Source organism: Lactuca sativa, chromosome 4 (assembly GCF_002870075.4).
Source record: "Lactuca sativa cultivar Salinas chromosome 4, Lsat_Salinas_v11, whole genome shotgun sequence".
In the NCBI taxonomy this organism is placed as follows: domain Eukaryota; kingdom Viridiplantae; phylum Streptophyta; class Magnoliopsida; order Asterales; family Asteraceae; genus Lactuca; species Lactuca sativa.
Window position 1 is genome coordinate 401,065,377 of NC_056626.2, and position 72,089 is coordinate 401,137,465.

Sequence of the window (72,089 nt, forward strand, 5' to 3'; positions counted from 1 at the left end):
TTCTGGTAATAAAGCCTTAAACTTGATCATTCTCTTCTTAGTTCGATTTATGACCTCTTTTTGTGGGTTTTTGGTCCAAGATTTGCTAACTTGTTGCTAAGGATCGACCCAATAGTTGCTCTTCCAGATCTAGTTCCTTGAGAGGCTGTGACGACATAAAGGTGCAAACTTTATGCCCTTAGAGTCCACATGCAAGTGCTAAAGAAATATTATGGCCTTTTGAGCTCAAAAAGGACATGCATGGAAGCAAGCTGGAGACTTCCGGTCGTTATCTAATAGCTAGACCTAGATCTAGGTTTGCATGCATGGATTTGAGATTCTAAGGCTTTTGGACAAGATCCATGTCCTAAAGGAATTAGGGTTTTGTCTAAACCATTTAAGAAGAGTTATGAATGGGTAAAATTGGAAAGTTTACCCTTTGAAAGGCCATTCCAGTGATCAAACGGATTAAGGACCTTGGATCTAGAAGATAGAGACTTAATCTATTAAGATGGCCAAACAGACAGAGGGACTCGTCGAGTCCTAAAGGGAACTCGATGAGTCAAGTCGTGTGGTCCCGATTTCAGTTTAAAGTAGAACTCGACGAGTATATAGAGAGACTCGACGAGTTGATTCGCTAAGTCACGACTGAGCAGCTCGATAGGACTCAACGAGTCGGGGGAATGACTGGCGAGTTGAGTCATGATTCCTGTATTTTTGAGTTATATAGCTCGATGAGTTGAAGGGTTGACTTAACGAGTTTGTCAACCCAGAAGGTTGACTTTAACCTGAGTGTTGACTTTGACCAGGGGTAAAATGGTCATTTTACCCTTTGATGGATTATCAGTTTTCTAACTAAGTATTATGAGTTAGCCGGGGAGTCGTGGGAGCAGCCAGCAGAGATTCGTCACGCACGAGATCAGCATCCAATTTAAGAGGTGAGCCTTCCTTCAAAAGGAACGGGTCGAACGCACTAATGCCGGCCCATTTATGTATGTTAGTATGTGTCGGACTTTGGTCCGATGCTAGTGTGACATCCCCAAATTCACGGCCAAAAAAGACCGATTTGATTTATGCTTTGAAAATAATTTTAGAGTAATCCTTTGGTTAAAACAGTTGCGGAATTTGTCCCCCAAAACAATACACGATAAAATAAGGTTTATCAAAGCATTTCTTAAAGAAATGTATTTTCACTAATTATCAAAACTCAGGATGTCATGTTCCGATACAGACACAAAACCATAAACAATAAAACATAGACCTTACACAGTTACATACAACTACTGGTCTATAAGCAAAAATATATTCATAAGTTCACCAGCTTAGCTCTCGTGCCACTACCTGTACTACAAAGAAACTAAGTGGGTCAGGCTTGGGAGCCTGGTGATCATATAGGGTCTTCAACCCACAATAAATAATTATATTTAATTTTTCACCAACCAACAATAACCCGATTACCCATTCCCGTTATCCTCACTTTACGTCCCTATGACAACAACTATTACAAGGGACCTAATCTAGGAATTTTCATCGGGACGGACACTACTACAAAGGGGTTTCCTCAGCAATGAATGTCCTATGGCAACCATGAGGGGGATAGAATACAACAAATGAACACCCAAGTTCACTTCACCTACAGGTTATGAGCCTGCCAGCATTCCACTGAACTGTCTAGAAAAGTTCGTGGTCGTCATCCATATTCTATTGGACGACTAGATCTCAATCACATCGAGGCCTCTCATCAGTTTTATTTCATCACACATCACTATTTACCCATGTTCTACCCAACATATTTGTATATTAAATATACTTGTTTATATACAGCTTAAAACTTGTATAACATATTCATTCAATACTCACACCACATAACAAATAGTATATAATCACATAGCACGTATTTCATAGAGTATAACTCATATATGTGTATTATCAGAAAGCAACTACACACTTACTCATATCATATATCTAATACATTCACCAATACTTGTATTAAAATCATGTATATGAAAGGGGCTATACACTCACTTGATAAGATGTTTATCGGACAGCACTGCGGCTCTAAGTGTAGTAACTCTTCGATGAATCCGGGATATCTTCACACACTAGGCTTCTCGTGGGCAGAGCTTCGGCTCGAAACTCTTTTCTTCTCGGGATCTTCGGTGCTTCGGTATGTACTTCGGGTCTTGGGATGATACTGGGGCTTTGTGGGTATAAATTGCACGTAAATCGAGGTAATATGGAGTGAGAGGAAAGAAATTGGCAACCCTAAACGGCTGGCCTCACTTTCTATTTATAGGAGGCTGAAAAACTATGCTCACGTCGTGAGCCACTTATGCTCACGTCGTGAGCTCGAATACGTCACTGCGTTCGTCATGGCCACTTGCCCTGGAAGGTGTCCATCACCTGCTCACGTCGTGAACATTGTGCTCACGTCGTGAGGTCTGACACAGGGTTGAAGTCCGTGCCCCGAACTTCAAAAATTCATATCTTTTGCATCCGAGCTCCATTTTCGATGTTCTTTATATCCACGCATAGGTGAGATTATGCTATACAACTTTCATTTAGACTCCGTCGGCTAATTTTGACTTTATTTGTATTATAATATTTTTAGTAGGCCGGGACAAGAAAACTTCGTTAGAAATTTATAACTTCTTCATCTGACGTCCGTTTTCGTCTATCTTTTTACTGTTGGACTACTATCGACGAGATCTTCAATTCTCGTTTAGATTGTGTCGACTAGAAATCACTCGATCTCATATTCAAACTTTGGGTTGCATATTCCTAAGTCGAAACTTCGAAAAATCATAACTTCCTCATACGAAGTCAGATTTAGGCGTTCTTCTTATGCACGCTCCCGGTTTAACGTATTATATGACTTTCGTTTACATTACTAAGGCTAAATATCGCTCTATCGTAAATTCAAGATTTACGTAACACAGTGTCGTACCGGTTCTGTCGCGAAACTTCGGTAAGTCATAACTTCTGCGTTATAACTCGGATTTCGGCATTCTTTATATATCCGGAACCCTTGTCACGACCTCTACAACTTCCTTCATAGATATTGGGCTTATCTAATATTTTATTATTATGCTTATTTTTATTCTTAATTCATTTAAGCCACACAATTAAGCAATAAACACATAATACTTTAATAATACATTTCTATTACTTCATAATATCTGTCAACATATCAAAATCTCATATCAAATATTAGAGTGAATCTCCCATGCTAGAGAACTGTGGTGTGTGCCAACATCGAATCGAAGTCTGGAACGCATACTCTACATCGGGCTACCCCGGCTGTAACGTCCATGTTTCTAGGCTAGGCATTAATATTGATGTAATAGTCTAGGTTAACCTTTGTAACTTGTATTAAAATAATAGAACTGTAACGCCTTTAGGATGATCCCGTCCCTGGAATCACACATCAACAAACAAATGCGGATAAAGACTTATCATGTCATTCTCCATCTCCTAGATGAGATTTGGCCCATTCGTATGTTTCCAATGGACAAGCACTAATTCGACCATCTTGCGTCGCAACTTCTTAGTCTTACAGTCAACGATTGTCTCTCTTCTTCAATTAACCTTTTATTTTCATCAATTCTTAATTCCAAAAGTGGAATCATGTCGGGAACTTCTCCCGTGAACTTCTGATATTTGCATAATTAGTCATATGTTTAGCATACATTTTTATTCATTTTTAGCTAATATGTGTATAATATGGACAAAAGGTACTTAATAATGTTTGAATTGTGTTTTCAGTCCAAAAGACATGCTTGGAAGTAAAAAGGAACAAGGAGAAGCAATTAGAGACCAAAGAATGAAGAATGAAGGACAAACACACACCTACTCGGCGAGTCCGCGAGGCTACTCGGCGAGTATGCAAGAATGTTCCCGAAGATAAGTCAAGACTCCTGGTCAAACGCGGATTCCATGCCTCTACTCGGCGAGTTGGGCGATCTACTCACCGAGTAGCCCCTGTTTTGTGATAATTATAAATATCGAACCTTTATCCGAATGGGGGAGATTTTCTGACTTTTGGGAGCTGCACCTGCGATTGAAGAACCCTTTGGAGAGCCAAGGAACCCTAATCTTCGATCCTTTGAAGAATCAAGACAATTTAGGTTATACATTCCACTTAATCATAGAATTTAAGCATGTTTAGCCTAGTTGAACTTGTTTTTGAGTTTGTTCTTACTACAACTATGAACTAAATTCGTTTTGTTTCTGTTTGGGGAAGACCAAGTAACTCCTATGGTTTAATTATTACTTTGTGATTGATTGTTTATTGGTGATCTTATTAAATTAAGTTTGTTAAAGAGCCTTATGCATTAACCACAACTATTTTCTGTTAATTGGAAGACAATTAAGCTGCATGAACATCTCCTAGTTGTTAACCTCATATGTTTATGTGAACACTTTATCATATGCCTACGAATAATGAATATGAAACTAGGATTAATAAGAGAATGGGTAAATTAATGTGTGAGCTTGTTTGAGAAACCAACAAACAAGAGGTTAATTGAAACACCAATTTGATTAACCAATTACAAATCTTATTTAATCCAAATAATTGAACTAGGGAATTAATTAGTTTAAACACTTGATCACTACTTGAATTGATTAATTGTCTAAGGGTTAATAGTAATGAACATGAACCTAACCACTATAGTTGGTAACCAATAGCAATTGATTTATCATATTATCATATAAATAACCATAGGAGTGAATTGGTTGGACCTAAACAGAAACCCTTTATCAAATTTGGTGAGTTTGTTACTAGTTTTAGTTGCTTAGTTAATTTAGTGTTTAAGTGGTATGTTTAAGTTTCTAGTCTTGTAAAACTAGAGAAAAACGCTTTTACTTTTATTGCTTGCTTAGTTAAAATTAGTTATTAGTTTAATTTCCGTTCCCTGAGTTCGACACCCTACTTATCCAACTATATCACACCCCAAAACCGGAACGGCGGAAACGTTCTGGGGTGGATGACGTCATGTCAAGTATCACAACACATGCATTATAGTAATCAAAGTACAACAAAACATTGCATTAATAATAATAGTTTTACATGGTTACATTAATACATCAAAATAATACAAGTAATAGAATAAATACAGCGCGGTACTAAGCTATCTTCATCAACAGCTCCGGGGATGTACCTGTCTAATGCTAACCTGAGAATACAAGTTATTTGAAAAGCGAGTATCAGCATTTTTAAAAATGCTGGTGAGTTCATAAGTATTTAGTGTCATTTAGTCAAATAACTTTATAAAGTAGTAGTTTAAGTCTTTACAGTGCATTTGAGTTCTTTCCTGAAAATCCTATATTTTCTTTAAATAAAGCAGCCTTCTACCAAGACTGGTCAGTGTTATGTGGTAAAAAGTAGTTTTCCCTAAATTGCTATCATTATCAAAATACTGAATTTGATTATTAAAGAAAGCAACGACATCAGGGAATAACATACGCCTCAGCAGTGAGGACTGCTGACTAAGGCAAGGGATCATAGACTCCAGGAGAGTACCGAACGAACGACACGCCTGGTTTAGTCTTATCAAGTGGAGACACAAACCCCAGGAGGTACCAAATGAAAAGTACAACTGGTAAGGTCCAAAACAGTGAATACAAACCGCAGACAGTATCAAATGAAAGATACGTCCAGCAAGGTCAAAAACAATGAACACAGTGAATACAGTGGATACAGACCCCAGACAGCATCAAATGAGAGATACGTCTTGTAAGGTCAAAACAGAGGAGACAGACCCCAGACAGTATCAAATGAAAAATACGTCTTGTAAGGTCAAATAGTGTGACTCTGAAAATGAATTACCAGCATACAGTGTAAATTGCTGGCGAAATACCGTTACCTTAAGGCCAAAGAATTATAAGGTAACCCGGGATACTCGTAACCAAACTGACTAGAGTTCCATACGCCCTACAAGCGTCTATAAGATGTGACATTTGTCACCCGTTGGCTTGGTAGGCTGGGACTGTAGCTAGCAGTCTGGGTGCGGGGTTGTCAATCCCATATAGATCTATACACACAATGTCCGCCCTCCCTACAGGAGATTTTGGTTACCGACTAGACGACGGAGAAGGCCGTGTCCTGAAGATGCATCCCAAATAGTGGGTAGAGACTTCTAAATAGTGGGTAGTGTGTAAGTGTTGAACTAGAGGTAGAGACTTCCCAATAGTGGGTTTCTAATGTAAGTGTAGGCTAGAGGTAGAGACTCTTGACTGAACTGACTAGAGAATTCCTATATGTCCATGCTCATATACATAGTATATAGCTAATGAGTCAAACGACCTTCGGACGGCCATCCGATCCCACCAGACCACATCTCAACGAAGAAAAGGAAATAGGGCAGACGAGCCTTCCTAAGTCTTTCAATCATTACTTATATGTACCTATATAAGCACAGATATATATCTAACTACGACTGAGTGTGTATCAAGTAGAAGTGATCTTTGTGAAGTAGGAGTGTCTAACAAGTGAAGTAGGAGTGGTCGCAAGTGAAGTAAGAGTGTCGAACCAGTATAGGCGTATCACGAAGTAGAGACGACAATAAGTGAAGTAAGAGCGTATCGAGTATAAGTGAAGTAGAGGCGATATCGAGTATAAGTGAAGTAGAATTGTATCTCTAAGTAAGAGAATGAATAAGTGTAAGCGTCCATCAGGTATAAGAGACTTCAAGTATAAGTGAAAGCGTTACAGAGTAGGAGTATAAAATAAGTATCAGCGAAGCAGAAGTATTTAACAAGTAAAAGTATACGTCGTAAAAGGGAAACTTTGATGAAAAACCTTTATATCCGGAGAATATCACAATTTGTATTGTTTTGTAAAATATGTTTGAAAACCTTAGAAAATCTTTCATAAACCAGTTTAGAATGAATTTAGATAAAACAGTATAAGTAAGAGTTTGAAACAATTGAAAACCATTATAGTGTCCTACTCGGTAAAAACAGTGTACACTGGTAAAATCTTGTGCATGCGGGTTATCAATCACATATGATTGATATGATAACTGGCATGTTTAACTTGTATTCCCCCCTATAAAACATGTTAAAACATTTAAAAGGTTCATTCAGGGGTATGAACTCACCTGGTGTAAGTAGGTCCGACGAAGGTGCCGTTTGGGCGTTCGGTGTCACGCAAGGACTCGAACACACACAATGACCTATTTAACATATGATAACATATGTTCACACACAATTAGTATATTTAACACTAATTAAACAAATATACGCGCTCACGGGAGCGAAAAACACTTTGGTTAAGTGTTTGGGGTATCCCGGGTAACATTTAAGGGCTAGTATGACTTAGGAAGGAAGTTTACTCTCCAAGAGTAAACTCACCATAGGGTGTTTATGGCCCTGGGACTACTCCCCATGAGTTTACGGCTGTAAACTCATGGTGGGGGTGTTCTAGGGTGCTAAAGTGTCTCATATCAATTGTGGAATTTTGCTAGACTCAAATATCAAGTGTGTGAATGGGTTTAAAGCACCTATATGGACCAACTTGGAGTTTACAGCCCTAACCAAGGGAGTTTACAGTAGTAAACTCCTAGGGACATATTCCTTGGGTGTTTTAAGTGCTTAAATGATAGAGAATAAATCCTATGTATTTTTCCAAGTTGAATGAAGGAGTTTGGGCACCAAATAACCCCTTTGTGTGAGTTTACGGCCCAGGCACCCTTCCATGAGGGTTTTACGGCCGTAAAATCCTTATGGAGTTGTTTTAATTGCATTTAAGGTCCCTAGCTTGTTGTTGGTCAATTCTAGAATTTAATCTAAGGCCATTGGTGTGTTTAAGGTCATTTTTAACACACAAAAATGAGTTTACTCCCCATGAAGAGGAGTTTACGGACCAAGCATGTTCTTGGGCAGTAAACTTTTGTTTACTCTTCCAAATGCTAGTTCAAGGTTTTCTAAGCCCGATTCCATAAGCCTACAAGTCATATCTAAGCCTTAGGGACAATTTGGAGGGGTTTTGGGGCTTAAAACCCCCATTAATTGGTGTTCACGGCCCAAGAGTGTTCTTGGGCCGTAAACTCATGATTTTGTCCCTATTTTATGTTTTAAACTCGAATTTGCAGGCTAGATAAGCTATATAACAAGTTAGGATAGTTTACCTACTCGTTTAGGGCTCGAAACGGACGATTTTTGGCTCGAGAAAAAGTTGTAGAGAGAGAGTTTAGAGAGAGAGTAAAAAGGGTGAAATGAAGTTTACTCTCCCCTATATAGGGGTTAGAGTTGAAGCTCGGTGGAATTCTACCCAAAACTGCCGTTAAACGGGGCTTTTGGTCGCACCCGATTTAGTGGTCGTAATAATAAAAACTAACTTTTTTTCCAATTAAATGGAAATGTATGTTATGTGTTTTTATTTCCTTTCATCACGACTTAACGGCCTATTAAACATAAACAATTGTAATTTTTATTTAATTGACGACCTCCAATTAACGGAACTTTTATAAACCGGAATATTCCGTTAACGGTAACGGGGAAATGTAACGGGACAACTTGGGTTGTCACATCATCCCCCCGTTAGAGGGAATTTCGTCCCGAAATTCAGGTCTAGGCTAGGAAGTAGGTATGAATGGCCAAATAGAGGTAAGAGAGTACTTCCTATACGGTTGTCCTCGCATTCCCAAGTGATCTCTGGTCTGTGTTTGTCATTCCAACAGACCCTCACGTACGGGATGCGAATTCTGTCTCGTGTAGCTAGTGGGTTCCGACTGGTGTATCTACAAGGTTAGGGTTCTCAATGGATTCTATCAAGATGAGTGAGGCAATAAGAGTGTTGTCGGGCAAGTGCATATCACGTCTAAGAAGTGGATCGATTGGGTATGGAACTTGTGGAATATCCGAAGGTAGTAGCGGCCTGAATAGGGTTGGACCAAGTCTCCATGAGAATTCTCATATGGTCCTAAGCTCTCGGAATGGTATAGCTTTTCAGTACTCAGAACATAGTGTACTTCTATGGCAAGATCATCACTGGCGTGATCGCCATTCCGAAGTTCCCAATGTTCTCACTCGTACTGTGTGTGTAGTCCTTCAGGTTGGTTCTTAGGAATCTCGAGTGGTCTTTGGTTTCGTGTTTTCTGTCAACTGGCTGATAGAGACTTTCTAGATCGTCGAGTGGGTTGCGTGACTATGGTTATCGGTTTGCTGTAGAGTGTCTATCTCAATCTTGTGCAAAATGGATCTGCACTTAAGAATCTTGAGATACGGAAACCCTGAGGGTCGGAGAGATAGGGTTTCACTAGACGAGTGTTGGACTATCTCGGGAGGTGGTTCTACTATCTCTGCATGAGATAGTATTCGTGGAACACCTAATAGTCCAAGGAATCTCTAAGACTATGGTTTATTCTAGTGTGGAAAGCGCATGCTCTTGCATAATCCCTCGACTAACACCAAGGCTAGTGTCAAGTCTTAAAATCTCTTTGGGATCCGGGACATGGGGCTTAGCGCAACTACTTTTGCACTTTGATCGAGTATTCTTGGCTGCAAAGGTTATCCTGTGGTTCTCGGTATCCTAGTGTTCACTTCGTAGAATGTAATTCATCGTCTACAGGGCGACGACGATTTCCTCCTTGCGAGAGGGTGGAGGATGATAAGCACCACTTGCCTATAACTGGGTGGACGAGGTGCCTAAGTAGTGCGAACATCTACCGCAACTACTCTTCCAAAGGTTCTGAGTTTTCTCGGTCTAGGTCAAATCTAGTGGGTATAGGATCTCATCACTCGGAACTTTACTAGTTCAACCCGCAGTGATTATCTTGATTCCGGCTCCTATGTTATGGAATAGGATGAAAGCGTTTAGCGAAGAGGTTCGTGGTAGAGCTCATGCTTGGCTTAACCACCAATACTTGGTGTATGCCAGCAGTATACAATTGAGGTCGGCAGGATGTTCAGCTGCGCGACTCCACCCCAAACCCACAACCCAACGAGGAACAGGGAATTAGGAGGAAACACACACCTTAAATCTTTTTGATCTCATTTATATGCCACCTTTATGCATATACCTAGTTATAGTGGTCAGTCTCATGAGTTCTAATCTCTATGCTCACGAACCTGACGTGCGAGGTGCGAAGGGTCTTTCTGAGGAATCTACGAAGTATGCTTCGGATGGTTGTCGTCCACTAGAGTTTCTACAGTGTTGTTCACTTCGGTGTAAATCTGACTACGAGGGGTCGGTCGATGGCGCACGGTACCCTCTCTTGGGTACTTCGGAAGGTTTGAGATAAGAGGGACGATTGACGGATCGCATTAGGTTTGATTATTTGTGTTAGGTTTAGGTTCGGGAGAACCTTTATTTGCCGACATGGCTACGGAGAAAGTTCTTTTTTTACATAGCACTAAGGATGTACACACGGTTGCACGAAGTCAAACCGTGATCAATAGAGTCGTCGGAGTTGGCACACTCCGACATGATATAAAGTGAAGATCGATAGAGTCATGTGCCGAACAGGCACACAAGTTCTAGGCGTCTCGGGTTTCGTCCTATGTATCACTACCGCGAATACCTGGACCGATAGAGTCGACGCGGAACTATTGAGAGTTCTAAGCGTTTCCGAATAGAGTACCTTTTCATGAGTGGATTCTCACGAGGCGTTTCTATAATCGCCTCACATATATTAGTCATGTATATTTAAGGTGGGGAGGACTGTCGACTGAGCGACCCCGCCCTAAATCCACAACCAAACGAGGAACAGGAAATGAGGCGGCATTCGCTCACTCTAGGTCTGTCCATCTTAAATATACATGGTCGTAACGTATATGTTTAGCCATTATAGTTTTACCTAATGAATTTGAATTTTATAACAGTGCTGCGACTTTCGCCTTAATGGGAAGAATTTACATTTGAATTAGTCTTTTATTTTTCTTATTTTAGTTATCTGAGATCGAGAGACGTACCAAAATCTAACGAGTTCCTTGCCGCTTCTCTCTAAGCAGTAGTGTCAGGCTCCTTCTGTGTCTTTGTCTTTCCCTTCGGTTGGGCAGTCCTTCTTGAAATGTCCCATTTTACCACATAGGTGGCAAACTGTACGGGTCGCCACATTGGTGGTTGATGTAATGAACTCAACTGAGGTTCTGCAGACGCGTGCAGTATGCCCCAACATGTGGCACCTGGCACAATAGAGCTCCCAGCAGGCACCATGATGATGGTAGCTGCACTTGCTACAGTAGGGAAGGTCTCCTAGGTATGGTCTTCTTGAGGTCGGTAGGGAAGAACTGACAGGGGTATAGATTGCCTCAGCTCGTTGCCCATCGGAAGGTCCTTGAGCCGAGGTACTTCCCTCCTCTATCTTGAGTTTTCTCTTTAATGGGTTCAGTGGAGGTTCTTGGGTGGCTGAGTATGGGAGTGTTGGTTGCTGCTGTCCATCGCCAGGATTGGAAATCCCGACAGGGCCCTTGCTAACATTGGCGGTGTTAGCATTCAGGTGAGCCATGACAGCTGCTACGGCTGCTGAGACTGCAGCTTAGAACGTAGCTTCATCGAATAAGAGTGTAGGTTTCTTGCTTGTGGATTGGTTACGCTTCTTCGGTGGCATGGTTTTCCTAGACGGAAAGGAATACAAGGTAATGAGAGACGATGGTTAACCCTGGACATTTCTGTCCTGAACGTATTAGGCATAAATTTTCCCGTGCCTCGGGTATTGGTCGTCTGAGTGTCGACCTACATCCCTATGATGTAGTCCTGGTAATCAAGGTAGGTGTATGAGTATCGGAAAAAGGCCATAAGATGCGAGTAGTTCCTACTAATTTACCTTTATACTGGGAAAGGTTTCACTCTCCGGCCTGGAGAGATTTGAGAACGGTTCGGAACGAAACCGCGGAAAGAGAGGCTCACAAGGGCAGATAGCTAAAATTCTCTCAATAGAGATGCGGGGATCCGCCCTAATCGTGTATCGGGCAACGGGAAACGACGATTTACCTAACACATAGCGTGAGTAGTGTAACCACTAACTCACTAAATTGTATTATTTTATGGGTGTATTAGTGTGACGAACACGAGGAAAAGACAATTCCCGGGTTCCATGTACTGGCTCCCTCGATCTGCCTCGTATCTTTGACTGGAATCGATGTTGGTTCCCTTCGGGTAGTTTCCTAGGGTTCTCTTCTCGTATGGACATATTGAATTTCTACTCCGCCTTCCTTCTGATACCGACTCTGGGTGTCATCACTTCATGATGGATGACTGGGAATCTCCGAAGTTTAGGAGAATCTCTCACCACTGTCCCTAAAAGAATATGGGCACTTGGTGCATTCAATAGTCTCGACCCAGTTCATTTATTTCCGAACAGGAAATCTTCTCAATGAACCTCCTTGGGGTCGGAATCAACTCTTCTGTCAAGCATTGAAGTGGGTAGGGTTGTCTACAGGGTTCGTGCGAGAATGGAAATGTCTAAAGAATCCTAAGAGATTATTAACATTTCACCTGATGATCCATATCGAGTCCTGCTACGATTACACAGGGTATACAAATCATACATAGCTTAGATCGATAGGCCTTCGAATATGTGATACTACTCTAGAACCACATCCCAACGAGGAAAAGGAAATAGAGTGAAACCACACATTCTTAGCCTATGGGGTCCTTATTATATATAACCTTGGGAGTACACCCTCTGTAGTTGTAGGTATATCAATAAGGATCTTTTTAGTTATTCACGCAAGGTTGTTCATGGATTCTAAAATACCCCTATGGTATTTTAATTCTTGTTTGATTCTTATCTTCTGATTATGATTCTGGGATTAGTGTGGATCTTTTAGTGTTCTAAAATACTCCTATAGTATTTTAACTTTATGTTTGGCTCTAGCATTCCAAGTTGGTAAGTTTCAGACCTGCTGCACACCACTATCACTCCCGAGCACACGTTCATCGCATCTCGGATAAACGTAGTTGATCAGGTTACATTTATCCCAGCTTACGATTACATAACTGCCCAGGTTTGACGGTAATGCTCAACATCCGAAGACTTTTATTCTTGTTCTTCTTGTGATACTTTTGTTCGAGTGTTTAGATTATGGATATTATTATACTTTGGTAAAATATGGTTATATTTTAAAGTATAATTCTTGGTCAGAGTGTTTTATCCCTTTGTGACTATAGGTTGTATATCTTTTATGAATTGATATACTTAGCTCACTATAAACAATGCTCTGATACCAATCTATCACACCCCAAAACCGGAACGGTGGAAACGTTCTCGGGTGGATGACGTCATGTCAAGTATCACAACACATGCATTATAGTAATCAAAGTACAACAAAACATTGCATTAATAGTAATAGTTTTACATGGTTACATTAATACATCAAAATAATACAAGTAATAGAATAAATACAGCGCGGTACTAAGCTATCTTCATCAACAGCTCCGGGGATGTACCTGTCTAATGCTAACCTGAGAATACAAGTTATTTGAAAAGCGAGTATCATCATTTTTAAAAATGCTGGTGAGTTCATAAGTATTTAGTGTCATTTTGTCAAATAACTTTATAAAGTAGTAGTTTAAGTGTTTACAGTGCATTAGAGTTCTTTCCAGAAAATCCTATATTTTCTTTAAATAAAGCAGCCTTCTACCAAGACTGGTCAGTGTTATGTGGTAAAAAGTAGTTTTCCCTAAATTGCTATCATTATCAAAATACTGAATTTGATTATTAAAGAAAGCAACGACATCAGGGAATAACATACGCCTCAGCAGTGAGGACTGCTAACTAAGGCAAGGGATCATAGACTCCAGGAGAGTACCGAACGAACAACACGCCTGGTTTAGTCTAATCAAGTGGAGACACAAACCCCAGGAGGTACCAAATGAAAAGTACAACTGGTAAGGTCCAAAACAGTGAATACAAACCGCAGACAGTATCAAATGAAAGATACGTCCAGCAAGGTCAAAAACAGTGAACACAGTGAATACAGTGGATACAGACCCCATACAGCATCAAATGAGAGATACGTCTTGTAAGGTCAAAACAGAGGAGACAGACCCCAGACAGTATCAAATGAAAAATACGTCTTGTAAGGTCAAATAGTGTGACTCTAAAAATGAATTACCAGCATACAGTGTAAATTGCTGGCGAAATACCGTTACCTTAAGGACAAAGAATTATAAGGTAACCCGAGATACTCGTAACCATACTGACTAGAGTTCCATACGCCCTACAAGCGTCTATAAGATGTGACATTTGTCACCCGTTGGCTTGGTAGGCCGGGACTGTAGCTAGCAGTCTGGGTGCGGGGTTGTCAATCCCATATAGATCTATACACACAATGTCCGCCCTCCCTACAGGAGATTCTGGTTACCGACTAGACGACGGAGAAGGCCGTGTCCTGAAGATGCATCCCAAATAGTGGGTAGAGACTTCCAAATAGTGGGTAGTGTGTAAGTGCTGAACTAGAGGTAGAGACTTCCCAATAGTGGGTTTCTAATGTAAGTGTAGGCTAGAGGTAGAGACTCTTGACTGAACTGACTAGAGAATTCCTATATGTCCATGCTCATATACATAGTATATAACTAATGAGTCAAACGACCTTCGGACAGCCATCCGATCCCACCAGACCACATCTCAACGAAGAAAAGGAAATAGGGCAGACGAGCCTTCCTAAGTCTTTCAATCATTACTTATATGTACCTATATAAGCATAGATATATATATCTAACTACGACTGAGTGTGTATCAAGTAGAAGTGATCTTTGTGAAGTAGGAGTGTCTAACAAGTGAAGTAGGAGTGGTCGCAAGTGAAGTAAGAGTGTCGAACCAGTATAGGCGTATCACGAAGTAGAGACGACAATAAGTGAAGTAAGAGCATATTGAATATAAGTGAAGTAGAGGCGATATCGAGTATAAGTGAAGTAGAATTGTATCTCTAAGTAAGAGCATGAATAAGTGTAAGCGTCCATCAGGTATAAGCGACTTCAAGTATAAGTGAAAGCGTTACAGAGTAGGAGTATAAAATAAGTATCAGCGAAGCTGCAGTATTTAACAAGTAAAAGTATACGTCGTAAAAGGGAAACTTTGATGAAAAACCTTTATATCCGGAGAATATCACAATTTGTATTGTTTTGTAAAATATGTTTGAAAACCTTAGAAAATCTTTCATAAACCAGTTTAGAATGAATTTAGATAAAACAGTATAAGTAAGAGTTTGAAACAATTGAAAACCATTATAGTGTCCTACTCGGTAAAAACAGTGTACACTGGTAAAATCTTGTGCATGCGGGTTATCAATCACATATGATTGATATGATAACTGGCATGTTTAACTTGTATTCCCCCCTATAAAACATGTTAAAACATTTAAAAGGTTCATTCAGGGGTATGAACTCACCTGGTGTAAGTAGGTCCGACGAAGGTGTCCTTTGGGCGTTCGGTGTCACGCAAGGACTCGAACACACACAATGACCTATTTAACATATGATAACATATGTTCACATACAATTAGTATATTTAACACTAATTAAACAAATATACATGCTCACAGGAGCGGTAAACACCTTGTTTAAGTGTTTGGGGTGTCCCGGGTAACATTTAAGGGCTAGTATGACTTAGGAAGGGAGTTTACTCTCCAAGAGTAAACTCACCATAGGGTGTTTACGGCCCTGGGACTACTCCCCATGAGTTTACGGCCGTAAACTCCTGGTGGGGGTGTTCTAGGGTGCTAAAGTGCCTCATATCAATTGTGGAATTTTTGCTAGACTCAAATATCAAGTGTGTGAATGGGTTTAAAGCACCTATATGGACCAACTTGGAGTTTACGGCCCTAACCAAGGGAGTTTACGGCCGTAAACTCTTAGGGACATATTCCTTGGGTGTTTTAAGTGCTTAAATGATAGAGAATAAATCATGTGTATTTTTCCAAGTTGAATGAAGGAGTTTGGGCACCAAATAACCCCTTTGTGGGAGTTTACGGCCCAGGCACCCTTCCATGAGGGGTTTACGGCCGTAAAATCCTTATGGAGTTGTTTTAATTGCCTTTAAGGTCCCTAGCTTGTTGTTGGTCAATTCTAGAATTTAATCTAAGGCCATTGGTGTGTTTAAGGGCATTTTTAACACACAAAAATGAGTTTACTCCCCATGAAGAGGAGTTTACGGCCCATGCATGTTCTTGGGTAGTAAACTCTTGTTTACTCTTCCAAATGCTAGTTCAAGGTGTTCTAAGCCCGATTCCATAAGCCTACAAGTCATATCTAACCCTTAGGGACAATTTGGAGGGGTTTTGGGGCTTAAAAACCCCATTAATTGGTGTTCACGGCCCAAGAGTGTTCTAGGGCCGTAAACTCATGATTTTGTCCCTATTTTGTGTTTTAAACTCGAATTTGCAGGCTAGATAAGCTATATAACAAGTTAGGATAGTTTACCTACTCGTTTGGGGCTCGAAACGGACGATTTTTGGCTCGAGAAAAAGTTGTAGAGAGAGAGTTTAGAGAGAGAGTAAAAAGGGTGAAATGAAGTTTACTCTCCCCTATATAGGGGTTAGAGTTGAAGCTCAGTGGAATTCTACCCAATACTGCCGTTAAATGGGGCTTTTGGTCGCACCCGATTTAGTGGTCGTAATAATAAAAACTAACTTTTTTCCAATTAAATGGAAATGTATGTTATGTGTTTTTATTTTCTTTCATCATGACTTAACGGCCTATTAAACATAAACAATTGTAATGTTTATTTAATTGACGACCTCCAATTAACGGAACTTCTATAAACTGGAATATTCCGTTAACGGTAACGGGGAAATGTAATGGGACAACTTGGGTTGTCACAAACTATACCACTAAAAGACAGGTTCACTGCCTTTGTGTGCTAAATTTATCAATTAGAAGTAGGAATAAAACCAGTGCATTTTACACACATCAAGTTTTTGGCGCCGTTTCCGGGGAACGGTTCCAAAATTAAATCTAATTCCTAATTTTATCGATCCTTTGTGTGAGTTTTCTTGCACAAAGTTATATTTTTCAGTAATACAGTAATTAGGTTAGGTGTTATAAATTATTAGTTTAGTTTTAGTAGTCTTTTAATTAGCTTTAACTTTTTTAGTTGTAAACAGTCCACTCGTCGAGTGCAATCACACCTACTCAGCGAGTTGATCGCTGTTTACCAAAGTATTTTTAATTTTCGTTCTGTTTTATTTTTGTTCTTTTTACGCGTTTTTCCCTGTTTTTTTGCAGTTGTTTCATGACCCGAGGATCTGATACACCTCTGGTCCCTCCTCTCGAAGACCCAGAATCCGCACTAAGGAGGAGCAAAGGAAAAGCCGTTGGAGAATCCGCTTCTTCAAAGAATTCGCCACTAAAGAACCTCAAGTCCGTTTTCAGCAAGAAGAAGAGTAGCAAATCAGGAGCATCCAGCGCCTCTTTGACAATCGAAGACCCGATTAAAAAAGACACCGAGTATGAGACCGAGGAAGAAGAAGAACCTACGTACGAGCACGAATCCGATTTTGAGGACGAGTTAGCTATCATGGCTAATATCGATGAAGTCCCCATAGGGGAATGGAAGAAGAGGATGCGCAATGACACTGGCCTGGGACTTGTGCAGCCTGTAATTCCCGCAACTGCTACTTTTGAGCTAAAGGGTCATATCCTAGCTCTACTTAAAGAGATCCCTTTTACTAGCAAAGATCACGAATACGCCTACAAGCACTTGGATGAAGTTAATGATGTAGCTGACTATTTCAATGTTCCCAACGTGCCTCGGGAAACTCAGCTGCTTTGCATGCTTCCGGTTACTTTGAAGGGTGCTGCAAAGGATTGGCTCAAGTCACTACCCCCCGGATCCATCACTACATGGGCCCAGCTGAAAGAAGAGTTCATTGATCAATTCTGCCCACCATCCAAGATATCCAAGCTCAAGAAAGCCATAGCCAAATTTGAACAACAAGCTGTAGAGTCACTATATGAAGCTTGGGAGAGGTACAAGAGCTTGCTAAGGAATTGCCCACATCACGACCTCAATAGCCAGCAAGAAGTCTCCATCTTTTATTATGGAGTAAATGTTACAACTAGGCAATTACTTGACTCACAAGGTCCACTTACGAAGAAGGCGCCTCCAGTGATAAAGCAACTAATTGAAGAATTCTCTAAGCATTCTAGAGAATATCATAATCCAAGAAATGATGTGACACGGGGATCCGCCTATTCAGCTTCAGAAGACTTATCAGCAGTGATGGCCATGTTGAAAAACATGGATAGGAGGATGGACAAAATGGACCAAATAATACATGCTATACGAGTGGGGTGTGAAAACTGCAATGGGCCTCATCTTACTAGAGACTGTGATTTGGATGAAAATGGCAACAAGAAGGTGCAAGTATCTTACTCAAGTGGGGATCGGTATGATGAATATTGGTGAAAACCAAAGAAAGAGTGGCTCCCTTATGAAGAGTACAAGAAGGCCAATGAGGAGAAGTTCAGGCAGAAAGGAAGAGGTTTTTACCAAAAAGAGGAGTCGACACAAGAAAGAAAACCAAGTTTGGAAGAGATGCTTACCAAATTTGTAGCTGCTTCCGAAAAGAGACATAGTGATCATGATGCTGCAATTCAAGAAACAAGAACCATGCTTAGGAACCAGCAATCATCTATCCACAATATAGAAATGTAGCTCGGGCAACTTTCTCAACAAATAAACCAAAGATCATCGGGCGAACTTCCTAGCAAAACCGAAAACAACCCACGAGGCGCGCAAATAAACATAGTCACAACAAGAAGTGGGAAGATAATCAATCCTCTGGCCCCTATTCAGAATGAAGCACCAACTGAAATGCAGAAGGAAGTTGAAGAAACTCAAGACAAAAGTCAAAACCTTCAATCTATAGAGCCTACTCGCCGAGTCCAGAATATGGACTCGACGAGTCCACTGCCAAATCTGAAAAATCAGATTCCTGAAAAGCCCTTTCAGCCTCCAATGCCATATCCAGCCTGAGCTAAGAGAGAAAAACAGGAAGAAGAGTACTAGAAGTTTCTTGACCATATTAAGGCTCTTCAAATCAACATACCCTTCATTGAAGCTGTCACAGAAATGCCAAAATACGCGAAATTCCTTAAGGAACTTCTTACAAATAGAAGGAAGATGGAGGAAGTCAAAAAGGTGGTACTTAATGAGAATTGTTCAGCTGCCATGCTCAACAAACTATCAAAGAAGAAGGGTGACCCGGGGATCTTGACTTTGCCTTGCCAATTTGGTAACTTGGCTATCATTCATGCTTTGGACGATTCAGGAGCTAGTGTGAACCTCATGCCATATTCATTCTTCAAAAAGTTGGATCTCCCGGAACCAAGGCCGATTCGTATGGCGATTCACTTAGCAAACAAGACAGTCACTTTTCCAAGAGGCATATGTGAAAATCTATTGGTCAAGGTGGAAAAGTTTGTATTTCCCGCAGATTTCATAATTCTAGACATGGAGGCGGATCCTCAAGTCCCGATCATCCTTGGAAGACCTTTCCTCAACACTGCAAGTGCTATAGTGGACATGAGAGACTCGAAGCTTACTTTACGGGTAGGGGATGATTCTGTCACTTTTGGGGTTGATCAACCTATGAAGTATGCAAGGAATAGTGATGACATGGCTTTCTTAATTGACATGCTGGATGAATTAATGGAGGAATGCAAAAGTGAAGATCCCAACAAGTCCACAATTTTTGATGAAGAATTTGATACTGAAAAAGACTTAATGGAGATCGAGAGGCTGCTGGAAGAAGCTGAGTTTGAAGAATTGAGGAAACAAGCTGACAGATCAACTCGCCGAGTAGGGTCGATCTACTCGCCGAGTCCACGTGAAGAGAAAAATGAATTCGTGAATTCAGCTGCCAACTCGTCGAGTCCCTTACCTGCACTCGGCGAGTACAACCAACAGAACCCAAAAACTGAGCTCAAAAAGTTACCAGAACATTTGGAGTATGCTTTCCTTGAAGATGGTCATCAAAACACAGTAATAATAGCCTCTGACCTCTCTGAATCTGAAAAAGAAGAGCTAGTACAAGTTTTGAAGAAACAAAAGCAGGCCATAGCATGGAGCATCACCGACATCAAGGGGATAAGCCCCTCTTATTGTTCTCACAAGATTAACCTGGAAGAAGGAGCAAAGCCGGTTGTGCAGCACCAAAGAAGATTAAACCCAAATATGCAAGAGGTAGTCAAGAAAGAAGTCGTCAAGCTTTTAGATGCAGGAATTATTTATTCCATTTCCGATAGTCCGTGGGTGAGTCTGGTCCAAGTCGTGCCCAAGAAAGGAGGGATGATGGTCATAACCAACGAGCAGAATGAGCTTATTCCGACACAAACGGTAACCGGTTGGAGAGTGTCACACCCCGAAAACCAAAGGCAGAAACATTTCCAGGGTTGACTCCACGTTGAGTATCAAATCCGATGCACATAGTAATCAAAGTAAACAACCATTACATTACATATATTTGAAAGTTTACATTTGTTTCAAAAGTAAATTGTACAAGTGTGATACATAATATATATATATATATATATATATATATATATATATATATATAAACCAAATGAGACGAGTCTTCTACACACTCCGTCTTCACCAAAAGAGATCTCCGGGTACCTGTCTAATACGGACCTGAGAATACAAGCAGTTTGAAAATCAGCATAAAGCTGGTGAGTTCATAAGATGTTTGTTTTCTGAAAAATGTACTAGTTTCCTTTACTTTTCCGAAAAGGGTTGTTATCCAAGAAAATCCCATATTTTCTTATGTAAGGTTAGTTTAGTTATCACTTGTTACCAATTCGATTATGTGTTGTATTTTACCCCAGGAAAATCCCATATTTTTCCTAAATGTAAGACCGGTTGAATATCACAGAGTATAGTTTAATACATAAAACTATATATTAAGAATCATGGGATTACTATCTCGAACTAGATATAAATTAGTTTGTTATACGTGAAATATAGATGGAAAGTAGTTTGAAAACCATGGGACTCACATCCCGTACTAGATACAAGATAGTTTGATATACATGAAAATATAGACTGAAAACTATGGGACTACCATCCCGGACTAGATACAGATTCATAACCATGGGATTATCATCCCGTATTAGATATAGTTTCAAATCATGGGACTATCGTCCCGTACTAGATATAAGATCAATAGACAGAAAACCATGGGACTAACTTCCCGTACTAGATATAGAAACTATAAACAGAAAGTAGATATGAAATTAAATCAAATCCAAAACCAAACCCAAGCCGTGAATAAACTTATATTAATACGTATTGTGAGTCGGGTAACCATGCTGATACGACAACGAGACCTCCTTGACGCTTGTCAGACGTCGGACGATATCCAGAATTTGTCACCCCAAGCGTGCCCGCCTAACTGTAGCTAGCAGTTAAGGTGTGGGATTGTCAGTCCCGAATAGATCTATTCACAAATTCCTCGCTCTCCCTCCAGGAGACTCTGGTTACACTTCCGGGAAGGATTTACTGATAACCCAAAGGGTAATGACAAAACTCACAAGCTAGTACTAAATTATTCACAGGGTTCTCATACGATATCAAACATACAAAAGATTATGAAACATAATACAGTGAATATAGATATATACAATGAAACTATCTGGCAATACATTCAAATAAAACGGAGATAAACTAAATCAGACATAGTTTATCTAAAACTTTATATACATACCAATACGTGATGAAACAAGAACTAAAGAACCCCAAATTATTCCCATAATAATTTGATTAGTTTGGTTATTTCCTCAACTGAAATTCATATAGTTGTAGTTGATAAATCATCCCTTATGCTCAGCATAATACATAAGGGGTAATAATATTTATAAGTTTGCCAGATATTTATTAAAATACATTAATTTTAAGTTTTGAAAACATTAGTAGTTTACTTGTATTCCCCCCCCCCCCCTAAAAACATTGAAAAACCATTGAAAAAGGGTAAGGGTATGAACTCACCGGACGAGGAACGTGTCTGCTTGGATCCTAAACGTCGTTTCTGGGTTTGCAAACGCACGAGGTTCCTATGAATTATGAAAAGATACATATTTGTATCTAATTAGGACTTAGATTATTTATTTGGTAGAGACAAACACTTCTAGTTGCGGAAACACTCCCTTACTAGTGTTTGGAAGGACCCGGGTGGCGTTTGAAGTCACATAAGGCTTGGAAATGGAGTTTACTCTTCAAGAGTAAACTCATGGAAGAGTTTTCATCCTTAAACACCCCATCCACATGATTTCACGGCCGTGAACTCATGGAAGGTGTTTTTGGGTGCTAAATGGCTTCATAACTCATGGATAATTTAGCTAGGATTGCATCTAGGGCATTGGGATGAATTTAAACTCACTTAAGGACCATTTATTGGAGTTTATGGCCGTAAACTTGTAGTTTACGGCCGTAAACTCCCCCACACATAGAATCCTTAATGTATTGGTCCTTAAACAATCACATGTGATTCCAATGATTTTTCCTAAGCCTTGTATGGATTTTTAGGGGACTTTTAGCATGGATTTTGGAGTTTACAGCCCATGAACCCCCTCATGGCCGTGAACTCCTTAGATGGGGGATTTAATATGTTTTAAGGTCCAAATCTTGTTTTTGGTTACTTCTAGAATTTATCCCAAGGCTTATGGTGTGTGTAAATGGCATTTTAACACACTAAAAGAAGTTTACTCCCCATGATAATGAGTTTACGGCCCAAGCATGTTCTTGGGAAGTAAACTCATGTATACTCCTCTAAATTAATGTTCAAGGTGTTCCAAGGCCAAATCCAATATTCTACAATTCATATCTAAGCTTCAATGGAGTTTTGGAAGGGTTTAAGGGCATAAAAACCCCATTTATATGAGTTTACGGACCAAGCATGTTCTTGGGCAGTAAACTCATGTTTAATCTTCAAAATCCATGATTAAGGCATTCTAAGTCCATTCCATTAAACTATTAAGCCATATCTAAGCTCCAAAGGTCGATTGGAAGGGTTTTTGGGCTCTAAAACCCAATTTATGTGAGTTCACGGCCTAGGACTGTTCTAGGGCCGTAAACTCTTGAATATGGTCCTATTCCATGATTTGAACTCGAATTTGAAGGCCTAAGATGTTATACTAGGAGTTAGGGTAGTTACCTTGGTGATTTGGAGCTTAAATTTGATGATTTTGGACCCTTAAATTTGGTTTGAGGAGAGAGGTTAGAGAGAGAGTAGAGAGAGGAAGCAAAAGCTTCAAATGAAAGCTTGAACACGTTTAAATAGGTCCCAAAACTTGGACACGGTGGAATTCTACCCGATACCGGCATTAAACGGGGCTTTTGGTCGCACCCAATTAAGTTTCCGTAACCCGGCGAGGATGTTTCTAAAATTTTTGAAATAAACATTTTGGGCTAATTTCATGAGTTCCTAAGGGGTTTGGACACTCATTAGTTTATAATAAACATATAATTTTAAATAATTTAACCCAAAACGAAATCGGAACGAATTGATAAACGACGAATTTTTACGGGTAGAACGAGTCTTCGGCGATGGACAATTTCGGGTTGTTACAGAGAGTGTGCATCGATTATCGCAAGTTAAACGATGCCACTCGTAAAGACCATTTTCCCATACCTTTTATTGATCAAATGCTACAAAGATTATCGGGCCATAGTTATTATTGCTTTCTGGACGGATTTCCGGGGTATTTCCAAATACCCATAGACCCAATGGACCAAGATAAGACCACATTTACTTGCTTAAGTGAGACTTTTGCTTATCGACGCACGCCCTTTGGGTTATGCAATGCACCCGCGACATTTCAAAGGTGCATGACAGCCATATTCCACGATATGGTGGAAAAAATCATGGAGGTCTTTATGGACGATTATTCTATCTTTGGATCTTCTTTCCATGATTGTCTCACAAATCTTGACCTAATGCTTGCTAGGTGTGAAAAGACCGACTTAGTCCTTAATTGCGAAAAATGTCACTTTATGGTCAAGGAGGGTATAGTTTTAGGCCACAAAGTTTCCAAATTGGGAATTGAGGTGGATAGGGCAAAGATTGACACCATTGCCAAATTACCCCCACCAACTAATGTGAAGGGCATAAGAAGCTTTCTAGGACACGCGGGTTTTTACCGGCGTTTTATAAAAGATTTTTCTAAAATAACTAGACCTCTAACACAATTGCTTTTAAAGGATGCACCATTTAATTTTACTAAAGAATGTTTAGAGGCATTTGAATTCTTAAAAAAAATTGACTAATGCCCTGATCATTGTTGCCCCAAATTGGGATTTACCGTTTGAAATAATGTGTGGTGCTAGTGATTTCGCATTAGGAGTTGTCCTTGGTCAAAGGGTTGATAAGCACTTTCGACCCATATATTATGCTAGGAAAACTCTAAATCCGGCCCAAGAGAATTACACCACCACTGAAAAAGAATTATTAGTTGTGGTGTATGCCTTTGATAAATTCCGCCCTTATTTGGTTTATCCAAAACAACTGCTTTTACTGACCACTCTGCTATCAAGTATTTGTTTGCCAAACAGGGTGCCATGCCAAGATTGATACGATGGGTTTTACTTCTTCAAGAGTTTGATATCAAGATACGCGACTAAGAAAGGAATGGAGAATGTAGCAGCCGACCATTTATCGAGGCTAGAAAACCCGCAACTACAAGAAGACAAAGTTGGAGATGACTTCCCGGACGAGTACATTATGGTGACCGCGGGAGAAGAGCCATGGTTCGCAGATATAGCTAATTACTTAGCTACCAAATACATCCCAAAATATTTTTGCAGTCAACAAAAGAAGAAACTCTTTTCCGAAATAAAGTATTACTTTTGGGATGAGCCATACCTCTTCCGGAGCTGTGCGGATGGGATCATACGAAGATGCGTGTTCGGGAAGGAAAGTCGCCAGATTTTGGAGCATTGTCATAGCGGGCCCACGGGTGGACATCATGGAGCACATTACACTGCTAAAAAGATCTTTGACATTGGGTTTTATAGGCCTACAATTTTTAAATATGCAGCCCAATATGTCAAAGAATGTGATGCATGCCAAAGAGCGGGAAACATTTCATCCCGAAATGAAATGCCACAACATAGTATTCAAGTGTGCAAAGTATTTGATGTGTGGGGTATCGATTTCATGGGACCATTTCCCATGTCCAAAGGCAACAAGTACATTTTAGTGGCGGTAGATTATGTATCCAAGTGGGCGGAGGCACAAGCTTTGCCAACTAATGATGGTCGGGTGGTGGTGTGGTTTTTAAAGAAACTATTTTCAAGATTTGGAGTCCCAAAAGCTCTTATTAGTGACCGAGACACTCATTTTGCCAATGATCAACTAGAGAAGGTGCTAAGGAAATATGGGGTAACCCATAAATTCTCTACATCCTACCATCCACAAACTAGTGGACAAACCGAAGTGACAAATAGAGCTTTAAAGAGAATCTTGGAGAGATCGGTGGGGAGCAATCGGAAAGAATGGTCGGATAAGCTAGATGATGCACTATGGGCCTTCCGAACAGCTTTCAAAACACCTATTGGTACTAAACCATATAGGCTAGTTTATGGAAAGCAATGCCATTTACCAGTGGAGATCGAGCATAAAGCTTTTTGGGATTTAAAATTGTGCAATTTCAACATGGCGAAGCTCAAGAACAACCGGCTAATGCAAATGAATGCTCTTGAAGAACTTAGGAATGATGCCTACACTAGCTCTCTAATTTATAAAGAGAAAACAAAGAGTTGGCATGATAAGAGGATCAAGGATAATAAAGAGTTTCCTGAAGGGAAAAAGGTGTTGCTTTTTAATTCAAGACTCAAACTTTTCTCGGGCAAACTCAAGTCAAGATGGGATGGTCCTTTTCTAGTGAAGAAGGTGTTTCCACATGGTGCTATAGAGTTATTATCAAAAGATGGTACCCCTTTCAAGGTCAATGGACATAGAGTCAAAAGGTATGAAGAAGGAGTCCCAAGAAATGAAGGCGTGGAAGAAGGGCTGTTGCTGGAAGGAAATGCAGCAACGTAGAAGGGGAGGAGTCCAGCTAATGACTCCTTAAAAAGAAGCGCTTCCGGGAGGCAACCCGAGTTTAAGAGTTTGCATTTCTTTTTCCTTTATTTTCTTTCTAATTTCTTAGGATTTGTTTTATTCTCATTCTTCTTCCGAAAATATGTTCTAAATGATTGCTTGAGGGCAAGCAATGCTTAGAGTGTGGGGTGGTGGTTTAAAAATAAGGAAAAAATCAATCTTTGTTCAAATTGCATGCTTTACTCGCCGAGTACATCGGATCTACTCGGCGAGTACATATCTGAATCCTTAGAATATTGTGAATATGTGGATCTACTCGGCGAGTAGCTCTTTACTACTCGGCGAGTAGACAACTTACACAGACAGTTTATAATCTGTAAATAAGGGTTTTCACTCATTTTTACCCACACACTCGCCATGCACAGCCACTCTCAAGCCATTTCTTCCATTTTCACTGAATCTTCAACTTTCAAGAGTAAAGGTATGATTTCTACACTCAATACTTGTCAAAGGTTAAAGCTTTATTACTTCTTAGCCTTTATTTTGTCTAGATTCGGATTTGGGGGTTTCCCCAATTTCTAGGTTTTGATTTTACTATGAATTAGGAGGTATTTGGCTAAATTTCTTTTGGATTAGTAATTATTAGACTTAGTACAGCAAACCCCTATGCAAAATTGGGTGTTTTGGGTGGTCTATATATACTCGGCACAAATCTGGACCCGATGTTCATCCTACTCGCCGAGTAGTTCATGAACTCGGAGAGTAGGAGGCTATACAGATCTGCTTTGTTCGATTTTAATTGTTAGGTGTTGTTTGTTTGTGTTTTCTTAATGTCATTTTGCAGGCACCATGTCCAGAAGAGGTCAAACTTCAAGAAGGGGAAGCCACGGAGACATCCCTTGGCTCTCTTTTCGCCAAATCACCTCTAAATCATCTCAAGCCCGCGCCAAAAACAAGCTAGAAGCCTTGAAGCAGAAAGAGATATACATACCTAATGTAGTAGACTGGGATTGGTTGGGGAAGGTTGGCCTAGAGGAGGAATTGACACCATATTTGGTGAAGGAATGTAACATGGGGGATTCTACCATCATATATGATGGTTGGCTTCAATTGTTTAAAATCCAGGAACCGGTCTTCGCTGAACTATGTTAGGAGTTCTTTGCTACCATCTCATTCCGGGGTGGTAGTGAGTACTACAATCCCAATACGATTTCTTTTTGTCTTGGTGGGGAGCTGAGACAATGCAGCATGGCTGAGTTTGCGTGGAAGCTTGGCATCTATGACCAAAGCGCTATGTTAAATGAAGACTTTGAAGCTTTCTTGGAAATCTGCCACAAAGATCTCCCCGAGACAATGGTTACATCTACCTGGTCGAACACTATTGCCAACCGGGTATACATTCCATCTACCGCGCAGGAGGGCCACATCCGTTCACCGATCCACCGCCTCATTCATCGCTTCGTCGCCAGCACGATTAACAAGCAGAAGGATGATGACAAGGTCCCAACCCTTGACATCTTCTATCTTTGGAGCATTATCACCCCTGATGTTTTCTGTAACCTCCCTTACTGCATAGCCAAATATCTTGCAAAGGGGCGGTTAAAGAGAAGGTGACCTCCAAAATCCATGGAGGAATGTCCGTGACAAGGCTTGCAAAATCATTTGGGGTCTTGGATTTGCAAGAGGCGAGGGCATTGACGGTCATTTCTCCCCCTCCATTCAACACCATGCTATATAGGAGGGCAAGGATTGTGGAGAAGTTTGGAGATTCCTTTTCAATTCCACATGCGGATGAACCGGTTATCCCCGAGGAACCGGGAAGGCGAGTGAGGCAAAGGAGCGAGCGGGTACGGGAAGACCCACCGGTTATTCCGGTGGAAGAAGAGAATGATGGATGGAATCAAGTTGAGTACCGGCGTTATTTGGATGATATTGGAAGAGGGGTCAACTATAACAATCAATCATTTGAATATCTCTTCCAACAAATGAACATCGCACCGAGACCCGGACCCGGTTACCCCTACATTATGGATTGGGAGGAAAGGATGAGAAGAGGCCATGAAGAAGGAGGAAGTGGAGCTGGAGCAACTAACATGGAGGAAGAAGAATGAAGAAGTTCTTGTTTTGTGTTTTTATTTATTTTGTGTGGTGTTTGATTTGGACAAATGTTAAACTTGGATGATTTTTCTCTTTTAGGACTTTTATTGCTTTCACTTTTGGTTGCATATTTTTTAGGATTGGAAGGCTAGGATGCATATAGAAGTTTTAAGGGTCAAGGTTCAAGTGAGGAAGTGAGGAATGTTCAAATAAGAGTGCGAAATTTTGTCCTTAAGGTTGATTCCGTTAGAGTTTGGAGTGATAGAGAGTGTTGCTATTGAATTAATTAGAGGAAGAGTCACTGAATTGTCCCAATTCAGACCCTTGATCGAGAAGAAAACGAGCTGGACAATTTTTTTCTCAACACAGCACCTACTCGTCGAGTGCACAATTTCTACTCGGCGAGTACATGGGTAAATATGCGACATAACTGCAATCTGGAATAAACTCGCCGAGTACACGATATAACTCGCCGAGTAGATCAATATTTTTGAATTTCAGAGCTGTTTTGGGCACTTTCACTGCAGTACTTGTCCATTTTCGTGAAGAGTCATTACTGGAGGTTTCTAGGAGCTTTATCCTACACTTTTCAGTTATTGGCATGTCTACCACACAAGATTTTGACACCCAAGACATGGATGAGTTGTTTCCATGTCTAAAGTCAATTGAAGATGGAGCTGAAAAGAAGAGATATCAACCTAGCAACTGCTACCCCAGGGGAGTTTGTTCCAATTCTCTCTATATTTCATATTTTTATTTTTCATGCATAATATGCAATGAGGGCATTGCATAAAATAAGTGTGGGGTAGGGGGTTGGTTAACTTCTAGTAAATCTAGAATCTTAATATCTTAATTTAGGTCTAATTTAAAATTTTTGCATACCAAAAATGTGACTTAGGAATTAATTTAGAATATTTTGTTAAAAAGTAATTAGGATTCCATGTTAGAATTGTGTTGATGATTGCATGAAAACCCAAATGTTTAGTTAAGCCTATATACGTTCTAGTGCATTTGTGGCTTCCTTATTCTAGTGAAATCATGGGACAAAAACACGACCTCTCTCAGCCCGAAGGATGCAATATGTTTAGCATCGTGTACCAGAAATGTATCCAGGAAAATTATTATCATTAGCCAATAAAGGTTGAAGTTGAGTGCCCCTGCTTAAGCATGTAGGGTTTTGAGTGAAAAAAGTGAGGTACATGTAAAAAAAAGAGAATTGCAAGAAAAGTTGTAAGAATTTTGGAGCAATTAAAGTGAAGATCAAAAGATCAAAATTCCAAGAAATTCAAAAAGTTGAAGATACCAAAAATCAAACAACAAGGTGGTGAATTCAAAGAAATCAAAGATCAAATGCCAAAGAAGTGAAGAATTCCAAAGAGCTCCAATGTGGTATCATAAATTGTAATTCTAGATTATGTATGCTTGGGTTGCTCAACCAAAAATACCTTGAGGATAGGAGGTTTTCTGCGGATGGATTCAGAGGGATGCATAAAATGAGCATTGTTCGGGATGAGTGGGCGAATGTTTATGAGGATTGTGAGTATTTAGAGTATGGGGGTATTTAGGGAAATTTTAGACACAAATCCATGCGTTGCGGTCTTGGCATAATGGCTGGGTTAGATTGGAGTTGTTATATGTGGTTCTAATATGTTAAAATTCAGTTTTGCTTGGGGGGGCAAGCAAAAGTCAAGTGTGGGGTATTTTGATATTTGCATAATTAGTCATATGTTTAGCATACATTTTTATTCATTTTTAGCTAATTATGTGTATAATATGGACAAAAGGTACTTAATAATGTTTGAATTGTGTTTTCAGTCCAAAAGACATGCTTGGAAGTAAAAAGGAACAAGGAGAAGCAATTAGAGACCAAAGAATGAAGAATGAAGGACAAACACACACCTACTCGGCGAGTCCACGAGGCTACTCGGCAAGTACGCAAGAATGTTCCCGAAAATAAGTCAAGACTCCTAGTCAAACGCGGATTCCATGCCTCTACTCGGCGAGTTGGGCAATCTACTCGCCGAGTAGCCCCTGTTTTGTGATAATTATAAATATCGAACCTTTATCCGAATGGGGGAGATTTTCTTACTTTTGGCAGCTGCACCTGCAATTGAAGAACCCTTTGGAGAGCCAAGGAACCCTAATCTTCGATCCTTTGAAGAATCAAGACAATTTAGGTTATACATTCCACTTAATCATAGAATTTAAGCATGTTTAGCCTAGTTGAACTTGTTTTTGAGTTTGTTTTTACTGCAACTATGAACTAAATTCGTTTTGTTTTTGTTTGGGGAAGACCAAGTAACTCCTATGGTTTAATTATTACTTTTTGATTGATTGTTTATTGGTGATCTTATTAAATTAATTTTGTTAAAGAACCTTATGCATTAACCACAACTATTTTCTGTTAATTGGAAGACAATTAAGCTGCATGAACATCTCTTAGTTGTTAACCTCATATGTTTATGTGAACACTTTATCATTTGCCTAGGAATAATGAATATGAAACTAGGATTAATAAGAGAATGGGTAAATTAATGTGTGAGCTTGTTTGAGAAACCAACAAACAAGAGGTTAATTGAAACACCAATTTGATTAACCAATTACAAATCTTATTTAATCCAAATAATTGAACTAGGGAATTAATTAGTTTAAACACTTGATCACTGCTTGAATTGATTAATTGTCTAAGGGTTGGTAGTAATGAACATGAACCTAACCACTATAGTTGGTAACCAATAGCAATTGATTTATTATATTATCATATAAATAACCATAGGAGTGAATTGGTTGGACCTAAACAGAAACCCTTTATCAAATTTGGTGAGTTTGTTACTTGTTTTAGTTGTTTAGTTAATTTAGTGTTTAAGTGGTATGTTTAAGTTTCTAGTCTTGTAAAACTAGAGAAAAACCCTTTTACTTTTATTGCTTGCTTAGTTAAAATTAGTTATTAGTTTAATTTCTGTTCCCTGAGTTCGACACCCTACTTATCCAACTATACCACTAAAAGACAGGTTCACTGCCTTTGTGTGCTAAATTTATCAATTAGAAGTAGGAATAAAACCAGTGCATTTTACACACATCAACTTCCTCAAATAACACATATGAAAAGTGTTATGAATTCCATTTAGTTCTTCGGGTAATTCTAGCTTGTAACCTTGGTTCCCAATCCTCCGAAGAACTTTAAGTGGTCCAATAAACCTTGGACTCAACTTTTCCCTTTTACCAAATCTTATAAGTCCCTTCCACGGCAAGACTTTAAGCAAAACCGAATCTCCAACTTCAAAAGTCATCGGTCGTCTTTTCTTGTCAGCATAGCTCTTTTGACGATCCTGAGCTGCTAAAATTCTCTCCCTAATCACTTTCAACTTTTCAGCAGTCTGATGGACTATCTCCAGTCCCATAAACTGTTTTTCCCCAGCCTCAAGCCAACAAGACGGCGTACGACATGTTTATCCGTACATAGCTTGATAAGGTGGCATCTTTGTGCTCGAGTGGAAAATATTATTGTAGGAAAATTCTACCAAAGGTAAATGTTCATCCCGGTTGCCTTGGAATTCCAAGGTACGTGCTCTCAGCATATCTTCAAGCGTTTGTATCGTACTTTCGCTCTGACCATCAGTCTGTGGATAGTAGGTTGTACTCAAACACAACTTGGTGCCCAATTCCTCTTGTAGACTTTTCCAAAATCTCGAGGTGAAACGGTTATCACGATCCGACAAAATCATTAATGGAACACCGTGAAGCCTCACAATTTCTTTCACGTAAGAATTCGCAAGCTTATCCATAGACCATTTCTCATTGGCTGCTATGAAATACGCACTCTTAGTAAAGCGCTCAACGACCACCCAAATCATGTCGTGACCGTTCTTTGTTCTGGGCAGTTTAGTGACAAAATCCATAGCAATGTCTTCCCATTTACCCATAAGCACAGTTAAAGGTTCTAAACTCCCGTATGGTTTCTCATGTTGTGCCTTGACCCACGCACATGTCACACACTCCGCCACGTACTTTGCAATATCAAGCTTCATCGTCGGCCACCAGTAATAGGGTTTCAGGTCCCTATACATTTTAGTGCTACCAGGATGAATTGAGTACACGGTTTTGTGAGATTCTTCTATTAGAAGATCTATTATTCCTCCTGACTTAGGTACCCAAATATGATCTTGGAATACCTTCAGTCCATGACCGTTTGTACCAAACACCAACATTTTTCCCAAACGTTCCTCCTTCCGGTCATTCTTTTCAGAAGCTTCCTCTTGAGCTTTCCTTATATTCTCCATAATTGTCGAGACAACTTCTTTTCTCAACGCTCTTGGCCTTTTTCCTTCAATATTGACTTTCCGATTGAGAGCATCAGCGACAACATTTGCTTTACCGGGATGGTAAAGTATCCCACAGTCGTAGTCCTTAAGTAGTTCTAGCCAGCGTCGCTGCCTCATATTCAATTCTTTCTGACTAAAGAGATATTAGAGACTCTTATGATCAGTGAAAAGTTTGCACTTCAAGCCATAGAGGTAATGCCTCCATATTTTCAGAGCAAAAACTACCGCTGCCAGCTCCAAATCGTGAGTGAGGTAGTTCTTTTCATGCTCTTTCAACTGTTGAGACGCATATGCTATCACCTTTTCTCTTTGGGTCAAAACACAACCCAACCCAACCCCAGACGCATTGTTATAGACAGAGAAGTCTTCAACTCCATCGGGTAAAGAAAGAATCGGTGTTTCACATAGCTTCTTCTTTAGTAACTCGAATGCTTCTTTGTGCTTATCACCCCAAGCATAAGTCGCTCCTTTGTGGGTCGAAGCTGTTAGTGGAGTAGCGATCTAAGAAAAACCTTGGATAAACCTTCGGTAATATCCGGCTAATCCCAAAAAGCTTCGGGTCTCCGTGGGACTTTCCGGCACCCCCTCCCCCACCTCCTTCCCGTGGGTTGCTTCCCTCACCCAAAGGATGGTGTTCCATTGTGAGGGAAGCTTTCATCTCCCCTTTCCCGCTATAATACCATCCGGCCTTAAGAGAAGAGATGTTTACATTCCAAGAGCTATATCACTTACACTATTTTTTGGAAAAAAAAAATGAGTTGCATACAATAGGTTGGTAGGAATGAGAATGTATTAAATAATAAATTCTTCATCTGTATTTACAACTAGTTGTGAGACCCATACATTACATGAGTTTATTAAAAAAAATAAACAAACATAAATATCTAAGAATTTATAAAATTTAAATTTATAAGAAAAAAAGGTAAAATATTAATTATTAAAATTGAATTGCTTATTTATCTTTTAAATTTAAACTAATAATTTAAATAAATAAACAACTAAAATAATTGAATTCAATTTAGAAATTTAAGAATTATAAGAAAAGTTGTATTAATGAATTTGATATACATTTATTACACTTAAGTATTATATGAAATTTAATAAAATGGAAAAATCATAAAGTGACATATGGATATAATTTAATCTAAATTTACCATAAAATGACATATGTCATAGTGCATAAGAGGATGAAAAATGACAAAATTATTTTTATTTATTAGGAAAGATTTATTTTTTCGGCTTTCTACAAAAAAAGATTTACCCTTTTCCTTAATTTTATTTTAAAGTTATAACTAATTGGTATGCTATATTAACTAAAGTTGAAATATTTTCCAAAAGGAAAAGACTAGTTTATAAAATAAAAAAAGATTAGAGTTAGTTTATTATGTGTGAAATTTTATGTTTTCTTACATTTTATTTTAAATTGTCTTTTTTTTAAATTAATGTAACATCTTTTTTATTGAATGTAAATTAGTTTTTAAAAAAAATCTATATTTTTTTTTTGTTTTGTTTTCACTTAATTGAAAAAATGATATAGAATGGTGTTGTAGTATAGGTATACAATATATTTAGTAGTTGATTGTGGTTATAAGGTGAACATCCATCATATTAATAATTAATCATATTAATAATTAGTGGTGTTATACTGTACACGACCTTATAATATTCTCTTGTCACAACCAAAAAGTCTAGGTCTTATTATATGATATTAATAGATCTTAAAATAACATTTTTTAAATTTTTTTATTGTGGATGTTGGAAACATCGCAACGAATTTTGTTTAAAAAACTAGGATGGTGTTCATGATTATAAGATAGTTTGATCCATTCATAATTTTCATAATTTCTAGGAAACTTTTATGTAAAAATCATAGGTATAGAAACAAATTATTGTCCTTTTATTCGTACAAATGTCAAAATTTCCTTGATTTCCTTTTTCAATTATTTATTCACCTTTTTCTTCTTAGGAATCCATGGGCAGTTTCTTAGAAGTGATCAATCATGATTATAAAAACTTTTACTCGTTTTTTATTTCTCTACCTTCCATACGAAGGAAATCCATTGGCAATTTCTTGGAAAATGCTACTTTTTATAAATAAAAGACAAAACTTCAAAAATGATCCCTGTGGTTTTCGAAAATATCAAATTTAGTCTCTAAGTTCAAAAAACCTCACAGATCGTCTCTGTGGTTTAATCATTCCGCTTAACTCCGTCATCTTTCTACCGTTAAATGAGAGGTATTTTCGTCATTTTAACACCCAGGGACCGTTTACGAGGTTTTCTCTATTTAAAAATAATAATAATAATAATAAAATATAAATATTTAATGTAAAAAGCTCTCTCTCTCTCTCTCTCTCTCTCTCTCTCTCTCTCTCTCTCTCTCTCTCTCTCTCTCTCTCTCTCTCTCTCTCTCTCTCTCTCTCTCTCTCTCTCTCTCTCTCTCTTTTAATCAAACAACTACTGTTTGAATCTTGACCATTTGTATATTATTCCCTAGATGTACCATAAGCTTGGACCTCTGTACGTTGTTCTCCACTGTCTTTTTCAACACTAGAAAGAGGCAAGAATATTTGAAACACGAACATAAAGAAGATGAACACAGCCACAACACAAATCCATTGCAAGTAATCCAGCTTCTTTAAAACCATAAATCTTGCAGATTTCGATCTGGGTCTCTGCGCAAATGAATTGTTTCTCTCGTTTCTAGATGAAGATTTGAGAACCCATTTTCATTACCACCAATCGAATTCCAACAGATCACATACCTAATCCAAATCAACAGACAAAAGGGAGCTACTTTTTTTTGCTTTTGGCTAAGATGGGATTTAATCATCACGGAGAACCCAATAACGAAAAAGCTTTACATATTGTAATCAAGATTTCTGGAAAAAGGGTAAAGACAAAAAGGGATGCTTTTTTGCTTTGTTCTTGAGGTGTTTTGGCTGAAAGTTGCGACCTGCTGTGGTGGTCGGAGGTTACTTCGGCAGCCTTCAGCCTCATTTTTGGTTGGGTTCTGGTCGAAATCAACAGAGAAAACGAATGGGAGTGGTGTTTGGTGGTGATTTTCAATCGAGAGGAAGGGGTATAAGGTGGTGGTCGGAAAACTCACATCTGCAGCAAATATGATGTCAGCGGATGGCAGAGTTGCAAGTGGCGGTGATGGGTGGCGTGTTGTGGCAGCTCCGCTGCCTCTCCATTGCGTTCTATCGGCATGAACTCAAAGAGAGTGGGGCAAGGAAGATGGCAGGTGGTGATGAAGGTTTCTCAGTGGTGTTGGAGGTTGGGGTTGTCCTCGGGAGGGAAGAAGTTAGTGGGAGGGAGAGTGGTGGTGGTGTTGTTGTTTATGCTCGAGTTGGTACCACCGAGATGAAGAAGAGAAGGTTTGGCCTTTGGCTAGTCAACAAGTAAAAGGGTGAAGGCACAGGAGGGTGTTGGGTTTTTTTGTTCCATTATATATATATATATATATATATATATATATATATATATATATATATATATATATATATATATATATATATATAGAGAGAGAGAGAGAGAGAGAGAGAGAGGTGGGACCCTTGCATATTAAATTTATTTATTTATTTAAAAAAAAGTAATAGAAAACCTCATAAATGGTCACTGGGTAATGAAATGACAAAAATGCCCTTGACTTGGTAACGGAGTGAGCCGGAAGGACCACATGTTAAAAGCTTTGAAACCACGGGGACGATCATCTATGAGGTATTCTGAACTTAGCGACTAACCTTAATATTTTCGAAAACCACAGGGACCATTTTTGAAGTTTTGTCTAAATAAAAATATAACAAATTAAACATAAATAAAATAAACACAGCTTTATTTCGATATAAAAATTTAAGAGTCTATGTTACACATTATAATCAAATAACCCTCCAAAGATGTTCTGTCTCACCGTATATCATTCCTAACGAAAATAATCATTTATAAAGTAATAACTAATGGGCAAAATGTCGAAAACGCCCTTTTACAAAGTCTCTTAAATATATTATAACAAATGAGAATTCTATAAAAGACTGAACATAACAAAAACTACATAGTTTTTTGAGAAACTTGATTTTTTGATCGAGTTTGGATATCTTTTGTGTATATATTTGTGAGTGCAAAAAGCAAGAGAACAAAAACAACTTGAGCACTCACAATTCCAAAATGGCTAATACTATTGCCAATTTCCATCCAACTTCCCGTATTTTTCACCTGGTATGTTAAACATTAATTGAAAAAAGGTTAAATATAAGAAATAGCTATATATACTTTCACTAATTTATTTATTATAGCATCCTATGTTAAATTCTTCCTACTTTGAAAAATCCATCGAATTATAGCAATGTCATATTAATTCAAACCAATTTTCACTGCTATAATTCGGTTGTTTTTACAAACTAAAAAGTCCTAATTAGATTAAAAATCAAAAGTACAATGCTATAATTAAATAAATTTTTCAAAGCATTATAATAAGGATTTTTAAGTATTCATACCAAGAAGAAGAAGTGAATTGTCATAACATCCGAGCATAAAATAACAAGAAAGTAACATCCCAAACGTGGAACTCTCACTAATTTAGTTATTGCACTAAATGCACATCTGCATTCAATTTTAACAAAAAAAAAATCAAAATCCATTAAAAAATAAATTAAAACATATTCAAAATCAGTTGATAAACTTACATGACAAGCATGAATGGGATGAACAATTTGAAAATAAGCAAGGCAGCCATGAGAAACGGCTGTGATTGTGACACAAATTAATATTGTTAAAAAAAATTACAATATTATATATTGAAAAAGTTATGTATATCTTTTACTTACACTGAATATTGTGATAAACCGATAAACAGACGAAATCTCGAAACTGGCAATACTTGCAAAATTACCGGTTCCGAAAAATGCTATATTGAAGAACACCATCTAGAAAGTTTTTTAAAAAGAAAATGAAAACATTAGAGATGTTTAAAACTTAAATCATTAAATGAAATTGAAAAAGAAAATCCCTAAATATTTTTACTTACAAAAACTATTGGAATTCTCATATCAGATAATTTTAGGCATCTATCACCTTCCTCAAGAAGTATGTTTTCATTTTCAGCTTCAAAGGAAGTCAAAGATTTGTTTGACTTTTTGACATAGAGAAGCGTGTTTTCGAAAAGTATCCATCCAAAAAGTGCAAGACCAAGAGCCCCATAGAATACAGCTTCATATCTGTGTTACATGGTTTTAATTTTTAAATGTCATAATTTTATGCATTTACAAGATTTTTTTTTAAATATTAATTTAAATAAATACCCGATGGATAATAATAGAAAAGGAGGTGCAAAACCAAGGAATATGGAAGTAAGCCGAGAGAGTAGATCAGTTGCAGAGAATAGTGGGAGCACCATGGATAAACCTACACAAACACAATAAATGAGTAAATTACACTTTTGGTCCCTAAGTATAGCTGACTTTTGCAGTTTTGGTCACAAAAGAATTTCTCTTGCAAATTTGGTCCTTAATTTTGGAGTTTCCTAAAGACTCTGGTCTCAGCGTCGTCTATGTATTGTATACCACAGGGACCAAATATATAATTTTCTCTTATCTTTTAATCATGGTTTATAGCATTTTATATGTGTGTTTGATTTTTTTTTCTTAAATTAATAATAATTTTATATCAATATATTAACAAATGATTCAATTTACAATATACACTAACAATATTATAAATTTAAAAAGCAATATGCACGTGTAAAATGTTATAAACCTTAATTTACAAACATATGAGAATTACAAATCTGGCCCCTGTGGTATACTGTTCTATCAGTTTGGGTCATTTTTTTAGGCTGTTAAACTTAGACAACATAGTGAGTAAAATCATTAGGAAACTTCAAAATGAGGACAAAATTCGCATGAGGAAACTTTTTGGGACCAAAAATGCAAAAATGAGCTATATTCAGGGACCAAAAGTGTAATTTACTCCATTAATAAACAAGGTAAGCAAAATGTTACCAGCAATTGACCAATTCATGAGTTGATGTAATGGAAGAAGTTCACGGTTTTCTGTTCTATGAGATGTTGAGATGTACACCAACACAGATGCTAAACCAACTAAAAGGGCCTAGTAAAAAATAATTGTAAATGTTTATTTTGAAATACAAATTAAAAAAAAAAAAAAAAAAAAAAAAGTAAAACAAATAAATAATTACATACCTGTAAGTGAAATAGGAAGGGGAACTTAGGTTTTGAGACATGGTTTATGAGATAAAGCCAATACTTGTTGTCTTTTGTATGCATGTCTAAATACCTACTAACTCCTCCTATTACAATAATTATAACTCCACTCATAGATCTGAAAAAATAAAAAAAATAAAAATCAGATGATGTCATCAAATGATGATCTTTAACTAATGATGATAACTTACACTAGAAATGTATTGTCAGGAATCTCTGCAGGCATCAAGGTAAAAATTGATAAAAACCAACATGCTACACACAAAAAAACTGGAATCCCAGATTTGGATGGGATTGATTTAAAAAGATAGAGTGGAGAAATGACCCCAAAAATTAAAAAACACCAGGTGTAGATAACTCTGTTAGTGAAGCTTTTCACCTACAAAAGTATCAGTATCAATATCAGTATCAGACTATCAGTGTCAATATCAATATCAGTATAGATGGACTTACTAGTAATTCAAGAATGATGATGGAGACAAGAGAGGTAGCAGAGAGTTCAAAGACATGGTAAGATTCTTTTTCTTGTAAGTATCTACAAAAAGCTTTAAGGAATCGATATTCACTAAATATATTTGTCCAAAGAAACACTGTCATTGCAAAATACGCGTGATAGAGTGGAGGCGAGTGTTCCAAATATAGCACAACAAAAACCGATGCCATTACAAGACTTCCACATAGGTACACCTGCCACAAAAAAAAAAAAAATAGAAATTCCACAAATGCCCTTTTGTGGGTTTTATATCAAATATACCTTTGATGGAAGGTCTCTTGTAAAAACTGCTTCCTCTTTTTTCAAGATTTTTCCAGGCAAAGATGTATAAGCTTGCAACACGTGGAGAATAAGACAAACCATCCAGCCAATGTAGCCCAGGGTTATAACGGTCATTAGCATGAACCAATCATAAGTTTGGAAGTAGTGGAGTCCCTTTAGAGCCAAGCTTCTAAGATTTTGGGATAGTTGCATTGCATGTGGATAGTCTTTATTAGATATGAGAGACTCAATTTGTTCCAAAATTGAAGCATGATGAGATAGAGGCTCAAATGGTTTGAATCTAAATGAGCTTTCTTGCTTTAGTTCTGTGTTTTATTAAGGAATAGTAGTAAAAGATGCAGAAAAAAAAACATAAATATTTAATAATAACAATTGTTTGTCTTTTTCAGTCATAAAGGATACGTGATTTACGAAGAAATTGGCTGAGAATTTGCTTTGTATTAGCTAACACAGCCTCAACTTCATCACCCTGAAAAATATAAAGCAAAAAATGGAATAATGTTACTTATTAGATATGATAATAAAAGATAGACTGCAAAATCAACATATTTGATCTTTCTACCTTGTTTAAATCCATGTAATCAAGGGGTAGACTTCCAACTGAGTTAACAGGACATGGCAAGCCAATGAGAGTTGACTACAAAAGTCAAACATTTACAACCATGTCAGAAGTCAAAGTCAAAACAAATCATCAAGATTCAAGAAACACTTTTGAGGAAATAACCATCAATGGTGCAATATCAGCTTGATTCACATCCACTCTTTCTATGTTATTGAGACCCCAATCAGTGGGTGTAGGTGTATCATGCATATCATGTTCATCAACAAATCTTTCACCGTGATTTTGATGATTATGTGATGATGAGGGCCTTGGATGCTTGACACCTGCCCCCCATACAACAAGTGGTGTATCTGTATTTGACCAATGCCCATCTCCATGACTTCCTATTGTTCAAGAGAAAAAGCATTTCATTTTCAGAATAAAAACTTCATACTAATCTTTGAATCTATTAGAACAAGTTTCCTAACCTTTATCACTCATGCCATGATCTGCTGTAAATATATATGCTGTTTGATTGTCTTTGAAATAGTTTTCAAGAAGATTATAAACACCTTCAGCAATACGATCAACAACTTTGACATTGTTGAGATATATAGAAGAGTAAGGGCGATGTGCATGACCATTTGAATCACAACCAAGAAGGTGCAAAAATATAACAACTTGATCTTGTTGAAATAGCTTTTTGAGTTTTGGGTCCTCCTTGGACTTATTCACAATGCTCTTGAACTGATCAAATGACCATTCGTCCAAGAAAGATGCATCTGTAATAACAATCAATGAAGTTTTAATAAGAAACAAAAACGAATCTTCAGTTAATTTAAATAAGTAATGTACTTGCATACCAGTAGCAAAATCTTCAAACTCATGAGGATAGGTGTTCCATGAACTATGAGGCAAAGCTCCACAGAATATTGGAACAATATCTGGGCTACCATAGGAAAATGTATGCCTACTCTTGTTGAAAACTGAATCGAATTCCACAGGGTTTGCCTTCCATCCTGCATACATGACAATATGACATTATGACAAATTATCAAGTCAAATGTTTCTAACATTGAAATTTATGCTTTCATGAAACTTCAAATCATCCAAACAGATAATTTACCTTTTGTGACAGCACTAGGATCCTCATAAAAACCTGCTATGATTGCAACATGTCCAGGTCTGGATTCTGTTGGAGGACGAGCATGAGAAACACCCCAACGCCCTTGTCCTTTGATTACACTTCTCAAAAATGGCGCTCTGTAATTCCCATCAGAATCTGGCTCAAAGAACTTGTCGGCTCGTAATCCATCAGCTGAAATCACAATTAGAGTGTCCGTGATTACTTTGTTATATAGATCTCAAACAAGAAACCTCATTCATCAGTGACATATAATCGAACGGTTGGTGTGCAACGATAGTATCAGTGTATGGTTACCTACAAGGAGCACAAGACGCTTTGCTGGGGGAGTAAAGCGAGGGGAAACGGGGTCCATGCCATGTACAATAGGGGATTTGAAGTAAATGTCGAAAATGCTGAGCATGTAGACAGCATGAAGTGCTATTCCTAGAGCAACAAGCCATATCTCTCTTCTTTTCAACCATCGTCTTCCTCTGATCCGAGCTGCTGATTGTTTTCTGGGTTTCACCCCCAATATTCCCTGTTCTTCCATATTTCTTGCTGATTGCTTCACCAGCTTCACACTGTTAGTATCGTTTGCTTATGCCCTAACAAACTTTTGAATATTACGGATCGGGCCTTTGTATTGCTGGTTTGACCCGTTATTTGACTTTTACGAAGGCTTAGTATTATTTTGAAATAATTTTGAATCTGAAAATCTGAAACTGTTTTATAAAGATTAAACAAAATTTCACAATTGGTCCCATGTGGTTTACAGAACATCGTCCTTTGAGGACTTCCAAGTAAAAAGTCACGCGACTGGTCCCTGTGATTTGTATATATGAAATGTCCTCTTGCCGTTAAATCTAACTTTTCTACCGTTACATTTTAAGAAAAAAGATTATTTTGCCCTTGTACCAATATTGCAATACACTACAAACCTCAAGGACCATTCGTGTAATTTTTTAAATATGAAATTTTGTATATATATATAAATTATATTCAAATATTTTTTTTAATCTTTTTAACATTTTATTTATTTATTTATTTTTATAATTTTAGTTATGTATGGTTTTTTTAATGTTTTTATTTATTTTGATTCAAGTAAATAAACTTAAATTCGATAAACCGTATCGAAACTTTTTTTTTCTTAATTATGAAATCAAACGCTAATGTTTTCTTATTTTTTTAATTTTATGTTGTTTTGGTTTTTTTTTACTTTGATGCTCCATACTTAATATTGTTAGCAACTTTATGTTTGCATTTATCATTATCATTATTTCGCTTTTTTTGTTTTTTTATATATATTTAGTTATTTATTATTCTTCTATTATTTTTATTTATTTTGATTCAAGTAATGAAAAAATAGAAAAAACAAAAAAAACAAAAAACCTCAAACTCCAAAGTTGTAAAATACTCTAATATATTGATACATTTTACATATTTCATATTTTTTGGTTTTTTTTTTGCATTTTTCTTATTAATTTTTGTTATTTATGGTTTTTTGTAACTTTTTTTTATTTTGATTTGTGTAAATAAAAAAGTTATGTTTATTTTCTTTATTTATATTTGTAAATATAACTATTTTATTTACGCGAATGAAAATAAAAAAAAGTACAAAAACCATAAATAACCAAAATTATTAAAAAAAAAAAAAAAAAAACTCAAACACCAAAATTGTAATATACTCTACTATATTCATACATTTTGCACTTTTTGGAAAAGGTCAAAAAAATGTTATCAAGTTGATGTAAAATAAAACGAAACAAAAAAAAATAAAAATAGGAAATAATTAAAAAATAATACAAATATTTTTTTAAAAATAATACAAAAAAATTAAAAAAAAATACGAAAAAACCAAAAAAAGATGAAATTTTAAAATGTATTAATATATTAGAGTATATTAGAATTTGGTGCTTGAGTTTTTGTTTTATGTGTTTTTATTTTTCATTACTTGAATCAAAATAACTAAAAACAATAGAAGAATAATAAATAATTAAAATTATAACAAAAATAGAAAACAAAAGGTCAAATAAGGATAATGATAAAAGCAAACATAAAGTTGCTAACGATATTAACTATTGAGTGATAAAAAAAACATTAACAGCAACGACATAAAATTAAAATAAAATAAAATAATATTAACGCTTCAATTCACAAATAAGAAAAATTAAAGGAAAAAATACTTTCGACATTGTTTATTGAATTTAAGTTTATTTACTTGATTCAAAATAAATAAAAATATAACAAAAAGCCATAAATTACTAAAACTATAAAATAAAAATAGAAATCAAAATGTCAAAAAGATAAAAATAAATAAATAAATAAATATGTTATCAAATTGTTGAAATTATATATTTACATATATATAAATTTTTATTTATAATTTATATATTTACAAAATGCGAAATTTATAATATATATATATATATATATATATATATATATATATATATATATATATATATATATAATTTCATATTTAGAAAATTACACGAATGGTCCTTGAGGTTTGTAGTGTATTGCAATATTAGTATAAGGGAAAAATAGTCTTTTTCCTTAAAATCTAACGGCAGAAAAGTTAGATTTAATGGCAGGAGGACCTTTCATGTAATTTTAAAAATCACAGGGACCAGTCGCGTGACTTTTTTCTAAGAAGTCCTTAAAGTGCGATATTATGTAAACCACAGGGACCAATTGTGAAATTTTGTCTAAAGATTATTAATATATATATATATATATATATATATATATATATATATATATATATATATATATATATATATATATATATGTTATAGATCCGGTAAAAAGAAGGTAAGAAATTTTTTTTCTACATACTTTTCTGACAAACAAAAGAAATGAATCACTAGATGAATCAAAAATAACATGATTCACCAAAAAAAATCGCAAAAAAACACACGATGATTCATTTATACAATGATTTCGTTGTTATTCACTAAAATTGTTATAAAAATGAATTTTTGCTTAATTTACTTAAAAATGAATTATGAAGATGTTTTTTTGGAAATTTTTTCTTATGAATCATCTTACCTTTGAATCATCTAATGATTCATTTTGTATGTTCACTAAAAAAATATATAGAAAAAAAACTTCTTACCTTCTTACCAAAATTTTCCTTCTTATTTGATCTTGACTCTCTCTCTCTCTCTCTCTCTCTCTCTCTCTCTCTCTCTCTATATATATATATATATATATATATATATATATATATATATATATATATATATATATATATATAGAGAGAGAGAGAGAGAGAGAGAGTAAACTTGGCATTTTTTGGCAGAAATGGTCCATGTACTTTGCTCCTCATTCTTTACCTATTTTGATATTTTTGGTCCTTACAATCAATATTTTTACTCTTTTTAGGAACCTTTTAATATTTAAAGTTTGGCCACAAGACTTTAACGGTTTGACAACTTTGATCACTTTTCTAAAAATTTGCTAATTCATACCCCTTTAATTCTTTAACCGTTTTGAAACTTCTGATCCTTACAGTCAAAACTTTTACATTTTTCATAAAAACATGAAAAAAACACTCCTGAGCAAACTCATGGTTTTTCATCCTTGCACTTTCTACGTCTGTCATATTTATCGATTCGGAAACAATATTGAAAGCTTCTAACTCCAGTGTAGCGGGGGTAACCTTTCTAGTTATTACTTATTAAAATGATGTTTGTTAGTAAAAGACAACTTTGTTTATTTTTTTGAAACCTAAAACGTCCTTAGTCTTTTTAACTATATTTATAACCTTCTGCAACAGAAATATCAATGTTTTAAAAACCAGTTTTTTAGTTGAATCGGTATGGTTACCGGTTCCTGGTTCAACCGGTTCGACCGCCGAGTGAACTAGTTTCTATATTTTTCATGTTTTTTTTTTCTATTTTCCTACACATACATACATATATAAATAACGAATTTGATGTTTACAAGTTCAAACATTGAAAATACATATAAAAATAAAATGTAAATAAATCCAAATACGTTAAAATAACACATAACCATAAGTTTTACTATTTTACATCAATCCATATACGCCAAAAAGAAAATAAAATATAATACTGAAACGAAATATAGTTTTAGATGAATACAACCACATCAAAAACTTTATAACATTTACCATATGTTTTTATTTAGACAAAATTAAATAGATTTGAAAAAAAAAAGATCACCGAAGTTTATTATGTAAATGGTTCTTTTCATGTGTTTTTATTCGGTTTAACCGGTTTATTTTGAACGGTTCAAACGGGTTTTTCTAAAATCCGTTCGGTTCAATCCGGTTCAGAAAACAATGTAAAACTGGTAATAGTTGAACCGTTCCCTCCCTCGGTTTCCGGTCCAACCGGTTCGACCGGCCAGTTCAAACCGGTTTTTAAAACATTGAGAAAAATAGATTGCAAACTGAAATAAGAAGTTTATATATTTTAAAAATAATTACAAAAGGTCAAATGTTATACGAGTTTTGCCCAATACAACCAGAAATGGTCGATTTTTAAAAAAGAAACAAATAGTGTTTTGCAATTTTTTATTGTTTTCTATATTTTTAAATAAAATGTTCATTACAATTAACCTTTTCATCTAAAAAGTATTTTATTTTACCCACCTAAATGTAATTATATTTAAGATTTAGAGTTTTATTATTTTTCACTAGTTAAATTATCCTTTTACATAGTATATAAATATATATTAACTTTATGATTTATAATTATATATTTATTTAATTAAATATTATTATAATTATAATTACGATTGTTACAAATTTAATATTTATGATAACCTATGATAAATTAAGTGAGGGATCTTTTATAACATTTTGCATAAGTTATGATAAATTGGTTAATTTTTGAAAAAAGATTAAAATTGTTACATTATATTGTTGAAATGGTAAAATTTTGTTTGCATTTGCTTGTAGTTAACCCTATATGGATGCATATTAGATTCAAACTAAGGTTTTTGCAGGTATTTAAGGGGAGTTTGGTTCCTTTTTTTAATAAGAATTAGAATCTAAATAAACATGAATTTGAAGGAATTTAGGTCTATTATGTGATTTGTCACCATGGAATGGAATTTGATTTCCATTTGGTTTGCAAATCGAGAACAAAGGGGATTTCTAACACATCAAATGGCAAACAAGAAGAAGACGACATGTCAACAGTTTGGTTTTCTTTAAGGAAATCATTCCACTTTAAAATGGATTCTTCAACGATCTACGACCCAAAATCCAAGAACCATTTATCCACCATCTTGACCCGAAAACCAGGCAAATAGGGTAGTTCAACATCATTTGCAAATCTCAAAGATGTCATCAATGGCGGAAGTAGGTGATACTTAGAACATCCATTCAAATGTAGTATGTTCAATGTGTGTTATCCAGTGAGTGAAGTTTCTAGCACATGGTCTTGGCCTACGATTTGACTATCGATCTAGTGATGCATAATCAAGATGTCTTATGGAGGACGTTTGGAACGAATTCGATGGTGAGATTTGCAGGTGAAGATGAATATGGAGATCCGCGGTGTTTAGGGTTTGTTGATGGCGGTGAGAATCCGAGGAGTTATGTGGTGATCGGAGGGCATGGGTTTGGAGGAGAAACGAGGGGTCATGTCAAAAGAGATGGGGCTTTTCAAGTTAAAGTTTATGCAGAAAAGGGGTAATCAGGTTACCCCTTTAATTTGTTCAAAGTGACCAAATAAACCCAACAAAAACAATTTTATTCCCTCATAAATCACGAAAAGGCATTTCAAATGTGTTTTGAAAGAGCGGGTAGAAACAGTAAGAAGATTAAGAGTGTGAACAACAACGAGCAGTGATTTAACCCAAAATATAGGCGGGAGAGAAGCCTAAAACACGTAAAGCATTATAGTTGATTGTGTGAATAGCACGTTTAGTTTACCATTTCATTGTGACATGTAGGGGAATGAACACGAATTTTAATACCATTAAAGTCGAAAAAATAAAGTAGAAATTAATTATTAAATTTGTGTCAATTGTCATATTGGAAAATTTGTATGTTAGACTAAAATTGATTTAAAACGTACGCACGAATAAAGTTAAACAGAAGTACATCAGATTTTACACGTAAATAAAACACCTACAAAAATGAAAAAATCATCAAAAACTAAAATTTAATATTTTTAACCACTAATGCTCACGTCCGGAGAAGTCCAGAAAATTAAAATGGATTAACTGGAATAAACAAGAAGTTTTTATAGTAGACGAGAAAAAAGACAACATGCAATGCTTGTCATGTTAACAATATGGGTGGAATCGAACTGAGTCAAGTCGAGTACTACCAAACTCAAAACTTGAATAGATTGAAAAACTCGGGCTCGAAACTCAAATCAAGCATTCTTTCAAAGCTTAAGCTTGGGCTCTAGCTCAATAACATAATAGACAATTTCGAGTTGGGGTCTACTCAACTCGACTAGTTATTAATAACATAAAATCACATTAAATTTCACTAAAAATACAATTAAGCTCATGTGTGACAACCCGATATTTCAATTCTATGTAATGACCTAAAAAGTCAAGTAATGTAAGCACTTTTGATATAATGAAATTAACTTCGAAAATAAAAAGTCCAAAAAGTCTCTAAATAATTACCTACTATGTTTGATGTCATTAAACCGTGATCGTACATAAAAGAACGCCTAAATCTGACTTTGTATAAACAAGTTTTGATTTTTCCAAGTTCGGCTTAGCGACAGACAGCTAAAAACTCGAAACAGAGATCGAGCGGCTTTTGGCCGAAATGACCTAAACGAGAATCGAAGGTCTCGACAATGGTATTTCAACGGTAAAAAGTCTGGCAAAAACAGACGTCAGATAAAGAAGTTATGAATTTCTAACGAAATTTTCTTACCGCAACCTTTTAAAAATAAATAATAAAAATAATTTCAAAATTTGCCTACGGAATCTAAACGAAAGTTGTAGAGCGTAGTCTCACCTACGCATGGATATAAAGAACGTCGAAAACGGAGTTCGTATGAAGAAGATATGAATTTTTGAAGTTTATTAAATAATTAAAATATAAATTTTATTAATAAACCTTGGTATTATCCGAAGGAGGAGTCATCAGGTCGGGCCGAGTTACGCCCAGCGTACGCTCGTACGCCCAACGTACTCGAGGTCTAGGCCTCGGATCGTCCACGTCGCGCCCTATGCGAAACTAGGCCGTCCCATTCGGAGTCCGAAGCAGTCGAGGATGCGCTCATGCGTGACGCACGAGTACGCCCAGCGTACTCGGGTACGCCCAGCGTACCGAGGCGGTTCCCACACCCGATAAAAGGGATGTGAAGGTTCCGAAGAAAGGGCTCAATTTCTCCCAACTTTCTTGCGTTCTTGCCTCGTTTTCCGTGCCCGTGCTAACCCGAAGCCCCAGTTACCTTGCTCAAGTCCCAAAGGTCGTTTGTGCTCCCGAGATTCCCGAGAATCCCGAGAAAATCCGCTTTCTCGAGTCGAAGTTCTGCTCGGTTTTCATCTCGCCTTTTTCCGATTTTTCAAGTGAGTTCATACCCCTTAATTAACCTTTTAAATGTTCTATAAATGCTTTTATATGCTTTCAGGGGGGGGGGGGGGGAATACAAGTAAAACACACGATTATTATCGTGTGTTATATAAAGTTTCATTATACACGTTTTATCAACATAATCATATGTGATTTATAACCTTTATAAGGAAACTTTCATATGCAAAATATATCACGATAACATTATATCTTTTGAAATGAAAAATGTAGTTATATAAGTATAAATCAAACACTCTGCTTAGACTGCATGTATATGTGTCCATCTTAGACACTATAAAAATTTATACTTCCATAACAAGTGATTCCTTTTTCTAGGGATTTCTAAACAAACGAGACACACTTTTAGAAAACTATAATAGGTATAGTTTTACGAGAATATTACAAATTTTTACATACTAGAAACATTATTTTCAAGAAGTCACTTTCACATACAAGAACAAACGAACCTTTTAGCACGTAAATCTGTTTTTATACTAAGTTTTGTGAGACATTAACTTCACGTACGTTCGAGTACACATTTCAAGTCCTGTATTATTATACCAGAATCCCTTGGAGGGGGAGCCTGGTGTTTGTGTATAGATCTATACGGGCTTGACAACCCCGCGCCCTGACTGTTAGCTACAGTACACCATTTGGGGTGACAAACGTCAGAACATTCCAACGCCTGAAGAACGTTGTGTATAGGCAATCCGAGTCAATAGCATGGTTATAAAACTCACATGGGGTATTAAAAATACATTGATTTACGGGTTTTTCATACGTATTGGAAATTTTATATGTACATACATTTTCTAGAAACAAACATTGGTCTTGATAGAATGCTACATTTATGCTAGTAGGAAATATGGGATTTTCTAGGAACAAACAAACAAAAACAAAACATTTCATTTCATACAAACATTGTCATTTAATACTTATGAAACTCACCAGCTTAAATGTTGATCTACTCTTTCAAAACTATTTGTATGTCCCAGGGATTCAGTAATTACAGGTAACAAACAGCTTTTGAAGAAGAGACGTTGCGGCGCCAGTTTAAATTCATATTTTGGCATCATATTGTAATTGGTTTTGAACATGTACCTTTTAACAATTTAAACTTTCAATTATATATATGATGGTTGTATTGCTTTCTTTACTATGTATTCATTTGTTACGCTATCACAGGAAGTCATCCGCCCCCAAACGTTTCCGCCGTTCCGGTTTGGGGGTGTGACATCATGGGCTTCACTCAACTCGACTCGACTATGTGAATATGAATAAAATAAAAGGTAAAAGTGTAAATATGACTAAGCTTAATTAAGATCACAAGCCGCACGAGTCGAGTATTCTAATAGCTAGGATCGACTCGATAATATACTCGATTAGCTTGAGCTCCAGCTCGACTTGCCTCAAACCAAGTCAATTTCGTGTCAGCCTCCAGTATCTCACGAGTTGAATTGACTCGATTAGACCCAAAGGTTAAAAGCATGCCATGTTGTTTTTTTATTTATAGATCTAATATAAAATTACGAGACTATGAAAATTAGAGAACCGGAGAACTATCATGGTCAATGAGACAATCCTATGTAGGAAGTAGCGTTGAGAAAATAGCGGTAACAGAAATGGAGATTCTAGAGGACAGTAGAATCATGTACAAATCACCAACTTTGAGAAACCAAATGCGTCAAGTTCCACAGAGATATAGTTATCAATAGCAAACCGAAGAGCATATACTAAACTTTTAACCTTTTGACTGAAAATAAGAAAATTATATAGAGTAAAACAATTGTGTGAAGAAGGAAAAAAGTTAGAAAAATGAAACTAACTCGTAGTAAATCAGTATTACCAACCACTATAGATCTAGAATTATTACATGATGATAAGGAAATTATGTTATCTTGATTGAAAGATATGAGAGAGCTTGCCCCAAAATCGATGTAATACTTGTTGTCTTAAGGTTGTTGAACAAACATAAACTAGAAAACATATGTAAGTGCAATGTTTTCAAAGCTCTACTATTTACCCAACTAAATGAATTTAAAATTATGGAATCAAAAATAACGTCTCTACGAATCGGATTGTTATCAAACAAGACCGAATTCCTATGTCTCCATAAGACCTAAACTGCTGTCAAAATAATCACCTCCAAACATTGTTTTTCCACCAATGTTCTATGTGCATCATCCACCCAAGAGAGTCATTTTGAAATAGACCCCGACAATGGAAACACCACATTACACCATCGAGCCACCAACCTCCACACTTCTTCCACTACTTAACATGGAAAAAACCGATGGCATGTTGTTTCAGTAACATTCACACACCGGACATATCAGAGAAGGTATATCTACCCCTTTTTTGACAGATTTAATCGAGTAGGGAGTCTATCAAGTAAAAGTCGCCAAACAAAAATATTGAATCTCATATATAGAAACAAAGTACTGTCCGAATCGTCATATCATTATTCGGTTAATTCACGGTGAGTTCAATATATAGGAACAATTGTATGTTATGTGTTATATGTGCAATGTGCTTTCCTATGTTATCTTGATATTGGAATTTGTATACCTTTAGCCATGTAGAGCATGTCTCGTAATAAACTTCTGGTATTGGCTTTATGGCCTTTAGCCATGTAGAATATGTAGAGTATAACTTCTGGTATTTGTATGGTATTATGCCTTTGGCCATGTAGAGCATGTCTCGTAATAAACTTCTGGTATTGGTTTTGTGCCTTTGGCCATGTAGAGCATGTCTCGTAATAACTTTTGGTATTGGCATAGGGCTAGGTAGGGCTGAAAGCCTGTTTGTACTAGCAAAATGATAATCAGAAATTGTATGTTTTTGTGCCATTTGGACTAAAACTTTATTGATGTATATCAAGTATTGGAATTGTTATGTCTTATTGATTGATATGGAAAGCTTGTCACATGATTCACATATGTCTTTGTTGTTCCTTGTTCCTCCTTGATTCTTCCATATTGAGGTATATATATGACATAACGTTATATTGTATGATTTGTATCTATTATTGAACTCACTAAGCGTCACCGCTTACCCCTCTCAGTGTTTAACAATTGTAGGTAATAGGCATCCAGTATAGACATATATTGTTAGAAGATTTTGAATAGATATTACTATTACTTTTGTAATTAGTGTTTGTGTATGTATAAAACTATAATATCCTGGGTAGTTATGTAATATATAACTCTTTGTAAAAGTCTTAATAGTCGGTTTGTATCCAGTCTTTTGTAATAAGACCCTATATATAATATGTTATGAATATGCATGTAGCATGTTTTGGAGTAACAATGTGTCTAGTATGAAAGGGGTTCTTTCAAAATGTGATAAACGAAACATTGGTACACCCATAGAAACACCCTGAATCATCTGTCTTTCCAATGCATCTTCTATTGCAACATTAAGACCTTCCATTTCTAATATAAAAACAAATGGTGATAAAGGATCTCCTTGTCTTAGTCCTCTATGTAGTAAGAATTCTAAAATGGGGCTTCCATTTACATGAATAGAGGCCCGAGCAGATGTTCAACAAGCTTTTATCCAACCTCTCCATTTTATACCAAAACCAAGAGCCTCCATGACATGATCTAGATATTTCCAAGACAAATAGTCATAAGCATTTTCAAAGTCTATTGTAAATATCATCAGCCGTTTATTTTTCTTCTTATACCACTCAACTACCTCACTCAACATAATAGAACCATATAAAATTTGACGCCCTTTTATGAATGTAGTTTGTTTGATACTTACCACTTCACCCATCACTTTAGTTAATCGAAGCGCCAAGATCTTGGCGATTATTTTATATTGTACCCCTATCAAAGAAATTGGACGAAAATCTTTTACAAATAGCGAATTTTGCACCTTTGGAATTAATGTTATAAACGAAGCATTACACCCCTGGGGTATAACTCCTTTGAGAAAAAATTCGTTCATATACACAACTATATCATCTGCTAATACTGACCAATAACGTTTAATGAATTTAGACAAGAAACCATCTGGGCCTGGATCTTTATCTCATGCACACAACCATATTGCATTCTTTATTTCCTCAACACCAATCTCAGCATCAATGGATATTCGGTTCTCATTTGAAAGACTTTTGAAGCAACTGTTAGCAATCCCAATATCATTTGTGTAAGTTGGTTGATATTTCTCCTTAAAAAAATTATAAAAAAAAATTGTTTCATTTCTTAAATAAGCTTGCTCATTCCCCAAAATACTTTAATGTTGGTGTGAACTCGAGTAGTGATTACCTACAAAAAGGTAAGTAATAGTGGAACCACTTAAATTATCCCTAGAAGAAGTTGTCATTGTTATGAGTTTTTTTCTACTTATTTCTTAATTTCCCAAAGTTAGGGGTAGTAGAGAAAAGAGTAGGGTACAAGGAAAATGTGGGATAAATAAAAGACTCAATGGTGTTGTGATAGGGTGAGTCAACACTAGAAAGGGCATCAATAAGATTTTTAAGTGAGTGGAAGAAAAAAAAGTAACTAGAAAAGCTTATTTTTCATAGGACGGAATTGATCTTGAAGTTGAATTATCCTAGATATTTTAGTGTTTAAATGGTATTCATCTACTTTTTCATAAAGGTCTTTGACAGTGAAATTTTTACTTGAAATAATTTGAAGTATATCATGTCAAGTAAAACCAAGATTTGACACATGAGTCAATGGAAACCCAATCTCTATTATCATTGTGTAAAGGTTTGTTTTTTCTGTTGATGTTACTAGTAACTTTAGTGCCACCCTTACATATGTCTAAGAAAATATCGTATTAGAGTTTGTATTTAGAACCATCGACGGTGAATTTAAAACCGAATTAATAGTAGACCCTCGTTAAGGGATAGAAAAGTTGATTGGAGGAAGGAATAGGGTCCGATGAGGTAGCAAGAGTGTCCTGAGGGATAGGGACATGAAATAAGAAAAATAAAAGAATAAAAATCAGAAACATAAGCCAACAATGATTACCATGTGTGGAAGGATCGTAGTGACCGGACTACAAGAACCTCATATGATATGTAGCAGAATAAATACTATGACATGAGGTATCATCGAATAGAAGGAAGCGGATTAGATCCATGATACAAAGGTGATGATTAGATAAGAGTGGGGCGTGGATATAACAACTAAGGGACGATGACGGTATGAGTGAATGGACGCGGGAAAATCCAGATGAAAGGGCACGTGAGGAGCCTTTAAGATGGTGGATCGATTGTATTTTGGATTGCGGGATATATTCATTATGGTTTGCGTTGTATTGCTCAACAATATATATTACACAAAGTTACAAAATAGGTTCCTTCATTATACAAAAGGTATAAAAACATTATGCAATAAAATACTTTAACAAATAGGGTAATCCATTTTCTTACTTATATGATAACCTATGACAATTTCCAAATGAGAAGAAAAATAGTATATTTTATCGAAATGTTAGCTTATAGTTTAGCATTAATCAGTGGTGAGTCTTAACATAAAACCATGTAGTTCACTATTTAAGTAAAATCGATAGAAAATGAGAAACTCAAAAAGTACTAGTTGCAGGTCCACATCGGGTCATAAACAAAAAATGACTTAAAGTTTTTAAAATTGTACCCGACGAAGCCTTATATCTTGATAAATTTTCACAAATGTTTCATTACTAATACCTTCTAAAACGCTTTTTTCAATATACGACATCAAACTATCACTCAAAATTTGATCATCCATTTTGTTACCCGCATCAGTATTTACCAACTTTATTGTTGAAAATGTATGTTCCACATTCACAATTAACAAACAACTTCACAATTAAAAATCATGGATAAATGAAACAATAAAAAAAATACATGATGTGAATTGGATGGTCGGGCCGCTGAGGATGGACTAAGAAAAGACTACCGGAGGGGCTTAGGTCGTAGGTCGGAGTTGTTGTCAGCGGTAGCGGATGGGTGGCGCAATGGCATAGGGATGGAGTTTATCGGAGATTTGTGAAGCATGTTCCCTCTATTATGAACTGTGAAACGGAAATTCAATTTGGAGAATGAAACAACGATTGTTGAAAACAATTTTTTTGTCTTTTTCCTTTTTTCCTTCATTTAATTTTAACTCGTATTGGCTTATTTATTAAGTATTTAGGCTATTGCAATATAAAACGATTTAAAAACTTGATTAATAAATAACTTTTTGCTAAAAATATTAAGATGGTTTACTTTAAACATTTATAGTATATCATAATTTATATTTGTATGTAACCTCTTATAAAATATATATAACTTCTTATATAAAAAAGTAGGTGAAGTGATCCACATAAAGCACATATGGACTTGCCCCTAACATTAATGTATTTCAACAAAGGTTCTAAAAAGCTGGTCATGACACATCATGGTTCCAAGGCTTATATTTTCCGCCAAACTTTAAAAAAATATCGTCTTAAGTCATATATGTATATAAAAATGAATAATAGTAGAATATATATATATATATATATATATATATATATATATATATATATATATATATATATACACACACACACACACACAAAATTGTCATCTTAAGTCACGCCTTACAAATGATGTAGCTCGCTATGGCTCGAAAAAGCATGAGGCTTGATATTGTTGTCAAGTCACACCTAACATTATTTAGAACCTTGATTTCAACATAAGGTAAAACTGATGACTTGGTTGACATTTAGAGTTGTAACGCCCGTAGATCAGGGCTAGTCAGTTTAGAGACAATGAGTGTCAAAAATGAATTTTTGATAGGAGGTTATTTAGAAGGAGTAATATTAACTAAGTTGTAGTATATGTCACAAGGATTCCGTGCATATAAAGAATGCCGAAATCCGAGTTATAACGAAGAAGTTACGACCTGTCGAAGTTTTGCGACAGAACCGACACGACATAGCGCGACGTAAATAGTGAATTTATGTTAGATAGATATTTTTCCTTATCAATCTAAATGAAATCTGTAGAATATGTTAAACCGAGAGCGTGCATAAAAATAACGTCTAAATCTGACTTCGTATGAGGAAGTTATGATTTTTCGAAGTTTCAGCATTAACAGTGTACAGCCCGAAGTTCGAATATAAGATCGAGCGATATTTAGCCGGAACAATCTAAATGAGAATTGAATATCTTATCGATAGTAGTGCAAACGGCAGAAAGACAGACGAAAACGGACGTCAGACGAATAAGTTATGAGTTTATAACGGAGTTTTCCTGTCCCGGCCTACTAAAAATAATATAATAAAAATTAAAGTCAAAATTAGCCAATGAAGTCTAAACGAAAGTTGTAGATCTTGTTTTTACATACGCGTGGAAAAAAGAATGTCAAAAACGGAGCTCGTATGCGAAAGTTATAAATTTCTGAAGTTCGGGGCGTGAACCCCAAGGTTGTGTCAGAGCTCACGAGGTGAGCATTAGTGGCTCACGAGGTGAGCAGATGATGGACGTCTTCCAGGGCAAGTGGCCATGACGAACACAATGACGTATCGAGCTCACAAGGTGAGCATATGTAGCTCACGAGGTGAGCATATGTGGCTCACGAGGTGAACCTAGCATTTTTCCCTATAAATAGAATTCAAGGGGCAGCCGAGTTTGGTTGCTCATCTCTTACTCTCCCACTCCCGATACTCTCTTTAAGCCCTATTTTAACCCCCCTAAAGCCCCGGTATCATCCCGAGACCCGAAGCAAGTCCCGAAGCCCGAAGATCCCGAGAAGAAAAGAGTTTCCGAGCCGAAGCTCTGCCTGTGAGAAGCCGGTTTTTGTGAAGATCTTCCAGATCTACCAAAGAATACTACTTTTACAAGCCGTAGTGTTGTCCGAGAATCGTCTAATCAAGTGAGTGTGTAGTTACTTTCTTCTAACACGTAGATATGAAGTATTTGCTATGAAATATGTGTTATGTGTTTATATATTGTTTGTTTATTTGAGATGGATGTTGCATGAATGTTTTATACAGTTTTGTATATGATTTAAACTATATATGTAATTTATATCCACAAATATATTGGGTAGAACATGGGTAGATGGAATAGTTGGTGTGTGATGAGAGATGGTATGAGTAAACCCTGGTGAGTATGAGACGTAGTGCCTATTAGATAAACCCTGGCGACGATGTGACTTCGTGCTTGTTAAAGTGAACCTTGGTGACTATGGAGTTAGCGCCTGTTAAAGTGAACCTTGCTGACTATGGAGTTAGCACCTGTTAAAGTGAACCTTGGTGACTATGGAGTTAGCGTCTGATAGCTATGGATTTAGTATCTGATAAATAAACTTTGGCAGCAATGGACTTCGTGCCGATTCCTTATGTAAATCCTTAGGAACGAATGAATAAAGGATAGTTGATTCTTAGGGTAAAACCTTAAGAAATAAAGAATATAATGGGGATGGGTAATTGGGTTGATTGTTTGATGATTAAATATAAGTCAGTTTTCTTTGCATTACAGGTAATGACACAAGAGTATAAGTTGGTGGACTTGACAAGAGATTTTGGATTATAGATCAGTAGTTATAAATAACTGTTGTAAGATCTATTTTATACTGTTTATGCTTTTGGTTTGTATCGGAACATGACATCCCGAGATTTTGTTATTTAATGAAAATACATTTCTTTACAGAAATGCTTTGATAAATTTTTATCATATTTTTTTTGGAAACAAATTCCGCAACTGTTTTCTTTAAAAGATTACTCTGATTTTTAAAACAAAACATAAACAAATCGGTATTTTCTGGCCGTGAAATTGGGGATGTCACAAAAGCTACTCGCTTAACCATTTTAAGAGTGGTGAACATCGTGGGATTAAAACACTACAAATCAGTTATATCATTTTTTATTCTAATCGAATTCAACTCTTGCGTGGTACTTGTCATCGTCACCCAGAAAAAAAAATTCCAAAGTTACAGCCACAAACAATTTGAACTTTGTCTAATTAGTTTGAGTTCAAACATGAGTCGAGTTTGTTCAGATCAAACTTTATCAAGTTAGAGTATAAAAAACTGAACTTGAAAATCTAACGAAATGATCTTGAACGTATAAGAAATCTAACCAAATTCTTATCAAGGTTCTCAAAGTCCTATGTATTTGTCAAAATCTTTGATTCCAACTAAAATCAGTCTTGTTTCATTGAACATAGTTTTTATAGAAATTTTCAAACTATTTGTGCTTTCGAGTTGAACTTGCTATACATAACATAATTATGATAGTTATCTTTGAGTTATTAAGCTTTCCAATTGAGCTTAAACTTTCCTTGAAAAAAGTTTGAAGCCACACCTACAAGATACAACAAGCTACCAGGTTGAGTTCGGACTTAGGGCATCTACAATCCATTGAACTCTATAGAGTTTAACGGATTGCCACATCATCCATTACACATCTATACAACACCACCTACAATCCGTTAAACACTTATTCAATCATAATCACCATTTTATTCCCTCTATTAAACTATTCAATGATCATTCAACTCTTCCATTTAACTTTACTCCATGTCATCACCCACACTCCATTAAACTCTTATTCAATCCTAATGACCACCTTATTCAACTCTTATACTACTTTCACTTTGGATGCTCTTAACTTAACATTACTGATTCGAGATCAACTCATTTACATCGCTAACCCCCATGTTGTATCTCAATATCTTACCCTTACACATACTAACTTTTATGTTATTTCATACTCATCCGATTTTTTATTATTTCATCTTGTATATGTTTCAACTTTCAACCATAGCTTACCATGATCTTATATATATTTAATTCTTGGTATTTATAAAAACGTGTAAATCAAAGTTAAACACTATGAAATACAGTTCATATACTTTTCCATCACAACACAATATAAATAGAACAAAAAAGAAATCACGACGACCTCAATAGAGTTATACATAAGATAAAAAGAAAACACGATTGTTGGCTTTATGAACGTAAGACACGATTACGTTGTGTCGAAGTACACAACAACATCAAAAAATTGAATCTTAAACCATTTCTTTAAGCAAAAAGAAGGAAACTGCAACACCAGCTAAACCCATTATTATTGATTGAACGGATGCAAGTGAATCGGGTGCATGTGATGGGGCAGGAGCCGGTGCCCACTCCTTAGCGGTTGCTATCGTTGCACAAGCAAAGCAAATGGTGAAAGCAATTACGAGCACTTGAAAAGAAGCCATTCGTATATCTTTGTCGTGGGATTTTATGGTATTGTGGCTCTAGTTTGGGTATATTTTTATGAGCCATTTGAATCTCTATATATAGGGAAAGAAAGTTTGTCACTAACAATGACCATTTTACGAGTATTACTAGAAAGGAAGATAATGTTGAGGGGTAGTAGACAAATGCACCTTTATGTGTCAATGATGCTGGCCGAGGCCGGTGGCAAAACCCATGCCACAAATTCAAAGATTGTATTTTTAAGAATTTTTATACGCTTTACTACAACATAAAGCCCTATAAAAATTGTGAAGTGTAGCTACTTTTATTAATGTTTTGCTAAATTGTTGAAAATGAATTTTTCGAAGAAAAATAGTAAAGTGTGATTAGTTATATTAATATTAGTTGGATTAGATATACACATATAATTGGTGAAGCTCCGTCGATCACGTTATAGTTTATTAATAACTAATCAAAGTTTCATCATTGATTAAGATGACAAATGTTTCATTGATTAAAAAGGAGATCATCGCCAAAGGTTTCTAACCCAAGGGTATCATGTGGTGCTCTTCCTCATTGAGGTCGAGGGTTCAAGTCTCGCCGTGGACGTAAATGGATTTATGTGTTAATTTACGAGTAGATTATATAATATAAAATTCAAAAAAAAATAATAATAAATAATAAATAAATCAAGGTTTCTCATCATTTCATGTCCATTGACTTAGGGGATCTTGATTGTTCTCCCGGGAATCACTAAAGCCTTCTAGGAGTAGACTCGACGATTGTCTCGGCTAGCTCGGCGAACACCGGGCCGATCCCTCGGCATCCAGAGCTCGACTCGCCAACTCGGCACAAATGTACCGATGGGAGAGAGTGTATGAGTTTGAAAGATTTGAACGTTGGAAGGGTTTTTGTGACTGATTTTTCAAAAAAAAAATCTAAAAATCCCCAATTTTTGCCCTATATAAATATCAGTACATATTCTATTTTATCCATGTAACATCTGAAAAAAATCAAGATAAAATTTTTATTTTTAAAAATCCAACCAAAGCCATAATTGTTTACAAAACAGTTTCCGAAAATCAAATGTCATAAAATCAAAAGGATATGCACGATCACACATTTGTATTTTCCTGATCATCTGAAGTACCTGAAACATAAAATTTAAACCTTAAGTCAAAGCTTGAGTTCCCCTAAAGTACCACACATAACCAAACAAATATACAATTATGCATGCTAGGTCCAATCAGTCATCGGAATGGAATACCCTTGGGCCCGCAACCAACGTGATGGCTTACCCCTGGCCCAATCAGTCATCAGACTGGAATGTCAATACGCAACGGGTCCAATCAATTGTTGTGACATCCCCATTGTTATGGCCAGAAAAGACCGATTTTGTTTATGCTTTATAAAAATCAGAGTACTTCTTTTAATAAAAATATTGCGGAATTTGTTCTCAGAAAAACATGATAAATTCGTTATCAAAAGAATTTATGAAGAAATGTATTTTTATTCAGTTTAAAACATTTAATATGTCATCATCAATACAGAAACATAAGCATAAACAGAACTTACATTCATTTACACTAGTGATCTACATCTCTTTAATCTTTCAGTGTAATGTAACTTCATATCGACACTCGTGATACAAATAAGCTTAAGTGGGTCCGGTTGGGAAACCTAGTGAGTACATAGGGTTTTCAACCCACAATAATATAATTATTATATTTAAACATCAAACAGTCAATCAACCAAATTACTCATTCCTCATTATCTTCTTTACTCTTAAGGATCTACCCTAAGAATCAGTTATTCCTCATTCATTCGTTCCTAAGAATCATCCTAAGGAATAGGCACGAAATCTGTCATTGTTAGGGTTTACTCAACAAGCACTAACTCCATAGTCGTCGGGGTTTACTCAACAGGCGCTAAATCCATCGTCATCGAGGTTTATCTCGTTTATTGACAATATCGTTTTCAAGAGTCCACTCGCAATACATGTTAATGGGTTTTTAGAGTACACTGGTGAACATCAAGTTCACAACACCTACAGGCTGCGAGCTTGCTAGTGTTCCACTAGACTATCGAGAATAGTCTGTGGTTGTTATCCATACTTTGCTAGATGACGGGGCCATCGCTTGGGTCATTATTTGGGTCATCGTTTGTCTCATCGTTTGGCTCATCGTTTTGGCTCATCGCTTTGGCTCATCGTTTTGGCTCATCGCTTTGGCTCATCGCTTCTCACTATCACTCCTATATCATTGCTCATCATCCGTTTCATCTTTCATCGCTCATCATTTATCTCATCTCATCTCTAATCTACCCCTCTTTTTACCTAACGTAATTTTGTAGATATAAAATATGTATAAAGTTTAAATCATTTAAAAACATGTATAAAATCGTCCATCCAGCATAGATAGCAAGTATACGAATAATACGCACACATGTCATGTAATTTATATAAGATATTTCGTATCTATGTGTAAGATGAAAGTAACTATGCACTCACCTGATAAGGTGGTGACTCAGTACTCGGAAAGCACTTCGTTTTCTCAAAACAATTTCTCTCGGACAAAACCTAGTATTATTACCACTAGAGTTTAGTTTTATATTCACCGAGACTAATTAATAGTCTAACTATTATTACTATTATATAAACGTTAAACAATATTCTTCACCCACTATGTACAGACAGGAGCCAGACATGAAACACCAGAGGGCAGGATCATTTTGGCATATAGCACTTCTGAATCCAGCAACCCAAGCGGCCCTCCAAACCGGATTCCCCGTACAACGAATGGTTAAAAAGATATTATAACGACACTTACATAACTCATAATAATAGCACAAATAATTATTATAAGGTCCTTATAACATTACTATATTTAAATAAAAGCTATATTAAATATAGTATAGGCGTAGCTCACTAACAGCGGGTTTTTATTAAAAAAATCGGGTTTCGTTGGAGCAGCGTTTCCGAGCCGAAAGCTTTTCTTCTCGGAGCCGTTGGGCGCTCCGAGGCTTCCTTCTCGTTCTATGGAGGTTCCCTAGACTTGGGAGGGGTTTAGGGAGGCTAGAGAGAAGTTAGAGAGAGAAAGAAAGGCTTATGGTTTGAAGAAAATATGAAGGATTCACCCTTTATTTATAGGAGTTTTATCGTAGAGTAGTCTCTAAGTTTCATCTGTATCTTCCGCATACGAGCTCCGTTTTCTACGTTCTTTATATCCACATGTTGGTATTTACGAGTACTACAACTTTCATTTAGACTCCTTCGGTTAATTCTCATTGTAGCTCATATTTAAAAAAAACTTATATCGAATTCGTCGCGCTTGAAGAGAAGAGACTAAGTTTCGTCCATATCTTTCTCATACGAGCTATATTCTCGACATTATTTATATCCACGCATTGGTATTTAAGAGTACAACAACTTTCATTTAGATCTCGCTGGCTAATTCCCATTCTATCTTAGATTTACAAAACTGTATCGAATTCGTCGCGCTCGAAAAGTAGAGACTAAGCTTCGTCCATATCCTTCTGATATGAACTCCGTTTTCGACGTTCTTTATATCCACGCATAGGTAAAAATAATATATACAACTTCATTTTGACTCCGTCGGCTAATTCTCGACCGATTTTAAATTTAACAGTATGAGGAGATTATACTGTTAAATGACCGCGTAAAATTCGTAACTTCTACATACGGACTCCGTTTTCGTCTGTCTTTTTATCGTTGAGTTCCTATTAATGAGATATTCAATTATCATTTAGGCCATGTTGTCCAAAAACCGCTCGATCTAAAATTCGAATTTCAGACTGTGCACTGCTATGTTAAATCTTAGAAAAATCATAACTTTCTCATACGAAGTCAGATTTAGGCGTTCTTTTTATGCATGTTCTCAGTTTAATGTTTAATAAAACTTTTGTTTAGGTCACTTAGGCCAAAAAGTCCTCTATCATAAATTCACTATTTACGTCGCGCAGTATCGTGTCGGTTTTGCCGTAAAACTTCGACAGGTCATAACTTCTTTGTTAGAACTCGGATTTTGGCGTGCTTTATATGTACAGAACCCTTGTAACATATACTATAACTTGATTAATATTAATCCTTCTAAATAATATTCTATCAAAACTCATTTTTTTGATACTCATTGTCCCTAAATTGACTAACCCGGATCTGCGTGCGTTACAATTGTCGGACTAGTATATGACAACCCGATATTTCGAATCAATGTAATGCTCTAAACTCAAATATTGTAACCTATTATGAGATTAGTAATATAAGATTTGAAAATAAAATGTTCAAAACTCTCTTTATGAATATACGAAGTGGTAGATATCGTAACAAGGTGTTCAAAAATATAAAGAACATGAAAATCCGAGTTATAATGAAGAAGTTATGACAAATCAAAGATCACCAACAAAACCGGTAAAACACTGTTAAACATAAAACGCAAAATCTCAATAAAATACTTTTTAGCCTTAGGTGCCTAAATGAATGTCGTAGATATTATCAAACCGTGAACGTACATAAAAAGAACGTCCAAATCTATCTTTGTATGAGGAAGTTTTGATTTTTCTAAAATTCAGAGTAGCGGTAGACAGCTAAAAACTCGAAATAGAGATCGAGCGATATTTAGCCGACACAACCTAAACGAGAATTGAAGATCTCAACAATAATAGTACAACGGTAAAAAGACAGACGAAAACGGACATCAGATGAAAAAGTTATGAATTTTTAACGGACTTTTCCAGTCCCGGCCTGTTAAAAATATAACATTAAAAATAAATTCAAAATTAGCCAAAGAAGTCTAAACGAAAGTTGTAGAGTATATTCTCACCTATGCGTGGATATAAAGAACGTCAAAAACGGAGCTAGTATGCAAGAGTTACGCATTTTAGAAGTTTGGGACACACAAACCGAGGGGAAGTACGCCCGGCGTACGAGATTACGCCCATCGTACTCAATGCAGGGCCTCGGATCAGACACGTCTCCCTATATGCCTGCTAGCCCGTCCCATACGAAGTCTGGTGTTGGAGGGTGCCGTCATCGCTGTCGTACGCGCAACGTAAGCGAAGTACGCCCCGCCTTCTCCTGAGTATGCCCAGTGTACGAGACCAGCCTCTACCCCTATAAATAAGATGCGAGAGTTCCGGCTTCTTTTGCTAATTTACACCATTCCTCTCCCATTTTCTCACTTTCGAGCCTTTCGAAGATACCCCGACGCCCCGGTTCCGTATCCAAACACCGACGAAGGTCCAAAGCTCCGAAATACCTAAAAAACTCACTTCCTTCCAGTCGAAGTGCTGCCCGAGAAAGGTCTCGTTTTCTTCAAAGCATCACACTTACCAGATGAGTTCATACCCTTATATTTTCACGTTTTTACTATATTTTAGGGGAGAAATACAAGTGAAACACAAGAAAAACTTATGTTAAAATGCAAATCGTTACATACAGTTTCTGATGCTTTATCTACATTTTATGTATAAATGTTAAATAAGTAAAATAACGTTATTACAAATGTTATACTTTACATGCAAAGTTGGTAATACACTAAGGTTTATCATTTAAACAAAACATGCTTTTGAAAAACTATAATAGGTATAGTTTACAAAATATTCATGATATTTTACACCTTTATAAACACTATGGAAAGGAAATACTTACAATTACAAGAAAAATGGACTTTTCATACGTAAACCTATTTGATACTAACTTTTGTGAGAAATTTACTTCACGTACTTTTCAAGTACGCATTTCAAGTCCTGTGTTATAAACCATAATCTCCTGTAGGGAGAGCGTGATACTTGTGTATAGATCTATACGGGATCGACAATCCCGCACCTAAACTATTAGCTAAACTGGGTCAATAGTACGGTTATAAAACTCACATGAAGTATTAAAACATTTGATTTACGAGGCTAACGAACGCCTTAGTGATTATATATACATATATAAATCTACTTACACTATTTTAGGTATGGAGAATACTTATGCATTTCAATTTTGGGAACTTTTAAAACGACTATTCATTTATGGAAAATATTGGATTTTCTAGATACAAACTCAGTTACTGTATACAAAAAGGCATATAATTCCTATACAAAACGCTTATGAACTCACCAACTTAATTGTTGACACTTTTTCAAAACTACTTGTATTTCTCAGGGATTCAGTAATACAAGTAAACAACAACTTTTGGGGGAAGGGACGCTAAGGTGTCAATTTGAAACTTATTATATCATCATAATGTAATTTCTTTTGAAATATGTAATCCAATTTGTGTTTGCTTTCTTTACTGTTTACTCAACTGTTATGATATTACCTGAAGTCATCCACCCACGAATGTTTCCGCTGTTTTGGTTTGGGAGTGTGATATAGTATACCCTCGGGTCCGCGATATCAGGTTAGCTTAGCCATAGTCTGTTGGCTCACGCACATAAGAGTAAAGCCTCAACCCAAAACCATATTATGTCGACATAAGCAACAAATAAACATATAACCAGGCAACATGCATATAGATGGATCTACAGATCATTACCGCATAGCAACATCCTATCAGTCTGGATACATATCTAACATATCACTACAACATAACAACATCCTATATACAAGGATACACAATCTAGTGGGCCGACATTGGTGCCTTCGACCCACAGGTACAATGAGGAAGACTTACCTCCCAATATGAAAAGGATAGCTAAACAGTTCACAGCTCCAACTGCTAACTCTACATGTCACATATACAACAAACAATGGCTTAGTCTCAAACTACAACACAAAATACCCAAAATACCCTTAGTTCAAACTTGGTCAAAAGTCAACTTAGTCAATCGCCACGTCGTGGCTAGGCTCTAGCCACGTCGTGGGGACTACAGGACAAAACAGCTGCAAGGCAGCCATCCGCCACGTCGTGGTGGCCCATTCGCCATGTCGTGGAGACTGTTCAGAGCAACTTAATCCAATTAGCTCTTAATCCATAAAATCAACCATTCAAACTTCCCATATGGAATTCTCTCATCCAATGGACCATAAAAATCGTTGTTTTATAAACATGCATGTCTTGAGCTCAAGCTAGGTCAACTAGAGTAAAATAGGTCCAAAATCTCATGCAAGAGTTAAAAACTCTATAAAACTCCATATCCAACACACCTAACAACAAATGGACTCTAGGGATCCATAAAGTTGGCAACTTTTTGGAATCCCAACACTCAAATGAGTCCCAACATGAAGAATTATGCATAGAAACCTAGATTTATGAATAAAACCCAAAAGCTTAGAATTTGAGGACGTACAATAGTGTAGAAGATGCACAACAAGATGATGAGAAGAGTTGCTTACTGAATCCAAGTTCAAATGACACCTTCTTCTTCTTCTTCTTCTAATCCCGAAAATCAACATAAAAGGCTTAGAGAGTGTCACACCCCCGAACCAGGACGGTGGAAACGTCCGAGGACGGATGACGTCATTGTGTAGTATTACAATTGAATATAAATGAAACATAGAAACCAAACATCATACATTGAGAATACAATCTTCATAAGTTTACAATTTGTAACTGTTCAAATGTTACACAAAAGCGACACAATTGTAAATTCCATAATGCAACAAAATATCCAAAATTTGTGGCTCAAGTATCTACTTACTGGTTTCCTAAGAATACAAGTCGTTTTGAAAAGCGTTAACATAGAATGTTGGTGAGTTCATAAGCATTTTTGTATGAAAAAGTGGTTTGTATCTGTTTTGCTTGAAAAGTGTTGTATGCTTCCAGAAAATCCAATATTTTCCGTAAAAGTGATCTGTATGTTTATTTCCAAAGACTATGAATATAAGTATGCACGTTTCTTTGAATCATGTGAATGTATGTTCCCAGAAAATCCCATATTTTCTAATTGTATGAAACTGTAGTCTTAAACCCTAATACCGAAATAGTGACAATAGAGTATTGAAAATAGTGTGTACTTTTCTATTATATAAAACTAGTAAAGTGTAAGTTTCCTGTAAATTAAAATACTATTGTTAATCCCTATGTGATTCATTATAACCATGCTTGATGTGATTGTTATGCCTATCATGATGTTCTTCAGACGTTGAATTCAGTAAGATATTTGTCACCCTAAACTGGCCCCGTCTAGCTGTAGCGAACAACTCAGGTGTGGGGGTGTCAATCCCTGTATAAATCTATACACAACTATCTCGCTCTCCCACCAGGTGACTCTGGTTATAATTACAGGACTTAGAGTGTACGCTAGGTAGGTACAGTGAAGATAGTGTCTCACTAGAGCATTAACGGATTTACGCAAATTTTGACTCCCTTTATTGAATGATGAAATAACTTTACTAGTACACGCGATTACAGGCAAGCTTCTAAAAAACGTGAGGCGTAGCTTGGTGGCAAGGTCAAAGTTAAGCCATGACAAGCCTTGGCGAGCCATGGTGTTTTTCAAGGCGTGACTATTTATATAAATTAGAAAACATAAATCATATAATTATTGAATTTTATCAAATATATCAAGTTTTTAGACGTGTTATATCAATATTTAATATCAAAAAGTTAACAAAAACTCAATTATTTTACGGCCGATCAGAAAAAACAAAAAAACCTGCGCCTTGAAAAAAACTCGTGCCATAACACGATAAGGTGCGCCTTAACACGTTATTTGGGCGCCACACTTAACAAACCCACCTTAGATGTTTTCGTAACAGCTAGGTCACGCCTCGCGCCATGGCGCGCTTTTTAGAACCATGAATTTACAGGTTTCATGACATTTTGTTTATGACACGTGTTTTACAGATTTCACAGTTTACTATCCATGCTATATGAGTTTTATGACATACAGTTTATGACACGTCAACTTTTCTGTCATAAATCTGTTTTGTATACCATTTTAGTTAAACTATTTATAACACATTATATAAATTGTCATTAATGAACATGTCTAGTTGTAACATCTGTTGTAAAAATAGCATAATATCTTGGGTTTTAAACCATCAAAATTAGTGGTAACATAATTACGACTATTTTACTAAGAAATTTCTTTTTAGCAAAATTTTCGAAGGATTTGTAGCTCTAGCACATCCCCTACTTTTCCGGTTGAAACTTTGTATATACTAAAGTGTCTAATTTGACCTACTTTAGTTGGTTTCAATTTTTATGTATACCATATGATGACTATAACATTTCATATTTATACAATTTTTATATTTGCAAAAGTAAAACTTGTAAATATTCAATGACCAAAACAATTTGGACTTCTATATACAAATGTTCCGATTTTTTGCATGTAATAAATAATATCAACCATTTTGCACAAGAGATTTGTTCCATATTCTACATATAACTATGATGCATGCAAATGTCCAATCGACAAACTCATTCTAGCATATACCAAGCTTGTAAATCACGATTTTAAGGTGTTTTAGCATGAGGTTTTAAACATCATAAGCACAAAACATTTCATAAACATGTTGGTGCATGTAAATATCCAATGGGTAAATGAAACGTGACTTGTACCCCCTCCCCCCTGGGGAAAACATGAAAAACATAGGGGTATGAAGCTCACCTTGAAGATTTCATGAGTTGTAGGAAGGAGAAGAAAGACGATGTTGAGCCTAACCTTGCACAAGCTTGAAGGTCACTCGAAATTGCTAGTGTTCTAAGGTACATACACATGTAAATGGATGTGTAAATGTGATGATATTAACCTTAGGATGTATAAAATCACTAGAGTTCTACAAGAAACTTACCCAAAATTCCTAGGACTGACTTGGTGGTATCGAATTTGAAGAAACTTGGCTAGTTTTTGGGAGAGTAAGAGTGAAATGGAGAGAGAGTGGAGAGCCTCCACCCTCTCAACCGTAAGCATTTAAAAAGGGGGGAAGAGTGCCTCCTTTTGTCTTTGCATGTTGGTCCTTCTTATGTTATGCATGGAGGTTTGATGGTCACTAAGATGTTATGTATAGGGATTTTTAGTGTATTAAGGTGTAGGACATGGAAACTTGATGGTTAAGAAAGGTAAAGAGGAAATTCCAAATTTCATGGTCAAAGTCTTGGACACAACACCCACCCAAATTTTTTAAGCCATGGAGGAGGGTTCTCGGTTTTAGGGTAGCCAAAAACACCCTATATTCTTAATGGATTTTCGATTTTGGAGTGTGTATGGGCTCTTGGGCTTAATTGGGCCCAATAAGGGTTTTCAGTCCAATAGGGCCCAAAGGAAGAAGGGTTTTCGGTCCAATAAGGTATTTGGGCCGAGAACTCAAAGCAAAGGCCCAAAAATTGATTTTGTCTAACTATTGGATCAAACTTGGGCTTACCAGAGGCTATTTCAACTTGATTCAAAGTGTGTACACGTATGTATTCAAATAATATTGTTTTTTTGAGTTTAAATAGCTTAATGAAATAAGGTTACACAGAGGAATTGTTTGTACATGAATCACAGTTTCAACCCTAAATTTGCTAGTTGTGACAATGAGCAAAAATGGAGGTTAGGGACCAATCTCAGCTCTACCCGTCAGCTATACAACAGATAGGGACCAATCTCAAATACAACTCAAAATACCCAAAATACTCTTAGGTCAACTTGCTCAAAACTAGTCAAAGGTCAAAGTCAAAATTCAACCTATAGTTGACCGCCACGTTGTCGCCTCCTTTACCACATCGTGGCCATAAAATGCCAAAACAGACAGGCCTTAGCCCAGTCGCCACATCATGGTGGTCCTGAACACGTCGTGGTCACTGCTCCCCGAACCTCTCAATTGAATAAGCCGATTTCTTCGATCTCAGGGGCTCCATAGCCCAAATCTGGTCTATTATGGGTCTAGATGGATAAAGTTCCAACTTTATCCATTAAATCTCTCTAATGAGTAAGGATCTCAAATTCTAGGTTCAAAAGAGCAAAAACCCAGCATGGATTAAACATTAAGCTCCTAATCCCTAAAATCCTTTCATCTAAAACTTAGTTTTGATCCCAAATAACATTCTAAGTCATAAATTTTCCAACTTTATGAACTTGGATGGCAATAAGGTGACCAAATCATAAACCATAACATTTCACAATGCTACAAGTCACCAAATGCATGCATATAGGAAAGGAAAGGGTTAAGATTCTATTTTTATAACTCTAAACATCCTAAAACTTCCAAAAAGGAAACTTATTTAGTCTTGAGTAGTCCATACTCATATAGACCAAAATATGGGACTAAAAGGACATACTTTCTAACATTAGCAAGATCTAGAGAGATAATCATCAAGTTCAAAACTTTATACCTCCAGGGGCTTGCTCAAGAAGTATACAACTCAAATCTATAAGGCTTGGGCTCCCTTCTTGCTTTCCAATGGCTTCCTTCCATCTATAATGGATACCAAACACCAAAATGAGCTCAAAACACAACCAATTGAGATTAGGGTTTGAAAGGAACAAAGTGGTCAATGGACTCTGATGAGGGTAAAAGGTCTTCATGTAACATCTGGATATCCAGGCTTGGAAATTTGAGTATTTTATTTTGGGATATGAAGAGACTCGACGAGTTGACGCCTCAACTCGTCGAGTAGGATCGCGATTTTGTGACATGTTTAATGAAGGGACTCGACGAGTCGGGTATCTGGACTCGCCGAGTCAGTGCTGTTAACGGAAACCCTAATTGTCCGGGTTTGAGCCCTATTAAAAGGACCTTATAGCCCTCTTGTGCGGCTACCAATCCAGAGAGAGATACTCTAGAGAGCTTGAGCGAAGAGTGAGAGAGAAAATGCCCTTTTGAGCATTCTTGGTGTGATTTTGCAAGGTAGAAGTCATTTCCAGCAAAGGGAGGTCAAGGTAGTTATTGATTCAGAGTTCCTGAGCTCGTATCTTCACTGTATAGGTATCAAATCGAATTCCCTTTTCTGTTTTGGTTAAGATTGGTGATTTTAGGGTTTCTACACCTTTCTATGGCATGTAGTGATGAGTATAGGGTCCCTTTGTGTGAGAGGTCCCAGATCTAGACCCATAGAGGTCCATATAGCCTTATTCTGTATGCTTTATGTTGGTTCATTGAGGGAATGAGACTTTGATGCCATTTTAGGAGCCATTTCTCCAAGGAAAGCCTTGTGAGCTTTTCATGTATGTCAAGCCTCAACCTTTACGTGGTTATTGGTCGTAAGGAAGCCAGATCTATGGATTAGAGGATCAGATCTGACCTCAGAAGGTCAGAAGAGTGTTGTCATGGAAGCAACTCGCCGAGTCCATGGGAAGACTCGATGAGTCGAGTCGGGTTGCTCCGCGATTCGAATCCAGTGGAAACCCGTCGAGTGGAAGGTTCACTCGACGAGTCAAGTGAGGCCTTGTAGGAGTCAGAAGACACGCATGGACTCGCCGAGTCACCCTTGTGTACTCGACGAGTCTGGTCGGAGTTGACCGTTGACTTCTGTTGACTTTGGGGTTCGATCAACATAAGTAATAGAGACCTTGGAGGGGTAAAATGGTCTTTTACCCACTACCCAATTAGAGAGGGAAAGAGTAATCGACGGTTTAATTAGAGTTGAGACTTCAGTGTTAATTAGAGATATTTGCCTTATGTGTTAGGCAGTGGCGAGTCCGAGATTCAAGTGTAAAGATAACCGTTTTCTGCTTGCCAGGTGAGTATTCTCACTATGCCTTACCCGATGGGGTGATTATGTGTGACCGGAAGGTCATATGTGTATGATGAAAATGTGATGTATGCTGTATATGTAATATGTTATGATATGAGTATGATGATATGGACCGAAAGGTCAACAGAGCATAGACCGGAAGGTCAACAGAGTTATGGGATGGAAATCCCCTGAGACACTTGGATCGGAAGATCCCATAGAGGTATGGCCAGGAAAGGCGTATGTGTTGTACGTGGTATTTTGGGGAACTCACTAAGCTTTGTGCTTACTGTGTTATGTGTTATGTGTTTCAGGTTTCTCTCAGGATTACGGGACGGCACCGGCTCGATTGTACACACCAAAGGAAGAATTATGTTTTTGGAGGATCCTAGATTATCATTTAATTGAATATGGAGTTTTGTTTTGTAATTTATTCAAAAATGAGATTTTTACGAAAAGTATTTTAAGATTAAGCGATTTTAAATGAAAATTTTAGTTTGAAAAATTTCGGTGTTACAAGTTGGTATCAGAGCCTTGGTTTGAGGGATTCGGATGCACCTTCGGGTAAATCTGGACTCAAACTGAGGAGTCGAGAAAAGGTTTTCAAACAAATGAATTTTCTTAAGCGAATAAGAGTTCAAAGAGAAAACGAGAAAGAGTAGTGTGTACAATCAACCAGAGCCCGAATGGTGATTTCCCAAAATACCCTTACTTTTATGTTATGAGATATTTATGAGATATTATGCATGC

General features: G+C 36.6%; 1 protein-coding gene and 1 non-coding gene across 4 annotated transcripts; both read right to left on the minus strand.

Annotated features, from left to right (window-relative positions):
* Positions 1-17,828: 17,828 nt before the first annotated feature.
* Positions 17,829-17,935, minus strand: LOC111891998 (small nucleolar RNA R71). Its single transcript, XR_002850411.1, has one exon. It is a non-coding gene; the product is annotated as a small nucleolar RNA R71 (small nucleolar RNA).
* Positions 17,936-36,200: 18,265 nt separating this feature from the next.
* On the minus strand, positions 36,201-41,711 carry LOC111891820 (GPI ethanolamine phosphate transferase 1). 3 transcript variants are annotated; one of them, XM_052770692.1, is made up of 18 exons: positions 41,362-41,710; positions 41,047-41,238; positions 40,784-40,939; positions 40,409-40,702; positions 40,104-40,324; positions 39,942-40,016; positions 39,782-39,848; positions 39,359-39,684; positions 39,058-39,291; positions 38,796-38,983; positions 38,584-38,722; positions 38,383-38,491; positions 37,684-37,786; positions 37,410-37,599; positions 37,210-37,308; positions 37,069-37,127; positions 36,880-36,985; positions 36,201-36,598 (listed from the first exon to the last, which is right to left on the minus strand). In XM_052770692.1, the coding sequence occupies exons 1-18, from the start codon at positions 41,594-41,596 to the stop codon at positions 36,434-36,436; spliced, it is 2,958 nt and encodes a 985-aa protein (XP_052626652.1). In that variant the 5' UTR covers positions 41,597-41,710; the 3' UTR covers positions 36,201-36,433. The 3 variants fall into 3 exon arrangements, with proteins under 3 accessions (XP_052626652.1, XP_052626653.1, XP_052626651.1); XM_052770693.1 differs by having other exon boundaries at positions 41,366-41,679; XM_052770691.1 differs by having other exon boundaries at positions 40,409-40,939; positions 41,362-41,711.
* Positions 41,712-72,089: the final 30,378 nt, after the last annotated feature.

What these genes read in the sequence shown, in the direction of transcription:
- LOC111891820 (XM_052770691.1), bottom strand. Translation starts at nt 41,596, where the DNA reads ATGGAAGAACAGGGAATATTGGGGGTGAAACCCAGAAAACAATCAGCA. An exon ending in CCAATTTCTTCGTAAATCAC is followed by an intron (nt 39,685 to 39,781) that starts GTATCCTTTATG and finishes AATAAAACACAG; the next exon opens with AACTAAAGCAAGAAAGCTCA. An exon ending in CAATTCACTTCTTCTTCTTG is followed by an intron (nt 36,599 to 36,879) that starts GTATGAATACTT and finishes TTAACATACCAG; the next exon opens with GTGAAAAATACGGGAAGTTG.